General features: G+C 45.8%; 2 protein-coding genes across 9 annotated transcripts in view; both read right to left on the bottom strand.

Moving 5' to 3' along the window:
* Positions 1 to 26,728: 26,728 nt before the first annotated feature.
* On the bottom strand, positions 26,729 to 34,354 carry LOC143019725 (small integral membrane protein 8-like). Its single transcript, XM_076175693.1, has 4 exons — positions 34,335 to 34,354; positions 33,550 to 33,697; positions 33,082 to 33,189; positions 26,729 to 27,374 (listed from the first exon to the last, which is right to left on the bottom strand). Exons 1-4 carry the CDS (start codon positions 34,352 to 34,354, stop codon positions 27,219 to 27,221), a joined length of 432 nt encoding a protein of 143 aa, XP_076031808.1. The 3' UTR covers positions 26,729 to 27,218.
* Positions 34,355 to 64,338: 29,984 nt separating this feature from the next.
* LOC143019943 (thiopurine S-methyltransferase-like) overlaps positions 64,339 to 72,089 on the bottom strand; it is a 39,941-nt gene continuing 32,190 nt past the window's right edge. For all 8 annotated transcript variants that reach the window (XM_076175942.1, XM_076175947.1, XM_076175941.1 and 5 more), the window contains exons 3-6: positions 71,486 to 71,609; positions 71,157 to 71,284; positions 66,332 to 66,465; positions 64,339 to 66,189 (exon numbers count right to left, since the gene is read on the bottom strand). In XM_076175942.1, the coding sequence (XP_076032057.1) occupies positions 66,071 to 66,189; positions 66,332 to 66,465; positions 71,157 to 71,284; positions 71,486 to 71,609 (505 nt within the window). In that variant the 3' untranslated portion in view covers positions 64,339 to 66,070. The remainder of the gene's footprint in view (positions 66,190 to 66,331; positions 66,466 to 71,156; positions 71,285 to 71,485; positions 71,610 to 72,089) is intronic.

Below are 72,089 nucleotides of genomic sequence, written 5' to 3'. Positions count from 1 at the left end.
GGCTAAATCGCTGGGGGTGACCAAAATGACCCACAACCAAAAAAATATCAAAGGGGGTCCCCCGTGGATTTGGGGGGGAAATCACAAGGTCACCGATTTCCTCCAAACTTGCGCCACAAGTACTCAGTGGCACAGGGTCCACATCACCGTACACAGCGGAATCCTCACACCAAGGGTGTCCGCGTCAGACCCACCCAAAGTTCACCCAAATGACGTTTATGCCCCTATAAGGGATACCGTGCCAACGACTAATGTGCCATTGCACCCAAGGGCATCCCAGGCCGCCCCCCACCACTGGGTGTCATAGCGGCTAAATCGCTGGGGGTGACCAAAATGACCCAAAACCGGAAAAATATCAAAGGGGGTCCCCCATGGATTTGGGGGGAAATCACAAGGTCACCGATTTCCTCCAAACTTGCGCCACAAGTACTCAGTGGCACAGGGTCCACATCACCGTACACAGCGGAATCCTCACACCAAGGGTGTCCGCGTCAGAGCCACCCAAAGTTCACCCAAATGACGTTTATGCCTCTATAAGGGATACCGTGCCAACGACTCCTGTGCCATTGCACCCAAGGGCATCCCAGGCCGCCCCCCACCACTGGGTGTCATAGCGGCTAAATCGCTGGGGGTGACCAAAATGACCCAAAACCAAAAAAATATCAAAGGGGGTCCCCCATGGATTTGGGGGGGAAATCACAAGGTCACCGATTTCCTCCAAACTTGCGCCACAAGTACTCAGTGGCACAGGGTCCACATCACCCTACACAGCGGAATCCTCACACCAAGGGTGTCCGCGTCAGAGCCACCCAAAGTTCACCCAAATGACGTTTAGGCCCCTATAAGGGATACCGTGCCAACGACTGCTGTGCCATTGCACCCAAGGGCATCCCAGGCCGCCCCCCACCACTGGGTGTCATAGCGGCTAAATCGCTGGGGGTGACCAAAATGACCCAAAACCAAAAAAATATCAAAGGGGGTCCCCCGTGGATTTGGGGGGGAAATCACAAGGTCACCGATTTCCTCCAAACTTGCGCCACAAGTACTCAGTGGCACAGGGTGCACACCACCCTACACAGCGGAATCCTCACACCAAGGGTGTCCGCGTCAGAGCCACCCAAACTTCACCCAAATGACGTTTATGCCGCTATAAGCGATACCGTGCCAACGACTGCTGTGCCATTGCACCCAAGGGCATCCCAGGCCGCCCCCCACCACTGGGTGTCATAGCGGCTAAATCGCTGGGGGTGACCAAAATGACCCAAAACCAAAAAAATATCAAAGGGGGTCCCCCCATGGATTTGGGGGGGAAATCACAAGGTCACCGATTTCCTCCAAACTTGCGCCACAAGTACACAGTGGCACAGGGTGCACATCACCCTACACAGCGGAATCCTCAGACCAAGGGTGTCCGCGTCAGAGCCACCCAAAGTTCACCCAAATGACGTTTATGCCCCTATAAGGGATACCGTGCCAACGACTCCTGTGCCATTGCACCCAAGGGCATCCCAGGCCGCCCCCCACCACTGGGTGTCATAGCGGCTAAATCGCTGGGGGTGACCAAAATGACCCAAAACCAAAAAAATATCAAAGGGGGTCCCCCGTGGATTTGGGGGGGAAATCACAAGGTCACCGATTTCCTCCAAACTTGCGCCACAAGTACTCAGTGGCACAGGGTCCACATCACCCTACACAGCGGAATCCTCACACCAAGGGTGTCCGCGTCAGAGCCACCCAAACTTCACCCAAATGACGTTTATGCCGCTATAAGCGATACCGTGCCAACGACTGCTGTGCCATTGCACCCAAGGGCATCCCAGGCCGCCCCCCACCACTGGGTGTCATAGCGGCTAAATCGCTGGGGGTGACCAAAATGACCCAAAACCAAAAAAATATCAAAGGGGGTCCCCCATGGATTTGGGGGGGAAATCACAAGGTCACCGATTTCCTCCAAACTTGCGCCACAAGTACTCAGTGGCTCAGGGTCCGCATAAACATAGAGATCGGAATCCTCACACCAAGGGTGTCCGCGTCAGAGCCACCCAAAGTTCTCCCAAATGACGTTTATGCCACTATCTGTGATACCTTGCCAACGACTCCTGTGCCATTGCACCCAAGGGCATCCCAGGCCGCCCCCCACCACTGGGTGTCATAGCGGCTAAATCGCTGGGGGTGACCAAAATGACCCACAACCAAAAAAATATCAAAGGGGGTCCCCCGTGGATTTGGGGGGGAAATCACAAGGTCACCGATTTCCTCCAAACTTGCGCCACAAGTACTCAGTGGCACAGGGTCCACATCACCCTACACAGCGGAATCCTCACACCAAGGGTGTCCGCGTCAGAGCCACCCAAACTTCACCCAAATGACGTTTATGCCTCTATAAGGGATACCGTGCCAACGACTGCTGTGCCATTGCACCCAAGGGCATCCCAGGCCGCCCCCCACCACTGGGTGTCATAGCGGCTAAATCGCTGGGGGTGACCAAAATGACCCACAACCAAAAAAATATCAAAGGGGGTCCCCCGTGGAATTTGGGGGGAAATCCCAAGGTCACCGATTTCCTCCAAACTTGCGCCACACGTACTCTGTTGCTGAGGGTAGACTTCTGCATATCCTGCGTAATCCTCACACCAAGGGTGTCCGCGTCAGAGCCACCCAAACTTCACCCAAATGACGTTTATGCCTCTATAAGGGATACCGTGCCAACGACTCCTGTGCCATTGCACCCAAGGGCATCCCAGGCCGCCCCCCACCACTGGGTGTCATAGCGGCTAAATCGCTGTGGGTGACCAAAATGACCCAAAACCAAAAAAATATCAAAGGGGGTCCCCCATGGATTTGGGGGGGAAATCACAAGGTCACCGATTTCCTCCAAACTTGCGCCACAAGTACTCAGTGGCACAGGGTGCACATCACCGTACACAGCGGAATCCTCACACCAAGGGTGTCCGCGTCAGAGCCACCCAAAGTTCACCCAAATGACGTTTATGCCCCTATAAGGGATACCGTGCCAACGACTCCTGTGCCCTTGCACCCAAGGGCATCCCAGGCCGCCCCCCACCACTGGGTGTCATAGCGGCTAAATCGCTGGGGGTGACCAAAATGACCCAAAACCAAAAAAATATCAAAGGGGGTCCCCCATGGACTTGGGGGGGAAACCCCACGGTCACCGATTTCCTCCAAACTTGCGCCACAATTACTCTCTGGCACAGGGTGCACTTATTTCTTCAGTGAGGAATACCGAACCCAAGGGTGTCCGCGTCAGAGCCACCCAAAGTTCACCCAAATGACGTTTATGCCTCTATAAGGGATACCGTGCCAACGACTCCTGTGCCATTGCACTAAAGGGCATCCCAGGCCGCCCCCACCACTGGGTGTCATAGCGGCTAAATCGCTGGGGGTGACCAAAATGACCCACAACCAAAAAAATATCAAAGGGGGTCCCCCGTGGATTTGGGGGGGAAATCACAAGGTCACCGATTTCCTCCAAACTTGCGCCACAAGTACTCAGTGGCACAGGGTCCACATCACCCTACACAGCGGAATCCGCACACCAAGGGTGTCCGCGTCAGAGCCACCCAAAGTTCACCCAAATGACGTTTATGCCTCTATAAGGGATACCGTGCCAACGACTGCTGTGCCATTGCACCCAAGGGCATCCCAGGCCGCCCCCCACCACTGGGTGTCATAGCGGCTAAATCGCTGGGGGTGACCAAAATGACCCAAAACCAAAAAAATCTCAAAGGGGGTCCCCCATGGATTTGGGGGGGAAATCACAAGGTCACCGATATCCGCCAATCTTGCGCCACAAGTACTCAGTGGCACAGGGTGCACATCACCCTACACAGCGGAATCCTCACACCAAGCGTGTCCGCGTCAGAGCCACCCAAAGTTCACCCAAATGACGTTTATGCCTCTATAAGGGATACCGTGCCAACGACTCCTGTGCCATTGCACCCAAGGGCATCCCAGGCCGCCCCCCACCACTGGGTGTCATAGCGGCTAAATCGCTGGGGGTGACCAAAATGACCCACAACCAAAAAAATATCAAAGGGGGTCCCCCATGGATTTGGGGGGAAATCACAAGGTCACCGATTTCCTCCAAACTTGCGCCACAAGTACTCAGTGGCACAGGGTCCACATCACCCTACACAGCGGAATCCTCACACCAAGTGTGTCCGCGTCAGAGCCACCCAAAGTTCACCCAAATGACGTTTATGCCTCTATAAGGGATACCGTGCCAACGACTCCTGTGCCATTGCACCCAAGGGCATCCCAGGCCGCCCCCCACCACTGGGTGTCATAGCGGCTAAATCGCTGGGGGTGACCAAAATGACCCACAACCAAAAAAATATCAAAGGGGGTCCCCCATGGAATTTGGGGGGAAATCACAAGGTCACCGATTTCCTCCAAACTTGCGCCACAAGTACTCAGTGGCACAGGGTCCACATCACCCTACACAGCGGAATCCTCACACCAAGAGTGTCCGCGTCAGAGCCACCCAAAGTTCACCCAAATGACGTTTATGCCTCTATAAGGGATACCGTGCCAACGACTGCTGTGCCATTGCACCCAAGGGCATCCCAGGCCGCCCCCCACCACTGGGTGTCATAGCGGCTAAATCGCTGGGGGTGACCAAAATGACCCAAAACCGGAAAAATATCAAAGGGGGTCCCCCATGGATTTGGGGGGGAAATCACAAGGTCACCGATTTCCTCCAAACTTGCGCCACAAGTACTCAGTGGCACAGGGTCCACATCACCCTACACAGCGGAATCCTCACACCAAGGGTGTCCGCGTCAGAGCCACCCAAAGTTCACCCAAATGACGTTTATGCCTCTATAAGGGATACCGTGCCAACGACTGCTGTGCCATTGCACCCAAGGGCATCCCAGGCCGCCCCCCACCACTGGGTGTCATAGCGGCTAAATCGCTGGGGGTGACCAAAATGACCCAAAACCGGAAAAATATCAAAGGGGGTCCCCCATGGATTTGGGGGGGAAATCACAAGGTCACCGATTTCCTCCAAACTTGCGCCACAAGTACTCAGTGGCACAGGGTCCACATCACCCTACACAGCGGAATCCTCACACCAAGGGTGTCCGCGTCAGTGCCACCCAAAATTCACCCAAATGACGTTTATGCCTCTATAAGGGATACCGTGCCAACGACTGCTGTGCCATTGCACCCAAGGGCATCCCAGGCCGCCCCCCACCACTGGGTGTCATAGCGGCTAAATCGCTGGGGGTGACCAAAATGACCCAAAACCGGAAAAATATCAAAGGGGGTCCCCCATGGATTTGGGGGGGAAATCACAAGGTCACCGATTTCCTCCAAACTTGCGCCACAAGTACTCAGTGGCACAGGGTCCACATCACCCTACACAGCGGAATCCTCACACCAAGGGTGTCCGCGTCAGAGCCACCCAAAGTTCACCCAAATGACGTTTATGCCTCTATAAGGGATACCGTGCCAACGACTGCTGTGCCATTGCACCCAAGGGCATCCCAGGCCGCCCCCCACCACTGGGTGTCATAGCGGCTAAATCGCTGGGTGTGACCAAAATGACCCACAACCAAAAAAATATCAAAGGGGGTCCCCCATGGATTTGGGGGGGAAATCACAAGGTCACCGATTTCCTCCAAACTTGCGCCACAAGTACTCAGTGGCACAGGGTCCACATCACCCTACACAGCGGAATCCTCACACCAAGGGTGTCCGCGTCAGAGCCACCCAAAGTTCACCCAAATGACGTTTATGCCTCTATAAGGGATACCGTGCCAACGACCCCTGTGCCATTGCACCCAAGGGCATCCCAGGCCGCCCCCCACCACTGGGTGTCATAGCGGCTAAATCGCTGGGGGTGACCAAAATGACCCAAAACCAAAAAAATATCAAAGGGGGTCCCCCGTGGATTTGGGGGGGAAATCACAAGGTCACCGATTTCCTCCAAACTTGCGCCACAAGTACTCAGTGGCACAGGGTCCACATCACCCTACACAGCGGAATCCTCACACCAAGGGTGTCCGCGTCAGAGCCACCCAAACTTCACCCAAATGACGTTTATGCCTCTATAAGGGATACCGTGCCAACGACTGCTGTGCCATTGCACCCAAGGGCATCCCAGGCCGCCCCCCACCACTGGGTGTCATAGCGGCTAAATCGCTGGGGGTGGGGGGGGAAATCACAAGGTCACCGATTTCCTCCAAACTTGCGCCACAAGTACTCAGTGGCACAGGGTCCACATCACCCTACACAGCGGAATCCTCACACCAAGGGTGTCCGCGTCAGAGCCACCCAAACTTCACCCAAATGACGTTTATGCCTCTATAAGGGATACCGTGCCAACGACTGCTGTGCCATTGCACCCAAGGGCATCCCAGGCCGCCCCCCACCACTGGGTGTCATAGCGGCTAAATCGCTGGGGGTGACCAAAATGACCCAAAACCAAAAAAATATCAAAGGGGGTCCCCCGTGGATTTGGGGGGGAAATCACAAGGTCACCGATTTCCTCCAAACTTGCGCCACAAGTACTCAGTGGCACAGGGTCCACATCACCCTACACAGCGGAATCCTCACACCAAGGGTGTCCGCGTCAGAGCCACCCAAACTTCACCCAAATGACGTTTATGCCTCTATAAGGGATACCGTGCCAACGACTGCTGTGCCATTGCACCCAAGGGCATCCCAGGCCGCCCCCCACCACTGGGTGTCATAGCGGCTAAATCGCTGGGGGTGACCAAAATGACCCACAACCAAAAAAATATCAAAGGGGGTCCCCCGTGGATTTGGGGGGGAAATCACAAGGTCACCGATTTCCTCCAAACTTGCGCCACAAGTACTCAGTGGCACTGGGTACACATCACCCTACACAGCGGAATCCTCACACCAAGGGTGTCCGCGTCAGAGCCACCCAAACTTCACCCAAATGACGTTTATGCCTCTATAAGGGATACCGTTACTACGACTGCTGCGCCAGTGCACCCAAGGGCATCCCAGGCCGCCCCCCACCACTGGGTGTCATAGCGGCTAAATCGCTGGGGGTGACCAAAATGACCCAAAACCAAAAAAATATCAAAGGGGGTCCCCCATGGATTTGGGGGGGAAATCACAAGGTCATCGATTTCCTCCAAACTTGCGCCACAAGTACTCAGTGGCACAGGGTCCACATCACCCTACACAGCGGAATCCTCACACCAAGAGTGTCCGCGTCAGAGCCACCCAAAGTTCACCCAAATGACGTTTATGCCTCTATAAGGGATACCGTGCCAACGACTGCTGTGCCATTGCACCCAAGGGCATCCCAGGCCGCCCCCCACCACTGGGTGTCATAGCGGCTAAATCGCTGGGGGTGACCAAAATGACCCAAAACCAAAAAAATATCAAAGGGGGTCCCCCGTGGATTTGGGGGGGAAATCACAAGGTCACCGATTTCCTCCAAACTTGCGCCACAAGTACTCAGTGGCACAGGGTCCACATCACCCTACACAGCGGAATCCTCACACCAAGGGTGTCCGCGTCAGAGCCACCCAAAGTTCACCCAAATGACGTTTATGCCTCTATAAGGGATACCGTGCCAACGACTCCTGTGCCATTGCACCCAAGGGCATCCCAGGCCGCCCCCTCCACTGGGTGTCATAGCGGCTAAATCGCTGGGGGTGACCAAAATGACCCAAAACCAAAAAAATATCAAAGGGGGTCCCCCATGGAATTTGGGGGGAAATCACAAGGTCACCGATTTCCTCCAAACTTGCGCCACAAGTACTCAGTGGCACAGGGTCCACATCACCCTACACAGCGGAATCCTCACACCAAGGGTGTCCGCGTCAGAGCCACCCAAAGTTCACCCAAATGACGTTTATGCCTCTATAAGGGATACCGTGCCAACGACTCCTGTGCCATTGCACCCAAGGGCATCCCAGGCCGCCCCCCACCACTGGGTGTCATAGCGGCTAAATCGCTGGGGGTGACCAAAATGACCCAAAACCAAAAAAATATCAAAGGGGGTCCCCCATGGATTTGGGGGGGAAATCACAAGGTCACCGATTTCCTCCAAACTTGCGCCACAAGTACTCAGTGGCACAGGGTCCACATCACCCTACACAGCGGAATCCTCACACCAAGGGTGTCCGCGTCAGAGCCACCCAAAGTTCACCCAAATGACGTTTATGCCTCTATAAGGGATACCGTGCCAACGACTGCTGTGCCATTGCACCCAAGGGCATCCCAGGCCGCCCCCACCACTGGGTGTCATAGCGGCTAAATCGCTGGGGGTGACCAAAATGACCCAAAACCGGAAAAATATCAAAGGGGGTCCCCCATGGATTTGGGGGGGAAATCACAAGGTCACCGATTTCCTCCAAACTTGCGCCACAAGTACTCAGTGGCACAGGGTCCACATCACCCTACACAGCGGAATCCTCACACCAAGGGTGTCCGCGTCAGAGCCACCCAAAGTTCACCCAAATGACGTTTATGCCTCTATAAGGGATACCGTGCCTACGACTGCTGTGCCATTGCACCCAAGGGCATCCCAGGCCGCCCCCCACCACTGGGTGTCATAGCGGCTAAATCGCTGTGGGTGACCAAAATGACCCAAAACCGGAAAAATATCAAAGGGGGTCCCCCATGGATTTGGGGGGGGAAATCACAAGGTCACCGATTTCCTCCAAACTTGCGCCACAAGTACTCAGTGGCACAGGGTCCACATCACCCTACACAGCGGAATCCTCACACCAAGGGTGTCCGCGTCAGAGCCACCCAAAGTTCACCCAAATGACGTTTATGCCTCTATAAGGGATACCGTGCCTACGACTGCTGTGCCATTGCACCCAAGGGCATCCCAGGCCGCCCCCCACCACTGGGTGTCATAGCGGCTAAATCGCTGTGGGTGACCAAAATGACCCAAAACCGGAAAAATATCAAAGGGGGTCCCCCATGGATTTGGGGGGAAATCACAAGGTCACCGATTTCCTCCAAACTTGCGCCACAAGTACTCAGTGGCACAGGGTCCACATCACCCTACACAGCGGAATCCTCACACCAACCGCGTCAGCGTCAGAGCCACCCAAAGTTCCCCAAATCGGATATTATGCCTCTATAAGGGATACCGTGCCAACGACTGCTGTGCCATTGCACCCAAGGGCATCCCAGGCCGCCCCCCACCACTGGGTGTCATAGCGGCTAAATCGCTGGGGGTGACCAAAATGACCCAAAACCGGAAAAATATCAAAGGGGGTCCCCCATGGATTTGGGGGGGAAATCACAAGGTCACCGATTTCCTCCAAACTTGCGCCACAAGTACTCAGTGGCACAGGGTCCACATCACCCTACACAGCGGAATCCTCACACCAAGGGTGTCCGCGTCAGAGCCACCCAAAGTTCACCCAAATGACGTTTATGCCTCTATAAGGGATACCGTGCCAACGACTGCTGTGCCATTGCACCCAAGGGCATCCCAGGCCGCCCCCCACCACTGGGTGTCATAGCGGCTAAATCGCTGGGGGTGACCAAAATGACCCAAAACCGGAAAAATATCAAAGGGGGTCCCCCATGGATTTGGGGGGGAAATCACAAGGTCACCGATTTCCTCCAAACTTGCGCCACAAGTACTCAGTGGCACAGGGTCCACATCACCCTACACAGCGGAATCCTCACACCAAGGGTGTCCGCGTCAGAGCCACCCAAAGTTCACCCAAATGACGTTTATGCCTCTATAAGGGATACCGTGCCTACGACTGCTGTGCCATTGCACCCAAGGGCATCCCAGGCCGCCCCCCACCACTGGGTGTCATAGCGGCTAAATCGCTGGGGGTGACCAAAATGACCCAAAACCAAAAAAATATCAAAGGGGGTCCCCCATGGATTTGGGGGGGAAATCACAAGGTCACCGATTTCCTCCAAACTTGCGCCACAAGTACTCAGTGGCACAGGGTCCACATCACCCTACACAGCGGAATCCTCACACCAAGGGTGTCCGCGTCAGAGCCACCCAAACTTCACCCAAATGACGTTTATGCCTCTATAAGGGATACCGTGCCAACGACTGCTGTGCCATTGCACCCAAGGGCATCCCAGGCCGCCCCCCACCACTGGGTGTCATAGCGGCTAAATCGCTGGGGGTGACCAAAATGACCCAAAACCAAAAAAATATCAAAAGGGGGTCCCCCATGGATTTGGGGGGGAAATCACAAGGTCACCGATTTCCTCCAAACTTGCGCCACAAGTACTCAGTGGCACAGGGTCCACATCACCCTACACAGCGGAATCCTCACACCAAGGGTGTCCGCGTCAGAGCCACCCAAAGTTCACCCAAATGACGTTTATGCCTCTATAAGGGATACCGTGCCAACGACTCCTGTGCCATTGCACCCAAGGGCATCCCAGGCCGCCCCCCACCACTGGGTGTCATAGCGGCTAAATCGCTGGGGGTGACCAAAATGACCCAAAACCGGAAAAATATCAAAGGGGGTCCCCCATGGATTTGGGGGGGAAATCACAAGGTCACCGATTTCCTCCAAACTTGCGCCACAAGTACTCAGTGGCACAGGGTCCACATCACCCTACACAGCGGAATCCTCACACCAAGGGTGTCCGCGTCAGAGCCACCCAAAGTTCACCCAAATGACGTTTATGCCTCTATAAGGGATACCGTGCCAACGACTCCTGTGCCATTGCACCCAAGGGCATCCCAGGCCGCCCCCCACCACTGGGTGTCATAGCGGCTAAATCGCTGGGGGTGACCAAAATGACCCAAAACCAAAAAAATATCAAAGGGGGTCCCCCATGGATTTGGGGGGGAAATCACAAGGTCACCGATTTCCTCCAAACTTGCGCCACAAGTACTCAGTGGCACAGGGTCCACATCACCCTACACAGCGGAATCCTCACACCAAGGGTGTCCGCGTCAGAGCCACCCAAAGTTCACCCAAATGACGTTTATGCCTCTATAAGGGATACCGTGCCAACGACTCCTGTGCCATTGCACCCAAGGGCATCCCAGGCCGCCCCCCACCACTGGGTGTCATAGCGGCTAAATCGCTGGGGGTGACCAAAATGACCCAAAACCAAAAAAATCTCAAAGGGGGTCCCCCATGGATTTGGGGGGGAAATCACAAGGTCACCGATTTCCTCCAAACTTGCGCCACAAGTACTCAGTGGCACAGGGTCCACATCACCCTACACAGCGGAATCCTCACACCAAGGGTGTCCGCGTCAGAGCCACCCAAAGTTCACCCAAATGACGTTTATGCCTCTATAAGGGATACCGTGCCAACGACTCCTGTGCCATTGCACCCAAGGGCATCCCAGGCCGCCCCCCACCACTGGGTGTCATAGCGGCTAAATCGCTGGGGGTGACCAAAATGACCCAAAACCAAAAAAATATCAAAGGGGGTCCCCCATGGATTTGGGGGGGAAATCACAAGGTCACCGATTTCCTCCAAACTTGCGCCACAAGTACTCAGTGGCACAGGGTCCACATCACCCTACACAGCGGAATCCTCACACCAAGGGTGTCCGCGTCAGAGCCACCCAAAGTTCACCCAAATGACGTTTATGCCTCTATAAGGGATACCGTGCCACAGACTTCTTTGCCATTGCACCCAAGGGCATCCCAGGCCGCCCCCCACCACTGGGTGTCATAGCGGCTAAATCGCTGGGGGTGACCAAAATGACCCAAAACCAAAAAAATATCAAAGGGGGTCCCCCGTGGATTTGGGGGGGAAATCACAAGGTCACCGATTTCCTCCAAACTTGCGCCACAAGTACTCAGTGGCACAGGGTCCACATCACCCTACACAGCGGAATCCTCACACCAAGGGTGTCCGCGTCAGAGCCACCCAAAGTTCACCCAAATGACGTTTATGCCTCTATAAGGGATACCGTGCCAACGACTCCTGTGCCATTGCACCCAAGGGCATCCCAGGCCGCCCCCCACCACTGGGTGTCATAGCGGCTAAATCGCTGGGGGTGACCAAAATGACCCAAAACCAAAAAAATATCAAAGGGGGTCCCCCATGGATTTTGGGGGGAAATCACAAGGTCACCGATTTCCTCCAAACTTGCGCCACAAGTACTCAGTGGCACAGGGTCCACATCACCCTACACAGCGGAATCCTCACACCAAGGGTGTCCGCGTCAGAGCCACCCAAACTTCACCCAAATGACGTTTATGCCTCTATAAGGGATACCGTGCCAACGACTGCTGTGCCATTGCACCCAAGGGCATCCCAGGCCGCCCCCCACCACTGGGTGTCATAGCGGCTAAATCGCTGTGGGTGACCAAAATGACCCAAAACCGGAAAAATATCAAAGGGGGTCCCCCATGGATTTGGGGGGGAAATCACAAGGTCACCGATTTCCTCCAAACTTGCGCCACAAGTACTCAGTGGCACAGGGTCCACATCACCCTACACAGCGGAATCCTCACACCAAGGGTGTCCGCGTCAGAGCCACCCAAAGTTCACCCAAATGACGTTTATGCCTCTATAAGGGATACCGTGCCAACGACTGCTGTGCCATTGCACCCAAGGGCATCCCAGGCCGCCCCCCACCACTGGGTGTCATAGCGGCTAAATCGCTGGGGGTGACCAAAATGACCCAAAACCAAAAAAATATCAAAGGGGGTCCCCCATGGATTTGGGGGGGAAATCACAAGGTCACCGATTTCCTCCAAACTTGCGCCACAAGTACTCAGTGGCACAGGGTCCACATCACCCTACACAGCGGAATCCTCACACCAAGGGTGTCCGCGTCAGAGCCACCCAAAGTTCACCCAAATGACGTTTATGCCTCTATAAGGGATACCGTGCCAACGACTGCTGTGCCATTGCACCCAAGGGCATCCCAGGCCGCCCCCCACCACTGGGTGTCATAGCGGCTAAATCGCTGGGGGTGACCAAAATGACCCAAAACCAAAAAAATATCAAAGGGGGTCCCCCATGGATTTGGGGGGGAAATCACAAGGTCACCGATTTCCTCCAAACTTGCGCCACAAGTACTCAGTGGCACAGGGTCCACATCACCCTACACAGCGGAATCCTCACACCAAGGGTGTCCGCGTCAGAGCCACCCAAAGTTCACCCAAATGACGTTTATGCCTCTATAAGGGATACCGTGCCAACGACTGCTGTGCCATTGCACCCAAGGGCATCCCAGGCCGCCCCCCACCACTGGGTGTCATAGCGGCTAAATCGCTGGGGGTGACCAAAATGACCCAAAACCGGAAAAATATCAAAGGGGGTCCCCCATGGATTTGGGGGGGGAAATCACAAGGTCACCGATTTCCTCCAAACTTGCGCCACAAGTACTCAGTGGCACAGGGTCCACATCACCCTACACAGCGGAATCCTCACACCAAGAGTGTCCGCGTCAGAGCCACCCAAAGTTCACCCAAATGACGTTTATGCCTCTATAAGGGATACCGTGCCAACGACTGCTGTGCCATTGCACCCAAGGGCATCCCAGGCCGCCCCCCACCACTGGGTGTCATAGCGGCTAAATCGCTGGGGGTGACCAAAATGACCCAAAACCAAAAAAATATCAAAGGGGTCCCCCATGGATTTGGGGGGAAATCACAAGGTCACCGATTTCCTCCAAACTTGCGCCACAAGTACTCAGTGGCACAGGGTCCACATCACCCTACACAGCGGAATCCTCACACCAAGGGTGTCCGCGTCAGAGCCACCCAAAGTTCACCCAAATGACGTTTATGCCTCTATAAGGGATACCGTGCCAACGACTCCTGTGCCATTGCACCCAAGGGCATCCCAGGCCGCCCCCCACCACTGGGTGTCATAGCGGCTAAATCGCTGGGGGTGACCAAAATGACCCAAAACCAAAAAAATCTCAAAGGGGGTCCCCCATGGATTTGGGGGGGAAATCACAAGGTCACCGATTTCCTCCAAACTTGCGCCACAAGTACTCAGTGGCACAGGGTCCACATCACCCTACACAGCGGAATCCTCACACCAAGGGTGTCCGCGTCAGAGCCACCCAAAGTTCACCCAAATGACGTTTATGCCTCTATAAGGGATACCGTGCCAACGACTCCTGTGCCATTGCACCCAAGGGCATCCCAGGCCGCCCCCCACCACTGGGTGTCATAGCGGCTAAATCGCTGGGGGTGACCAAAATGACCCAAAACCAAAAAAATATCAAAGGGGGTCCCCCATGGATTTGGGGGGGAAATCACAAGGTCACCGATTTCCTCCAAACTTGCGCCACAAGAACTCTTTGGCACAGTCTCAACATCCCCGTAGAAAGCGGAATCCTCACACCAAGGGTGTCCGCGTCAGAGCCACCCAAAGTTCACCCAAATGACGTTTATGCCTCTATAAGGGATACCGTGCCAACGACTGCTGTGCCATTGCACCCAAGGGCATCCCAGGCCGCCCCCCACCACTGGGTGTCATAGCGGCTAAATCGCTGGGGGTGACCAAAATGACCCAAAACCGGAAAAATATCAAAGGGGGTCCCCCATGGATTTGGGGGGGAAATCACAAGGTCACCGATTTCCTCCAAACTTGCGCCACAAGTACTCAGTGGCACAGGGTCCACATCACCCTACACAGCGGAATCCTCACACCAAGGGTGTCCGCGTCAGAGCCACCCAAAGTTCACCCAAATGACGTTTATGCCTCTATAAGGGATACCGTGCCAACGAGTTCTGTGCCATTGCACCCAAGGGCATCCCAGGCCGCCCCCCACCACTGGGTGTCATAGCGGCTAAATCGCTGGGGGTGACCAAAATGACCCAAAACCAAAAAAATATCAAAGGGGGTCCCCCATGGATTTGGGGGGGAAATCACAAGGTCACCGATTTCCTCCAAACTTGCGCCACAAGTACTCAGTGGCACAGGGTCCACATCACCCTACACAGCGGAATCCTCACACCAAGGGTGTCCGCGTCAGAGCCACCCAAAGTTCACCCAAATGACGTTTATGCCTCTATAAGGGATACCGTGCCAACGACTGCTGTGCCATTGCACCCAAGGGCATCCCAGGCCGCCCCCCACCACTGGGTGTCATAGCGGCTAAATCGCTGGGGGTGACCAAAATGACCCAAAACCGGAAAAATATCAAAGGGGGTCCCCCATGGATTTGGGGGGGAAATCACAAGGTCACCGATTTCCTCCAAACTTGCGCCACAAGTACTCAGTGGCACAGGGTCCACATCACCCTACACAGCGGAATCCTCACACCAAGGGTGTCCGCGTCAGAGCCACCCAAAGTTCACCCAAATGACGTTTATGCCTCTATAAGGGATACCGTGCCAACGACTGCTGTGCCATTGCACCCAAGGGCATCCCAGGCCGCCCCCCACCACTGGGTGTCATAGCGGCTAAATCGCTGGGGGTGACCAAAATGACCCAAAACCAAAAAAATATCAAAGGGGGTCCCCCATGGATTTGGGGGGGAAATCACAAGGTCACCGATTTCCTCCAAACTTGCGCCACAAGTACTCAGTGGCACAGGGTCCACATCACCCTACACAGCGGAATCCTCACACCAAGGGTGTCCGCGTCAGAGCCACCCAAAGTTCACCCAAATGACGTTTATGCCTCTATAAGGGATACCGTGCCAACGACTCCTGTGCCATTGCACCCAAGGGCATCCCAGGCCGCCCCCTCCACTGGGTGTCATAGCGGCTAAATCGCTGGGGGTGACCAAAATGACCCAAAACCAAAAAAATATCAAAGGGGGTCCCCCGTGGATTTGGGGGGGAAATCACAAGGTCACCGATTTCCTCCAAACTTGCGCCACAAGTACTCAGTGGCACAGGGTCCACATCACCCTACACAGCGGAATCCTCACACCAAGGGTGTCCGCGTCAGAGCCACCCAAAGTTCACCCAAATGACGTTTATGCCTCTATAAGGGATACCGTGCCAACGACTGCTGTGCCATTTCTCACAAGGGCATCCCAGTCCTCGCTCTACCTATGTGTGTCATAGCGGCTAAATCGCTGGGGGTGACCAAAATGACCCAAAACCAAAAAAATCTCAAAGGGGGTCCCCCATGGATTTGGGGGGGAAATCACAAGGTCACCGATTTCCTCCAAACTTGCGCCACAAGTACTCAGTGGCACAGGGTCCACATCACCCTACACAGCGGAATCCTCACACCAAGGGTGTCCGCGTCAGAGCCACCCAAAGTTCACCCAAATGACGTTTATGCCTCTATAAGGGATACCGTGCCAACGACTCCTGTGCCATTGCACCCAAGGGCATCCCAGGCCGCCCCCCACCACTGGGTGTCATAGCGGCTAAATCGCTGGGGGTGACCAAAATGACCCAAAACCAAAAAAATATCAAAGGGGGTCCCCCATGGATTTGGGGGGGAAATCACAAGGTCACCGATTTCCTCCAAACTTGCGCCACAAGTACTCAGTGGCACAGGGTCCACATCACCCTACACAGCGGAATCCTCACACCAAGAGTGTCCGCGTCAGAGCCACCCAAAGTTCACCCAAATGACGTTAGTTCCTAAATTAGGTATACAGTGCAACAGACTGCTGTGCCATTGCACCCAAGGGCATCCCAGGCCGCCCCCCACCACTGGGTGTCATAGCGGCTAAATCGCTGGGGGTGACCAAAATGACCCAAAACCAAAAAAATATCAAAGGGGGTCCCCCATGGATTTGGGGGGGAAATCACAAGGTCACCGATTTCCTCCAAACTTGCGCCACAAGTACTCAGTGGCACAGGGTCCACATCACCCTACACAGCGGAATCCTCACACCAAGGGTGTCCGCGTCAGAGCCACCCAAACTTCACCCAAATGACGTTTATGCCTCTATAAGGGATACCGTGCCAACGACTCCTGAGCCCTTGCACCCAAGGGCATCCCAGGCCGCCCCCCACCACTGGGTGTCATAGCGGCTAAATCGCTGGGGGTGACCAAAATGACCCAAAACCAAAAAAATATCAAAGGGGGTCCCCCATGGATTTGGGGGGGAAATCACAAGGTCACCGATTTCCTCCAAACTTGCGCCACAAGTACTCAGTGGCACAGGGTCCACATCACCCTACACAGCGGAATCCTCACACCAAGGGTGTCCGCGTCAGAGCCACCCAAAGTTCACCCAAATGACGTTTATGCCTCTATAAGGGATACCGTGCCAACGACTCCTGTGCCATTGCACCCAAGGGCATCCCAGGCCGCCCCCCACCACTGGGTGTCATAGCGGCTAAATCGCTGGGGGTGACCAAAATGACCCAAAACCGGAAAAATATCAAAGGGGGTCCCCCATGGATTTGGGGGGGAAATCACAAGGTCACCGATTTCCTCCAAACTTGCGCCACAAGTACTCAGTGGCACAGGGTCCACATCACCCTACACAGCGGAATCCTCACACCAAGGGTGTCCGCGTCAGAGCCACCCAAAGTTCACCCAAATGACGTTTATGCCTCTATAAGGGATACGGTGCCAACAACTCCTGTGCCATTGCACCCAAGGGCATCCCAGGCCGCCCCCCACCACTGGGTGTCATAGCGGCTAAATCGCTGGGGGTGACCAAAATGACCCAAAACCAAAAAAATATCAAAGGGGGTCCCCCATGGATTTGGGGGGGAAATCACAAGGTCACCGATTTCCTCCAAACTTGCGCCACAAGTACTCAGTGGCACAGGGTCCACATCACCCTACACAGCGGAATCCTCACACCAAGGGTGTCCGCGTCAGAGCCACCCAAAGTTCACCCAAATGACGTTTATGCCTCTATAAGGGATACCGTGCCAACGACTGCTGTGCCATTGCACCCAAGGGCATCCCAGGCCGCCCCCCACCACTGGGTGTCATAGCGGCTAAATCGCTGGGGGTGACCAAAATGACCCAAAACCAAAAAAATATCAAAGGGGGTCCCCCGTGGATTTGGGGGGGAAATCACAAGGTCACCGATTTCCTCCAAACTTGCGCCACAAGTACTCAGTGGCACAGGGTCCACATCACCCTACACAGCGGAATCCTCACACCAAGGGTGTCCGCGTCAGAGCCACCCAAACTTCACCCAAATGACGTTTATGCCTCTATAAGGGATACCGTGCCAACGACTGCTGTGCCATTGCACCCAAGGGCATCCCAGGCCGCCACCCGCAACTGGGTGTCATAGCGGCTAAATCGCTGGGGGTGACCAAAATGACCCAAAACCAAAAAAATATCAAAGGGGGTCCCCCGTGGATTTGGGGGGGAAATCACAAGGTCACCGATTTCCTCCAAACTTGCGCCACAAGTACTCAGTGGCACAGGGTCCACATCACCCTACACAGCGGAATCCTCACACCAAGGGTGTCCGCGTCAGAGCCACCCAAACTTCACCCAAATGACGTTTATGCCTCTATAAGGGATACCGTGCCAACGACTGCTGTGCCATTGCACCCAAGGGCATCCCAGGCCGCCCCCCACCACTGGGTGTCATAGCGGCTAAATCGCTGGGGGTGACCAAAATGACCCAAAACCAAAAAAATATCAAAGGGGGTCCCCCGTGGATTTGGGGGGGAAATCACAAGGTCACCGATTTCCTCCAAACTTGCGCCACAAGTACTCAGTGGCACAGGGTCCACATCACCCTACACAGCGGAATCCTCACACCAAGGGTGTCCGCGTCAGAGCCACCCAAAGTTCACCCAAATGACGTTTATGCCTCTATAAGGGATACCGTGCCAACGACTGCTGTGCCATTGCACCCAAGGGCATCCCAGGCCGCCCCCCACCACTGGGTGTCATAGCGGCTAAATCGCTGGGGGTGACCAAAATGACCCAAAACCAAAAAAATATCAAAGGGGGTCCCCCATGGATTTGGGGGGGAAATCACAAGGTCACCGATTTCCTCCAAACTTGCGCCACAAGTACTCAGTGGCACAGGGTCCACATCACCCTACACAGCGGAATCCTCACACCAAGGGTGTCCGCGTCAGAGCCACCCAAAGTTCACCCAAATGACGTTTATGCCTCTATAAGGGATACCGTGCCAACGACTGCTGTGCCATTGCACCCAAGGGCATCCCAGGCCGCCCCCCACCACTGGGTGTCATAGCGGCTAAATCGCTGGGGGTGACCAAAATGACCCAAAACCGGAAAAATATCAAAGGGGGTCCCCCATGGATTTGGGGGGGAAATCACAAGGTCACCGATTTCCTCCAAACTTGCGCCACAAGTACTCAGTGGCACAGGGTCCACATCACCCTACACAGCGGAATCCTCACACCAAGGGTGTCCGCGTCAGAGCCACCCAAACTTCACCCAAATGACGTTTATGCCTCTATAAGGGATACCGTGCCAACGACTGCTGTGCCATTGCACCCAAGGGCATCCCAGGCCGCCCCCCACCACTGGGTGTCATAGCGGCTAAATCGCTGTGGGTGACCAAAATGACCCAAAACCGGAAAAATATCAAAGGGGGTCCCCCATGGATTTGGGGGGAAATCACAAGGTCACCGATTTCCTCCAAACTTGCGCCACAAGTACTCAGTGGCACAGGGTCCACATCACCCTACACAGCGGAATCCTCACACCAAGGGTGTCCGCGTCAGAGCCACCCAAAGTTCACCCAAATGACGTTTATGCCTCTATAAGGGATACCGTGCCAACGACTGCTGTGCCATTGCACCCAAGGGCATCCCAGGCCGCCCCCCACCACTGGGTGTCATAGCGGCTAAATCGCTGGGGGTGACCAAAATGACCCAAAACCAAAAAAATATCAAAGGGGGTCCCCCATGGATTTGGGGGGGGAAATCACAAGGTCACCGATTTCCTCCAAACTTGCGCCACAAGTACTCAGTGGCACAGGGTCCACATCACCCTACACAGCGGAATCCTCACACCAAGGGTGTCCGCGTCAGAGCCACCCAAAGTTCACCCAAATGACGTTTATGCCTCTATAAGGGATACCGTGCCAACGACTGCTGTGCCATTGCACCCAAGGGCATCCCAGGCCGCCCCCCACCACTGGGTGTCATAGCGGCTAAATCGCTGGGGGTGACCAAAATGACCCAAAACCAAAAAAATATCAAAGGGGGTCCCCCATGGATTTGGGGGGGAAATCACAAGGTCACCGATTTCCTCCAAACTTGCGCCACAAGTACTCAGTGGCACAGGGTCCACATCACCCTACACAGCGGAATCCTCACACCAAGGGTGTCCGCGTCAGAGCCACCCAAAGTTCACCCAAATGACGTTTATGCCTCTATAAGGGATACCGTGCCAACGACTGCTGTGCCATTGCACCCAAGGGCATCCCAGGCCGCCCCCCACCACTGGGTGTCATAGCGGCTAAATCGCTGGGGGTGACCAAAATGACCCAAAACCAAAAAAATATCAAAGGGGGTCCCCCATGGATTTGGGGGGGAAATCACAAGGTCACCGATTTCCTCCAAACTTGCGCCACAAGTACTCAGTGGCACAGGGTCCACATCACCCTACACAGCGGAATCCTCACACCAAGGGTGTCCGCGTCAGAGCCACCCAAAGTTCACCCAAATGACGTTTATGCCTCTATAAGGGATACCGTGCCAACGACTGCTGTGCCATTGCACCCAAGGGCATCCCAGGCCAAAAGGAGAGTACCAGTGCATTTCATATTTGAACCATCCCTCAACCACCAAAATCTACTTTTAATATATTATTAATCTAAGTTTAACATTTGATGGTTAGATTCAACCAGCAAATCTAGCATTAATATATCCTCTTTAAATTGAACCACCAAATCTAACTTCAATCAAAAGGAAAGTAAAAGCGCCCCTTGCCTCCATACTACCCTCTCCAACTGCACATTTTGAACCCGCTTCCATCTTTAGAAGGGATCAGAGTGCACCTCAATTCTTTATACCCAGCCACTCGACAGTAATCCATCGTCTTATGCATGGCCTGTCGGACTAGTACTGAATTGGGGGAGAAGGATAGCATGTGGTTGGTATTATTAGTCATCCACGGCTGAACATGATTATATACAATTGCTTAATGCGCACTCGGCAATTGGAAACCATGTTCAAACTTGGATAACCCCTCGAGGGAGCACCTCTATGCAGATTCGAACTCGGACCATTGGGCTCAGTAGGTCCAATCTTAGTCCGCTTGGCCATGGGTGCCCAACCTAATATGTATCTGGAACTTAATACCATGGTAGACAATTAACAATAAGTTCTCTGTAATTTCACTCCAGATCCATTTTTGCAACCTTCTCCTTCAATTTATTGATCTCCTCCTTCTTCTACTCCAATTTATTCATCTCCTCCTCCTATTTTTCCCCCTACCACTCATAGATTAATCAAAAACATTTGTACCCAGCATGGGAATCGAACCCAAGTTCTATAGCACTTTGCCACTATCATTTCCTTACATCCGACTTGAAGATGACGTATTATCTCCCTTATTTTCTTTCATTAGTCAATGGGTAACTATATCTTAGACAGGTCACCCAAAAAAGTTCAAATTTAGAAACAAAAAATTATTTCAAGAAAAATATATATATAGAAATGGATACATATATCAACCGAAATACCACGATGAAATCATCAAAACAAGTATGTATAAAATTCCATTGTCAAATTTGTAACAAGACCATTTTTATCCCTACCTTAGATTGGTGTAGGTGTGCCAATTGGATACACAGTTTTCGCGCTTAAATTTTCGCGGGCTGTTTTGTCCATAATAATGCTTATGTGGTAACTTTTTTAAGAGTGTTTTGACCCCCATCTGGATATATAATATAGCCCCTATAAGGTAGCGTGTATCCAATTGGCACAGTTCCCACCGTTTACGTTACGCTTGTTGACATCGGATGGGAAAAGTCAAATCATTATATATCTTCACATGGTAGCTTAGAAACAAAAATTTTGTATTGTATAGGTAAAAAAAAACACTATAATTGTATACACAACTCTATAATAGAGAAGGAATTGTCATTATGTAGTTTTTTCAATTTAATTTTAGGTTGTGGAAACCAAAAATGAAACGTACTATATACTACACTGAAGATGAGTTAGCACAGCATGTAAACTCTCATGAGTTTGAACGTGGTTGTGATAATACGGCGGTGACAATAAATGAAAGTAATATAACCATCATGACTGTAAATGAGGGTTCTAGGAGAGTGCCAAGGTGGCACAGTGCTCGCAACATCACCTATTTATATTTTTTGCGTCGCCAGAGACATTTATTGAATGCTTAGAAGGTCCTCATAGGGATTTGAGTGTTGTCATTACATCCTGTCTTCCCCTCCCACTCTAAATTTCACATCCGGTTACCTCCTCTCCCTCAGTGCATAGGCCTACGCACCAATCCCCCCCTCCCCCTCTCACACTCTACTTCCGTCTCTATGTAAGTGCAATTTCATACAAAGAATATATATTTCACATAGAAACACAATTTCATAAAAGAAAAATAATTATATGCATTATTTTTACACATTACACATAAAAATTAATTTCCAAAATCACCCATTTTCATTTAGTCAGGACGAAGTTTTTTTTGTACAATTGAGGTTTTAAAGGTTTTGTGTGAGATGAATTGACTTATGTAGGTCATTGTTATAATGTTTTTTTTTTACCAAGTTCCTCTTATATTAGGCTCAGGAACACGTAATCTCAATCCTTTGATTTTCTGTCAAAGTTTTTTTCAATTGTTCATAGTTGTCATTTTTTATTTTGGAATTACGTTAATTTTGTATTAGCAGGACTCTACGAACCCTATATTTATATTATAGTAACTTTAAATGGACAAAAAACACACGCATATATTTTATTTTAATTTTTTATTCTGTGTATCCATTTGGATACATGCCCACCGGAATCGCCAGCGCACGCCACCTCCACCAATCTAGGGTAAGACATGAGAAATCAGTCTATCACAAACAACGGTTAGATCCTAATTACAATAAAGAGAGAAAATTTCATTGCGAAATTTGTCATCAAATTATTTTTAACCCTTTGAGACATGAAAAATCAGTGTATCACAAGAAACGGTTGAATCCTAATTATAATAGGTTAAATAAGGAGGGAAAATTTCATTGGGAAATTTGCGATAGGAATGTTTTCAACCTCGCTCGTCATGAAAAATGTAAGAAACATTACTATAAGGTTAACCCCCAAGATATTCCTAAAAAATCAAAACCAAAATGTGGGATATGTAACATTGAAGTCTCAAACCTCAAAAAACACAATGGAACAAAAAAACAATTTCGGAACCTCAATCTAAAATAACATGTAAATACGATAATAGTCGGGAAGGTTGTGGAGGTAAATTACGAGTTTATTGTTATTCCGACATTAGTACAATTGATCCAAAACTCTTTATCATGAGTATGGTGGATGTTATAGAGAAGAGAATCAAAGAGCAGAATTGGAAAGGTTTGAAAATTTCTCTTTGTCTCAAAGTTCGATTCTACAAAAAGTTAGGAAATGGGAGGAGATCAATTCTAGAACCCTGGTTCAATAGTGGTAAGATGAAGCCGATGACTGATCTTTCAGAAATAAAAAGTGTAGTGCTAGATATGATTGGTCAATTAGAAGAAAAAAATTGATAAATCTACAAGAGAGGGCTCAGGTTGGATAATTGAGAAGCTTCTCAATTTTGAAATAAAAATAGCAAAATACGAAGCATTGAAAGGGTCTAGTTATATGAAACTTCCTAATAAATATCAAAAGGCAAAATATAAACTAGTGAATATTAAAAATGAGGATCAAGAGTGTTTGAAGTGGTGCATTGCCCGGTCAGATTGCTTGGATGAAAAGGACAAAGAGAGAATTAGTAAGACAGTTAAGGCTGCTGCTCAAAATGACGATTGGAATGGAACAGAATTCCCAGTCAAATTAGATAAGATGACCATATTTGAAAAGAAGAATGCCATCAGCGTCAGTGTCTTTGCCTTTGATAATGATGAAAATAAAAGCCTGTATCCTTTAAGAATTACAAAAGTGAAAAAAGCTCAAGATGTAAACCTTCTGTATATATCCGAGGAAGAAAATAAGCACTATGTATTGATGGAAGATTTGAGCCCATTTATTAATAAAAGTCCTAATGGACGAGTTTTCCCTTGTTCATACTGTCTGCATCCCTTCTGAAAGAAGGAGCTACTTGATAAACATGAACCTGAATGTTCAGTCCATAAACCTGTACGAATGGAGCTTGTAGAGGGACCTATTGTCTTTAGATCATTGTTTAAAAGGATAAAACATCCTTTTGTAATATATAGCGATTTTGAAAGTACTGTTCATAGAATAAAAAGAAGACAGCCAAATCCTGAAGGATCTTATACCTTCTATATGCAAAAACACGAGCCTAACTCATTCGCATGTAACGCAAAATGCTCGGTTGATAAAGACTCAAAGTATACAGAAGACGTAAGCAGCGGAGCTGCCCCGGGACCGGAGGCCTTAGGTGAGGATACAGCAAAGAAATTTGTAGAGTATTTAGTTGAGGAGATGAAACGTATATACAATATCATGAAAAAGATCAAAGCAATGCGCCTGACCAAGGATGATTGGGACAAATACAATACAGCTACTCATTGTCACCTTTGCGAGCAACCATTGACAGATGATAAGAAGGACCAGTCTAAAAATGGTGTGAGAGATGACGACCATTTATCGGGGGAATTTAGGGTGGCAGTACATAGTGAGGGTCATTTTGGCCACTTCTCCCAATTGGGTTACCACCTCAGCTATAGGTCGAGGGCCACCAGGGCTCTTGCGGATCGCACTTAGATACTGCTCAGACTATAAGTACGGGCGCACACAGGCGGAAATGAGAGGGGAAAATGACACAAAGACAAACAAATTTGGCTGGTCGCCACAACCTCACCCTTGGGTCCAGGTTGCCCACGTCTACCTCGCTGTGCCCTGTGAACCACTCTCTCCCTCTGGAGTAAGTTTGGGCCATATCGGAGACATGACGGTTTTTGGCCAAATCCGTGGGTTAACCCCTTTGGTAATTTCGAGGGTCATTTTGGCCACTTGTCCCAATTGGGTCACCACTTCAGCTACAGGTCGAGGGCCACCAGGTCTCTTGCGGATTGCACTTAGATACTGCTGAGGCTAAAAGTATGGGCGCCAAGAGGCGGAAATAAGAGGGGAAAATGACACAAAGACAAACAAATTTGCCTGGTCGCCACAACCTCGCCCTTGGGTCCAGGTTCCCAATACAGGTGTTAGAGGGATGGCAAGTAGCGCGACGGAAGAAAAACCCCCGTTAAAACGCGGAGGAAGGCATGACCGCACCTCTCCCCAAGTTTAAGCTTCGGAACCCTGAAGCCTTCCCATGCCCCTACCAGGCAATTGTATCGCTGGAAAGGGACAACCCGGGGCTGAAGATCACGCTCGGCGCTAACCTAAAGGGTGAGTACATACTCACCCACAGGGAGTTGGCAATGGAAATGGAAGCCCACATGGGACCCAGGGCAGGCTGCAGGCTAGTTCGTCTTGACCCCACCGAGAAGCACACCCTGTGGCTCAGAGGTATCTTCTTGACTTTCCACTGGAGGCAATCATGGCCCACCCCCGCGTGGTAACCGCTGAACGTCTGCAGGCCAGGTCAGACAAGACAGGAGCAGGTGGTCCTTTAGGGCATAGCACCGGCAAAACTCGACCTAGGGGCCTGGGGTAGGTATCCCTTATGTCCATTCACCAGAGAACCTGTGCGGTGCTTCAAATGTCAGTGCTTCGGACACCTACAGATATGCTGACCACACAACAGCAGGTGTGGCGTCTGCACCTTGCACCACACGACCGAAGACTGCATTCAATGCCACAGAGCCAAAGAAACCACCACTGCAAGACGCCCAAACTGTGGCAAAGGGCACCACGCGTGGAACCTGTCATGTCCCGAACGGATCAAGCGCCTATCCTCCAGGAAAGAAGCACACCAGCAGCACCCACCCCTTAGCCATCGCTTCGTTCCCGCACCACCGCCCACCTGACATGCATGGCAAAAGTCGGACAGCACCCCAACAGCCAACCCTGTCCAGGTAACGAGACCCCTGACACCACAGCAGCTTCCAGGACAATCACAAGGGAATACGAAACAGTCGGCCAAACAATACAAGACAGACGAGAACGCCAAATGCGCCAACCAGCACTCCCACCCCCCAACGCATCACCAGCTGTGGTCCTGCAGCCAGCATTGCCCCAGACAGCCAGGAAAACTCCGTGCCTCAAGCCAGCAACACCACCTGGGAACCAGCTTGACCTCCTGTGCAGGCTCATTAACTACCTTGTCAGGGTCATCAGTAGGCTCCTGCACAATCCAGACACAGCCCCCACAAACAATGCTGGCCTGCATGCCTTATTCCTGATGGAGACAATGGGCACCCAGCTGGAAGACCAGCCCACACCTACCACCAACCCATCCCCCGACAGCTGTCACACAGTGAATATTCACATTCATGATCGAGCCAAGTAGTGATGCAAACACCCTGAATATCCTTCAATGGGACGTGCAGGGGCTAAGGAGCAAGAGGCACAAAATCCAGCAGGCAATTATCCAAGATAATATCAAACACAAAAAATAAACCCAATGAAATCACAGCTGCCAATTTTTCTTGGCATCTAATGAAAATTTTCCAACCACACCATCAACTGCCACAGCAGGTACCTATTGGTCATAATTGTTTTATTTATATATATATATATATATATATATATATATATATATATATATATATATATATATATATATATATATATATATATATACATGCACCAAAAGACCCTTTCTTCCCCACAAGGGAGGTTTATAGAAAGGAAATGTGTATATTGAAGGGAATTATTATGTATATATTTCCCTCTTACTCACTGGTGGGTACAGTTCTTACCTTTCTCACCAGACGCCAGGTAGTTGATTTCAACTACTGTCAGTCGTCAGCCTCATCATCAGACGCCTCCACTCATCTCCATCCTCATAAATTTGTTCATTTACTTATTCCAACGTTAAATTTCTTCCTTCTAAGTTCTTTTTCACACACTCCATCCACCTTTTCCTGGGTCTTCCAACTGACCTCCTTCCTCTAGGCTGCAATTCCAAATACTTCCTTGGATATCTACTTTCCTCCATTCTTTTCATATGACCAAACCATCTCAAGTTGTTTCTTTCTATGATTCCAACATGTAACTCATTTACCAAAAACTTGTATGTTTAATAAAACATGAGAGATACAATATAAATAGTTTTTGTATAAAAACTGTACAACGCATGTTTCAACAATAACTTAACAATACTGAAAAATTAATCCCATTTGGATTTTTTAGTCATTAACTCTTCCGTTCCATCTTCTGCTATTGCTACGTACACCTTCTTTTCCCGATGTTGTGACTTCATGTAAGCTAGGTAAGCTGCACTGCCAAGGATGCCAATCACACCAAATGTCATAATAACAGCATTCTGGAAAAGAAAGAAAAGTAAATGTAATAGGTAATACATCTAGTCTTGTCTTAATTTTATAGAAATTCAACCCAGTATCATAAAGCAGACAACTGAGTACTATAAATGTCAAAATATAATACTTAAAAAATTATGATCAAAAACAGGTTTTTCAAGTCTTTGGATCATAATTACATTTTCATAGCTGTAGAAGTACAAAGGGGTAAATGGCTCATGGACAAATATAACTACAATAAACCCACCCATATCCAAACTAACTGGACTAAAGTGTGTTCAGATTTGTGTATTTTTTAGAAAAGTAAGGTCAACTTATCCCCCTCCACCCTGTCACCATTCTGCTACTCCAGTGCTAAATTTTTCTTTCTGAAATCATGTAATAATAAATGAAGTTCAGATACTGGCAGTTCTAATATGAAAGTGATTATGAATGTAAATGAACGTAAATGAAAATTATACAGGCTAAAACTCTAGAATGCCCAAAGAAATTGTAGGAAACCACAACTTCATACATATATACATATACCAAGGCTTTTTCCCCCTTACAAGGGAGGTAGCCAAAAAGGAAAAGGCATCAAATCATTCCCACCCATTCCATACCTGAATACACTCCACACCCCTCCACCTTCCCTCTTATCTTAGCACCTCCTGGATGACGGGTCATCCCTACACCTTGTCAACTGCCCTGGGTCAGAGGCAGTGTCGCAAGACACAGCACATCCACAGCAAGGCCACTTCATACATACAAGCAGGAATAAAGTGCTACTAAAAATCCAAACCTATTAATATACCAAGACTTCTTCCCCTTTATAAGAGAGAGGGCCTGAAACCCAAACCTCAAAGTATTTCAAGAAAAGAAAAACCAGCCATGATCATTGGTTCATAACTCATCGAAGAGATCTAGTAGACCTGTCCTAAGTGAGACAGTAGAGCAGTGTAGTATAAAATGCTCTGCATATGATGGTTACATTCAGGTCATTTGATATCTGTTATCTGCCCAATTCTAGTCTATCTTAGGAATGATCTCTCTGCTGGGTAATATATTAAGGGGGTCTGGTAAAGTACAGCGGCATCTCAGGATTCAAATGCCATCAGAAGTTGAACAACTTGGAATCTGTACAATCGCTCCTTCATGTGATCTCCTCTTAGCATCCATTCCCAAATGTCCATTTCTCATTACACTTTATAATCCACCAAGGCATTTACTTGGTTCTCTCAATCTACATTCTACCTCCATCTCCACTCCTCCCTTTACTACCACATTCACCAAGTATCTAAAGCTTTCCACTTCCTTATCACTCACTTCCAATTTGCTGCCATCCTCTCTCCTAGTCCATCACATTACTTTTACCTATATTTATTTTCAATTTCCTTCTTTTCCACACCTTCCCAAACTCTGTCACTATCTTCCTTAATCCCTCCTCTGATCCTACTACAGTGCCTGTTTATCATCCATTCACACCTATCTCTTAACCTCTCCTTTCCCTACTAAACAGACATTCCCCTTTCATCCAAGGACACCTTCACCCCATCCTTTTCCCAGTCTTCCCTTCATGTTAACTCTATCTAGCTCTGCTTTCCACACATTTTATATATATAGATATTTTTTTGCTAATCTTTCTTCGCCCATTCTTTCCTACAGCAGTGTACTATGTTCAGGTTACCATCCATCTCTACAACAATACCATCACAGAATAGGCCAAGCCACAAAAGCAAATTACCCCAGACATAACCATTACACAAAAGACACTGAACATGTTAGCTATACCCACACAACACTTCTTCCTTGAGTAACTTATGGGCCATTCTGGTGGATATTGCCGGTTACCCGAGACCTGTGTCTCCTGCAAGAGAGATCTGGAGCAACAGATCAGCTGATACAGAAAAGGACCCATACTAGGTGAGTTCTGATTTTTATTCTCCAATTATTATACTTCGTTTTCAACTCGTGTGTGGTTCCAAATTGTCTTCTATCATCTAGGCCAGGGGTGGGGAACCTTTTTGTGCATGAAGGCCACCTTACAAGTCATCGTCCCATATAGAAGCCGCACTGAACAAATTATTATTATTTTCTAGATTGTTTTATCCCTTTTTATAATAAATAATATACTTTTTAAATAATAAATAATATGATTTTTTAGATAATAGGTATATCAAATTCCGCAGAAGGCCGCACTTGATGGCCCGGAAGGCCGCAGGTTCCCCACCTCTGATCTAAGCTATTCCAGTTTATGCATACATATACATACATATACCAAGGCTTTTTTCCCCCTTACAAGGGAGGTAGCCAAAAAGGACAAGGCACAAAAACATTCCCACCCATTCCATCCCCGAAAACACTCCACACCCCTCCACCCTCCCTCCCATCTTAGCACCTCCTAGATGACGGGTCATCCCTGCACCCTGTCCACTGCCCTGGGTCAGAAGCAGTGTCGCAGGACACAGCACATCCACAGCAAGGCCGCTTCATTAAATCGGCGACCCCCCCCTCTCCGTCCCCCCATATAAAGGAGAGGACGGGGAGAAAACCCTTCAGGCTGCGTCAAAAAATTTTGCTCACACACACACAATACCTCACCCCCCAATCCCCTGTCCAATCCACCTCATGCATCACAACATTTTCCATATACAACCATTCTCCATTCACCCCTGTCTTCTGTCCTCTCCCGTCCTTCCTCAACAGACATTCCCCTCTTCCCCAAAGCCCCCTTCACCCCATCCATCCATCTCATCCTAGGACGTCCCCTCATGTTCACTCCTCCACATCTGCCTTCCATACCTCCTTTACTAGTCTTTCTTCACTCATTCTTTCCATGTGTCCAAACCATCCTAATACTCTTTCATCCACCCTATCTCCCAGCTCCCTTTCCACCCCTGTTCTCCTCCTCACTTCCTCATTTCTCACTCTATCCAGCCTAGTAACCCCCATCATACTTCTCAGACACTTCATCTCAAACACATTCAAGTTCCTTCTCTCTTCCTCTCTTATGTTCTATGTTTCTGCTCCATACAGTGCTGTTGGCACAATCACTCCTTCATACAGTCTCCTCTTAGCATCCATTCCCAGATTCCTATTCCTCATTACACTTTTTAAACCACCAAGGCATTTACTCGCTTCTCTCAATCCACATTCTACCTCCACCTTCACTCCACCCTTTCCTGCTACATTTGCACCCAAATATCTAAAACTCTTCACTTCCTCCAGTTGCTCTCCTTTAATGCTCACTTCCATATTACTGCCACTTTCACCCCTTGTACATCTCATCACCTTACTTTTACCCACATTTATCTTCAGCTTTCCTCTATCACACACTCTCCCAAACTCTGTCACCAGCTTCCTCAATCCCTCCTCCGATCCTGCCACAAGCGCAGTGTCGTCCGCAAACAAAAGCTGGTTCACCTCCCACTTTTCTCCAATTTCCTTAACCATCTCCAATCCCTGACCCACTACCCTTGCATTCACCTCTCGCACCACCCCATCCATGTATAAGTTGAACAGCCAGGGTGACATAACGCATCCCTGACGAAGTCCCACCTTTACCTCAAACCACTCACTCTCTCCATTTCTAATCCTGACACAAGCTCTACTACTCTCATAAAAACTCTTGACAGCTCCCAGAAGCTTTCCTCCTATCCCATATATCCGCATAACCTCCCACAGTGCCTTTCTGTCTACCCTGTCGTAAGCCTTCTCCAGATCCATAAGGCCTAGAAAACATCCTTCCCCTTACCTATAGCTTTCTCACATATCTGTCTTACCACAAAAGTCTGAGTACACAACCTCTACCTGTCCTCAACCCACACTGTTCCTCACCAATTACTCCCTCTGTTCCTCTCCTAATCCTCTCAATCAAGATCCTCCCATAAGCCTTCCCAACTACACTTAACAGGCTAATCCCTTTGAAACTACTACATTCACACTTGTCACTTGTCCCCCTTTCCCTTGTAAAGTGGAACTATACACGCACTCCTCCAGTCCTCTGGCACTCTACCTTCTCTCCAGCAAACATTTAATAACCTCACCAACCAGTCCACCATCACTATACCTCCTTTTTTAAGACATTCTGCATGGCATCCATCCAGACCAGGTGCCTTACCTGCTTTCATCATCTTAACTGCTGCCTTCACTTCATCCTTCCTTATTTCTCCTCCATTTTTCTCTCACTCATCACTCTCATTTTCTTACCATTTCCCACTGTAGCTATCTTTCTCTCCCTATCCTCCTTCACATTAAGCAACTCCCTAAAATATTCTGCACATCTTCCCCTTACTGCCTTCTCCTCCAGTATCATCTCTCCATCTGCACCTTTTACCTTTTCTTCTCTACTTGATTCACCTCCTCTTCCTCTCTTAATTTCTTTCCACAATATCTTTTTATTACTTTCAAAATTTTCTGTCATACTCTTACCCCATTTTACATCTGCTCTCCTCTTTGCCTCCTTTACCTTTTTTTTTTTTACTTCTCTTTTCTTTTCCCTGTACATCTCATATGACTCCCTCGTCCTACTTTGCAACCAATCTGTGAAAGCTCATTTCATCTCTTCTACAACCTTCTTCATTTCCTCATCCCACCATTCACTACCCTTCCTTCTATTTCCTCCTGACCTTCTTGTTCCACACACCATCCTTGCACACTTTGTGACTCCCTCCTTGAACCATCCCCATTCCTCCTCCACACCTACCTCTACTCTATCCTTCACTCCCTCCCACTCTTCCTTCAGCTTCCTCTTGTACTCCTTTTCCTTTTCCTCTTCATTTAGAGAGTTCACTCTAAGCACCTCCCTACCTTTTGTCCCTTTCCTCTTCCTCCATCTGTCCTCCACGCTCAACTTACCTTCCACCAGAAAATGATCTGATATTCCCCCACCCTCTCCCCTTAGCACATGTACATCCCTAACTCTTCCTATCATAATCCTATTTACCACTACATAGTCCATTAAAGCTCTATCTACCACCTTTCCCTCCACCACCCTCTCCCATGTGTACTTATGCTTGACTTTCTTCCGAAACACTGTATTTGCTATCATCAACTCTCTTTCTAGACACATTTCCACCATCAACTCTCCACTACGATTCTTTCCTGGAACTCCACATTTCCCAACCACTCCATCAATTGGCTCCTTTTCCTACCTTAGCATTAAGGTTTCCCAGTACTATTACATTTACACTTCTCCCTAAACCCTCTATGCACTCATTCAAATCTATCCAAAAGGCCTCCCTTTCTTCTACATTCTTCTCACTGCCAGGCCCATATACAGTTTATGCACCTGTACAAAATATTTTATGCACCTGTACAAAAAAAAATGCCTTTTTCCACATCTTTGAGATATGTTGTTGACCACACTTCACCCCATTATTATACAACACATTAAGGAAAACTGCACTGTACACAATTATACACAACAAGAACACAACATACACTCTATACGGGATTTATGGAAAAATCCCATTCCAGCTATGGCATCCCTTGAGATGGGAATGCTCAGCAAGACAGTCTTGTGAATGACAACAACAACAATACCCTAAAGTATGTAGTTCCATCATTTGGCAAAGACTATTGATGTAGGGAGGAGAATTGTCTCAGTTTCATTTTCCCCTATGGTGTATGAATAATATCCTCAATGTTTTTAAGATAAGCTAATTTCCCCACACACATTATATGGGGTTAAAATTTGTAACTTCAAAGAAAAACATGCTTATTATGACTTACCGGCTTAGCATACAACTCAAAATTGACAACTTTGAAAACATTAGTTGTTCTAATGGATCTGATACCATCTCCTCTGTTGCGCCTTTCCCTGGATTTGCTGACTCTGTGCTTTTATCTGATATTGGTCTTCAAAGAAAAATCTGAAACAAAATATCATAAAGTTATACCAAAGAAAAAAATATTTTTTCTAATTAATGTAATCTTGAAAAATACAATGACGTGATAATACTATATTTTTGTATATTGCAGCTACTTCAATACTAAGACACTAAGTGCTTAACAGATCCTTCCTTGTTTTGTACATAGAAGATTTAATCATCTTAAAGGTTTTACATAAGTATAATAAGGTGCTACAATAAGATGCCTTCAAATGGCAGCATAACCATCCAGATGACAGAGAACTGCTGAAGTGAACAACATCCAAATGAGGACACATCACCACCTGGATACAAGGCATCACCACATCACCATCTCTACAAAAGGTAACCAAAGCTGTTCCCAGGGATCCGTGCCACCTGCAGGGGAGGCAGAGCTTCTTGTAACTGTTTGGACCCAAATTCCCTTCATGCTGGGAGTTAGGGGTTGTCCCATGGCATAGATGCCAATACACTTAGACCTAGGGGAAACATTAAGGGCAGTCAAGAGTTTTTAAGGGCAGTATTAGGATTAGGAATGGAGAGCCCTATCAACCCCCTCTCCATCCACCACCCTTTCCCATGTATACTTATGCTTGGCTCTCTTCTTAACCCTATTGCATATATGTGTGGTGGTGCACAGTAGGGTTAATGAACTATGTAGTGGTATCAAAAGGAAGGATTGAAAGAGTTATGTGTTCATATTTTCAGGGGAAAAAATGGGGGCGGGGCAGATAATTTTTAGAAGTTGAGAGCAGAGAAAAGTAGAGCAGGAGGAAAAGGGTAGGAGTTAGAGAAGCTGAGAGTTAATAAACTGAATGAGAAGTAAAAGGAGAAAGAATACCATGAGGAACTTAAAGAAGTGTGAGGTGGTGAAGGATATAGGGGAAGTAGGAGTAGAAGAATGAGCAGTGTGCACAGATGGTATGTGGGACAAGGAGGACAGGTGGGAACAGAAGAGTAGTGAATGGTAGGATGATGAGGTAGCAATGGTGGAGAAGTGATCACATATGGACTGGTTGCAAGATAGAACAATGGAAGCACATAAGAGGAAAATAAAAATGGAGCGGAAACACAAAATATGGACAAACACAGACAAATTTAGACTCATCCCCATACCCGTACAGGGACGTAGGCATGAGCCCGTCATCATCAACAAGGCTGCTTGCAGTCACCAGTAATAACTATTTCAGGTAGGGGTGTTGGTAAATTGTTAATTTTTTCACTAACAATTCCACACAATTCAGCAAAGTCATGATCCTTAGTATCAGTGGGGTGATATATTACTATCAGTGTCACATTCTCGCACTACCACAACTGCACACCCGCGAAACTTTCCCATCATGGCACTGGCACCATCAAAACAGAGGCCACGGCTGTTGCCCATGTTGAGGCCAACACTCTTTACTGTGCTAAGCAGGAGGCGAGCCAGGCCTTCCCCAGTCAGATCCTTGGCGTGAACAAAGCCAAGGAAGTCCTCCCTTAGCTGGCCTCCGCTGAAGTGGCGGACGCAAATGGTGGCCTGTTCTTTCCCTGAAACGTCGGTCATCTCGTCCATCATGATGGCGAAGACTCCAGAAACTGATGATACCACCTTCTCTTGCATCAATCGCCCTGCAAACAAGGATATTTAACCCCAGGATCTGGCAAAACATCAGAAAGTACTAAAATCGATTAAATGACATCCTTACAATGATTCATGGAAGAACAAATTTGGGAGGGGCTTCAGCCCCCTGGATCCGCGCCTGCTGTGATGCATGAGGTGGAATGGGCGGGGGGGATGGGGGGTGAAGTAGTATATGTGAAAAAAAAATGACGCAGCCCGAAGGGATTTCTCCCCGTCTTCTCCTTTTATGCAGGGGGGGGGGCGGAGAGGGGGGATCGCCGATTTAATGAAGCAGCCTTGCTGTGGATGTGTAGTGTCTTGCGACACTGCTTACTGACCCAGGGCAGTGGACAAAGTGCAGGGATGACCCGTCATCCAGGAGGTGCTGAGATAAGAGGGAGGGTGGAGGGGTGTGGAGTGTATTTAGGGATGGAATGGGTGGGAATGATTTTATGCCTTTTCCTTTTTGGCTACCTCCCTTGTAAGGGGGAAAAAGCCTTGGTATATGTATGTATGTTCCGAGAAAGAGACGCTTTGCGTACCTCTTTTTCTCGTTGCGTACAATGTTTACTGTTTACAAATTACTTAGCAGTCGGCAGACTCGGCACTGAATTCAAGGACATGATAATTAGAAGGTGGAGATGGCAGTGACCGTCCGATTAACATCATTAAGTAAAAGACTGATTGCACTGTCCCTCAGGCAGTCCACCACGTTGACAAGTAAGTAATATTTGTTATGTGGTCATTTTATGTCATTACTGAACTACATATACCGTAATAATGTTACAAAAGTAGGTCTCTTTCAAAAGTAATTGTGAAAGGTAACACATGTAACAACTCAAATTACAAATATGATGTACAAATTAGTCTGAAAAGCTTGATTAGTCTAAACACACATTTTATATTTCTGTAATAAGCAGTCGGTGGACTTCAGTCAATAGATGAATAATTATCGGTAAAATTTTACTTTCGACCATTGTAGGAATATAGCAATACAAAATTAAATAGTAATTTTGTAAATTAAAATGTATGAACGAAATATGCAATTTTGTGTGCGGAAATGAAAATAAAAAAGTTGCTAAAACAGATTTCTTAAGTAACGAAGTCGTGTACGACGAATGGTACGCCATGTTTGTTATGGTAGATGCCGACGTCGGAGAAATGAAAGGACGATAAATTTGTCTAAACTAACCTAACCTAACCTAACCTGTGTTTAATAAATCATTACCTGCAAATTAGATATCATCCGGCTGGTCCTCGTCGTCGTCGTCGTGAGAGACGTTGGCGGGCTTTTCAACCACTCTCAGCTTTTGTATGGCTATATTCCTCCAATGGACGAAAGTAAATTTTTACCGGTTAGGTTAGGTTAGTTTAGTTTATTTAGTTGACAAATTTATCGTCCTTTCATTTCTCCGACGTCGGAATCTACCATAACAAACATGGCGTACCATTCGTAGTACACGACTTCGTTACTTAAGAATCTGTTTTAGCAACTTTTTTTTATTTTCATTTCCGCACACAAAATTGCATATTACGTTCATACATTTTAATTTACAAAAACTAAAAAGATGATCATGATACGTATATTCTATAAGAGAAACTTGTAAATTTCGTATGCGAGGTAGTGGGTGCGAGTATTACCACCCCAAACTGTGTTATGAATCTCTGAAGGAGGGACCGTGTAGTAGGGTCTACAGTCATGGTGACTGTGACTCAGGACGAAATGAACATGACTTTTCCTATTCAACTGAAGCTAATCTAGAGGCATGGTGGTCGAGAATTGTACCATGTTAAAATTATTTTCGACGGTCACTGTGACTCACGACGAAATGAACATAACTTTTCCTGTTCAACTTAAGGTAATCTACAGTCATGGTGACTGTGACTCAGGACGAAATGAACATGACTTTTACTATTCAACTGAAGCTAATCTACAGTCATGGTGGTCTAGAATTTTACCATATTAAAATTATTTTCGACGCTCACTGTGACTCAGGACGAAATGAACATGACTTTTCCTATTCAACTTAAGCTAATCTACAGTCATAGTGGTCGAGAATTTTACCATGTTAAAATCATTTTCGACGCTCACTGTGACACAGGACAAAATGAACATGACTTTTCCCTTTTCAACTTAAGCTAATCTACAGTCATGGTAGTCGAGAATTTTACCATGGTAAAATTATTTTCGACGCTCACTGTGACTCAGGACGAAATGAACATGACTTTTCCTATTCAACTTAAACTAATCTACTGTTATGGTGGTCGAGAATTTTACCATGTTAAAATTATTTTCGACTCTCCCTGTGACTCAGGACTAAATGAACATGACTTTTCCTATTCAACTTAAGCTAATCTACAGTCATGGTGGTCGAGAATTTTACCATGGTAAAATTATTTTCGACTCTCACTGTGACTTAGGACGAAATGAACATGACTTTTCCAATTCAACTTAAGCTAATCTACAGTCATGATGGTCGAGAATTTTACCATGTTAAAATTATTTTCGACGCTCTCTGTGACTCAGAACGAAATGAACATGACTTTTCCTATTCAACTTAAGCTAATCTACAGTCATTGTGATCAAGAATTTTACCATGTTAAAATTATTTTCGATGGTTACTGTGATTCAGGACGAAATGAACATGACTTTTCCTATTCAATTTAAGCTAATCTACAGTCATGGTAGTCGAGAATTTTACCATGTTAAAATTATTTTCGACGGTCACTGTGACTCACGACGAAATGAAAATGATTTTTCCTATTAAACTTAAGCTAATCTACAGTCATGGTGGTCGAGAATTTTACCATGTTAAAATTATTTTCGACGCTGACTGTGACTCAGGACAAAATGAACATGACTTTTCCCTTTTCAACTTAAGCTAATATACAGTCATGGTGTTCGAGAATTTTACCATGTTAAAATCATTTTCGACGCTCATTGTGACTCAGGACGAAATGAACATGACTTTTCCTATTCAACTAAAGCTAATCTACTTTCAAAGTTTTCGAGAATTTTTTCATGTTAAAATTATTTCCGACGCTCACTATGACTGACGATGAAATGAACGTGACTTTTCCTATTCAACTTAAGCTAACCTACAGTCATGGTGGTCGAGAATTTTACCATGTTAAAATTTATTTCGACGCTCACTGTGATTCATTACGAAATCAACATGACTTTTCCAATTCAAGTTAAGCTAATCTACAGTCATGGTGACTGTGACTGAGGACGAAATAAACATGACTTTTCCAATGCAACATAAGATTATCTACAGTCATGGTGACTGTGACTCAGGACGAAATGAACATGGTTTTTCCAATTCAACTTAAGCTAATCTACAGTCATGGTGGTCAAGAATTGTACCATGTTAAAATTATTTTCGACGCTCACTGTGACTCACGACGAAATGAACATGACTTTTCCTATTCAACTGAAGCTAATCTATAGTCATGGTGGTCGAGAATTTTACCATGTTAAAATTATTTTCGACGCTCACTGTGACTCAGGACGAAATGAAAATGAGTTTTCCTATTCAACTTAAGCTAATCCACAGTCACGGTGGTCGAGAATTTTACCATGTTAAAATTAATTTCGACGCTCACTGTGAATCACGACGAAATGAACATGATTTTTCCTATTAGACTTAAGCTAATCTACAGTCATGGTGGTCGAGAATTTTACCATGTTAAAATTATTTTTGACGCTCACTGTGACTCAGGACGAAATGAACATGACTTTTCCTATTCAACTTAAGCTAATCTACAGTTATAGCGGTCGAGAATTTTACCACGTTAAAATTGCCTCAACAGCTCACTGTGACTCAGGACGAAATGAACATAATTTTTCCTATTCAACTTAAGCGAATCTACAGTTATGGTGGTCGAAAATTTTACAATTTGACACGACTCAGGCCAACGGTATGTGTGCCAGAGGCCAAAAGGTGATTACTTCGGTGAAAAGGCCCAATTTGGAGGGACGCCACTGCCACGCCCTTCGACTCAGGCTGCTCATGCTTACCCTATGCACTTTGACCGACTCTCTCCCAGTGGGGCAAGTTTGGACCAAATCGGTCACCTTCGAATTTGCGGCTAAATTCATGGGGGTCCTTTGAGATTTTTTTGTATTTTGGGTCATTTTGGTCACCTGCTCCGATTTACCCGCCATCTCACCCACAGGTCGAGGGCGACTAGGGCTGCCGTGGAGTCCAATTTGACACCACTCAGGCCAACGGTATGGGTGCCAGAGGCCAAAAGGTGATTACTGGGTGAAAAGGCCCAAATTTGGAGGGGTGCCACTGCCACGCCCTTGGACTCAGGCTGCTCATGCTTACCTTGCTGTGCACTTTGACCGACTCTCTCCCTGTGGGGCAAGTTTGGACCAAATCGGTCACCTTCGAATTTGCGGCTAAATTCATGGGGTCCTTTGAGATTTTTTGGATTTTGGGTCATTTTGGTCACTTGCTCCGATTTACCCGCCATCTCACCCATAGGTCGAGGGCGGCTAGGGCTGCCGTGGAGTCCAATTTGACACGACTCAGGCCAACGGTATGGGTGCCAGAGGCCAAAAGGTAATTACTGGATGAAAAGGCCCAAATTTGGAGGGGTGCCACTGCCACGCCCTTAGACTCAGGCTGTTTATGGTTTCCTTGCTGTGCACTTTGACCGACTCTCTCCCTGTGGGGCAGGTTTGGACCAAATCGGTCACCTTCGAATTTTTTGTATTTTGGGTCATTTTGGTCACTTGCTCCGATTTAACCGCCATCTCACCCACAGGTTGAGGGAGTCCAATTTGACACCACTCAGGCCAACGGTATGGGTGCCAGAGGCCAAAACTTGATTACTGGGTGAAAAGGCCCAAATTTGGAGGGGTGCCACTGCCACGCCCTTGGACTCAGGCTGCTCATGTTTACCTTGCTGTGCACTTTGACAGACTCACCCCCTGTGGGGCAAGTTTAGACCAAATCAGTCACATTCGAATTTTCGGCTAAAAATTCATGAGATTTTTTTAGATTTTGGGTCATTTTGGTCACTTGCTCCGATTTACCCGCCATCTCACCCACAGGTCGAGGGCGGCTAGGGCTGCCGTGGAGTCCAAGTTGACACCACTCAGGCCAACGGTATGGTTGCCAGAGGCCAAAAGGTGATTACTGGGTGAAAAGGCCCAAATTTGGAGGGGTGCCACTGCCACGCCCTTGGACTCAGGCTACTCATGTTTACCTTGCTGTGTAATTTGACCGACTCTCTCCCTGTCGGGAAAGTTTGGACCAAATCGGTCACCTTCGAATTTTCGGATAAATTAATCCTTTGAGATTTTTTGGATTTTGGGTCATTTTTGTCACCTGGTCCGATTTACCCGCTATCTCACCCACAGGTCGAAGGCGGCTAGGGCTGCCGTGGAGTCCAAGTTGACACCACTCAGGCCAACGGTATGGGTGCCACAGGCCAAAAGGTGATTACTGGGTGAAAAGGCCCAAATTTGGAGGGGTGCCACTGCCACGCCCTTGAACTCAAGCTGCTCATGCTTACCTTGCTGCGCACTTTGACAGACTCTCTCCCTGTGGGGCAAGTTTGGACTAAATCGGTGACATTTGAGATTTTTTGGATTTTGGGTTATTTTGGTCAACTGCTCCGATTTACCCGCCATCTCACCCACAGGTTGAGTGTGGCCAGGGTTGCCATGGAGTTCAATTTGACACCACTTAGGCCGACGGTATGGGTGCCAGAGGCTCAAAAGACAATACTGGGTTAAAAGGCACGCCACGTCCTTGGGCTCAGGCTGCTCATGTCTACCTTGCTGTGCACTGTGTCTGACTCTCTCCCTGTGGGGCAGGTTTGGATCAAAACGGTCACCTTCGGATTTTCGGCATTTTTTTTTGGATTTTGGGTTATTTTGGTGACCTGCACCCGCGATCTCACCCACAGGTTGATTGCGGCCAGGGTTGCCGTGGAGTTCAATTTGACACCATTTAAGCCGACGGTATGGGTGCCAGAGGCCAAAAATTGAATACTGGGTGAAAAGGTCCAAGTTTGGAGGGTTGCTACCGCCACGTCCTTGGGCTCAGGCTTGTCATGTCTACCTTGCTGTGCACTGTGTCCGACTCTCTCCCTGTGGGGTAAGTTTGGATCAAATTGGTTACCTTCGGATTTTCGGCAAAATTCATGGGGTTACTCCTTTGAGATTTTTTGGATTTTGGTTTATTTTGGTCACCTGCTCCCATTTACCCGCCATCTCACCCACAGGTTGAGTGCGGCTAGGGTTGCCGTGGAGTTCAATTTGACACCATTTAGGCAGACTGTATGGGTGCCAGAGGCCCAAAATTCAATATTGGGTTAAAAGGCCCAAATTTGGAGGGGTGCCACTGCCACGCCCTTGGACTCAGGCTGCTCATGTTTACCTTGCTGTACACTATGACCGACTCTCTCCCTGTGGGGCAGGTTTGGATCAAATCGGTCACCTTCGGATTTTCAGTTATATTCATGGTGTTATCTCCTTTGAGATTTTTTGGATTTTGGGTTATTATGGTCACCTGTTCCGATTTACCCGCCATCTAACCCACAGGTTGAGCGCGGCCAGGGTTACCGTGGAGTTCAATTTGACACCACTTAGGTAGACGGTATGGGTGCCAGAGGCCCAAAAGTCAATACTGGGTTAAAAGGCACAAATTTGGAGGGTTGCTACCTCCACGTCCTTGGGCTCAAGGCTGCTCATGTCTACCTTGCTGTGCACTGGGTGTGACTCTCTCCCTGTGGAGCAAGTTTGGATCAAATTGGTAACCTTCGGATTTTCGTCAAAAATCATGGGATCCTTTGAGATTTTTTGGATTTTGGGTTATTATGGTCACCTGCTCCGATTTACCCGCCATCTCACCCACACGTTGAGTGCGACCAGGGTTGCCGTGGAGTTCAATTTGACACAATTTAGGACGACGGTATGGGTTCCAGAGGACCAAAAGTCAATACTGGGTTAAAAGGTACAACTCTGGAGGGTTGCTACCGTCACGTCCTTGGGCTCAGGCTGCTCATGTCTACCTTGCTGTGCACTGTGTCCGACTCTCTCCCTGTGGGGCAGGTTTAGATCAAATCGGTCACCTTCGGATTTTCGGCAAAATTCATGGGTTCCTTTGACATTTTTTGGATTTTGGGTTATTTTGGTCACCTGCTCCCATTTACCCGCCATCTTACCCACAGGTTGAGTGCGGCCAGGGTTGCCGTGGAGTTCAATTTGACACCACTTAGGGCGACGGTAGAGGTTTCAGAGGTCCAAAAGTCAATACTGGGTTAAAAGGCACAAATTTGGAGGGTTGGTACCGCCACGTCCTTGGGCTCAGGCTGCTCATGTCTACCTTGCTGTGCACTGTGTCCGACTCTCTCCCTGTGGGGCAAGTTTGGATCAAATCGGTCACCTTCGGATTTTCGGCAAAATTCATGGGGCTTCTTTGAGATTTTTTGGATTTTGGGTTATATTGGTCACCTGCTCTGATTTACCCGCCATTTCACCCACAGGTTAAGTGCGGCCAGGGTTGCCGTGGAGTTCAATTTGACACCACTTAGGCCGACGGTATGGGTGCCAGAGGACCAAAAGTCAATACTGGGTTAAAAGGCACAACTTTGGAGGGTTGCTACCGCCACGTCCTTGGGCTCAGGCTGCTCATGTCTACCTTGCTGTACACTATGTCCGACTCTCTGCCTGTGGGGCAGGTTTGGATCAAATTGGTCACCTTCCGATTTGCGGCAGAGATTTTTTGGATTTTGGGTTATTTTGGTCACCTGCTCCGATTTAACCGCCATCTCACCCACAGGTTGAGTGCGGCCAGGGTTGCCGGGAGTTCAATTTGACACCACTTAGGCCGACGGTATGGGTGCCAGAGGCCCAAAAGTCAATACTGGGTTAAAAGGCACAACTTTGGAGGGTTGCTACCGCCACGTTCTTGGGCTTAGGCTGCTCATGTCTACCTTGCTGTGCACTGTGTCCGACTCTCTCCCTGTGGGGCAAGTTTGGATCAAATTGGTCACCTTCGGATTTTCGGCAAAATTCATGGGGGAGATTTTGGGTCATTTAGGTCATCTACTCAGATTTACCCGCCATCTCACCCATAGGTAGCAGCTGGTCAGGGCTCTTGCGGGGTCCACTTGGACATCGCTCAAGCCAACAGTACGGGCGTCAGTGATGTCGATCTGCGGCGATCGTGACATCTAGTGCGGGGAAGGGGCCTTGAGCGACGTCAGTGGAAACGGGATCTCCCTGGAGATGGCGCAGACAGCAAATGTTGAAAGCGGTGGCTTCACTGAAGTAGCGGCGTCGATCTGCGTCGCTCGTGACGTCCAATGCTGGGGAGAGGCCGTGAGGGACGTCAGTGGAAGCGCAACCTCCCTGGAGGCGGTGCAGACAGCAAATGTTGGAAGCGGTGGCTTCCCTGAGGTAGCGACGTCGATTTGCATCGATCGTGACGTCGAGCGAGGCGGTCGTTACGTCGATTTCTAGCGATCGTGACGTCGAGCGAAGAGGCGATCATTACGTCGAGCGAAGAGGCGGTCGTGACGTCGAGCGAAGGGGCGGTCATGACGCCGAGCGAAGAGGCGGTCGTGACGTCGAGCGAAGGGGAGGTCGTGACGTCGAGTGAGGAAGCGGTCATGAGGGACGTCAGTGGAAGCGATAACCTCCTCGTCGGGGTGACGTTAGTGGTGTGTAGGGTGCAGCTGCCAGTCGTTGTTGGTCGTAGCGCGTCAAAACTCCCGGGGGGGGGGGGGTTAATAATGTAACAAGGCATGTATGTTACTTGGACTATGGTGATGAGGAAGTGAATGAAGCTCGAGTGGGTTGCTGGATTTTATCCTGGTTAGTGCGAGTGTCGACCTAGGCTGGGTCGGCGCTCAGGCTCCGAGGCGTGCCCGACCGCAAAGTAACCGCGTGGGTCTGAGGACGAGCACCGCTGAGTACAAGTGCTATAGAGAACTGCCCATGGAGACCAAAGCCTGGCTCCTTATATACACATCTTGCGTACGCTACAGTAGCAAAGGACCCAGCCTCACTGAAACATGGCTTGGCAGGGCCTAGGTTGTGCTTTCATGAGGAGACAAATGCCTGTACTACAGGCGTAATATGGACTTAACCTACACAATAGTAAAACAAGGCCGAAGGCCAGCTGTTTCTACACCACATATACATACCTTGTCCATCCCATTTCTGCAGCGACCATACTCTAAGCCAAAATGTCGCATAGACGTACATGGGGGACTGTTCACCACAGGGGTGCCACAGCCACGCCCTTGGGCCCAGGCTCCTCGCGCCTACCTCCCTGTCCACTGTGGCTGACTCTCTCCCTCTGGGGTAAATTAGGGCCAAATCGGGCACCTGCCGATTTTGGCTAAAATCAATGGGCAAAACCCTTGCAGATTTTGAGGGGCCATTTTGGTCACCTACTCCAATCTACCCACCATCTCACCCACAGGTGGCGGCTGGTCAGGGCTCCTGTGGGCACTTGGACACCGCTCAAACCAACAGTAAGGGCGCCAGAGGCCCAAAAGTGATAAATGGGAGAAAAGGCCCAAATTTGGAGGGGTGCCACAGCCACACCCTTGGGCCCAGGCTCCTCGCGTCTACCTCGCCGTCCTATGTGGCACCTGCCGATTTTAGCCAAAATCCATAGGTCCCCTTGCAGATTTTGAGGGGGCATTTTGGTTACCTGCTCCAATCTACCCAACATCTCACCCACAGGTCTCGGCTGGTCAGGACTCCTGTGGGGTCCACTTGGACACTGCTCAAGCCAACAGTACTGGTGTGGTGAACAGTCCCCCACAAGAACATATTGAGGCATGTGGTGAGCAGCCTCTTGGGAGAAAGTGTAAGGACAACAAGCCTTATGCGTCAGAGCATGTATGTTTGGGCTACGGCCATAATACTCTTGTAATATATTTGTAGGCTACCAAAAACACAATTCCGGGCTCCGCCCGGCAACCCTGTCCCAGCCTGAGGGACGCTATTTTTCGGTACTTAAAGGCGTGTGAGGTCAGGTCACGGTCAGTATTCTTTCAGACTCAGGCCTGCCAACATGCGTTTGTGTGTGTATTCCACTGTCCTTTCAATAAAGTACCTAACCTAATCTGACTGTCAATCTCTCCCTGTGTCACTAACCCAGTAACAGCTCACTAGTTACACGGGCGCCAGAGGCCCAAAAAGAAAAGGCCCGAATTTGGAGGGGTGCCACAGCCACGCTCTTGGGCCCAGGCTCCTCGCGTCTACCTCGCCGTCCACTGTGGCCGCCTCTCTCCCTCTGGGCTAAGTTTTGGTCTAATCGGCCACCTGCCGATTTTGGCCAAAATTCCTGGGTATTCCCCTTGCAGATTTTTAGTGGTCATTTTGGTCACCTGCTCCAATGTACACACCATCTCATCGACAGGTCACGGCTGGTCAGGGCTACTATAATGTCCACTTGGACACCGCTCAAGCCAACAGTACGGGCGCCAGAGGCCCAAAAGTGAAAAATGGGAGAAAAGGCCCAAATTTGGAGGGGTGCAACAGCCACGCCGTTGGGTCCAGGCTCCTCGCGTCTACCTCGCCGTCCACTGTGGCCCACCCTCTCCCTCTGGGCTGTTAGGGCCAAATCGGGCAACTGCCGATTTTGAGGGGTCATCTTGGTCACCTGCTCCAATCTACCCATCATCTCACCCACAGGTCGCGGCTGGTCAGGGTTCCTATGGGGTCCACTTGGACATCGCTCAAGCAAACTGTACGGGCGATAGAGGCCCAAAAGTGAAAAATGGGAGAAAAGGCCCAAATTTGGAGGGGTACCTCAGCCACGCCCTTGGTCAGGCTCCTCGTGTCTACCTCGCCGTCCACTATGGCCGGCTCTCTCCCTCAGGGCTAAGTTAGACCCATCCTTGACTATGCGGTACAGTTTTGGTCTCCGTCCTACAGAATGGACGTAAATTCACTAGAATCAGTGCAGAGAAGAATGACCAAAATGATACAAGGACTCGGAAATTTGCCTTACGAAGAGAGGCTTAGGCACCTAAACTTACACTCTCTGGAAAGACGCAGAGTGCGGGGTGATCTAATAGAAGTGTTCAAGTGGATCAAAGGCTATAACAAGGGTGATGCAAACAAGGTCATCATAATAAAACAACAGGGCAGGACTCGCAGTAATGGGTACAAACTGGACAAATTTAGATTTAAGAAGGAAATAGGCAAGAATTGGTTTACTAATAGGGTGGTCGATGAATGGAATAAACTTAGTAACCATGTGGTGAGCGCTGAAACTGTCAGTTGTTTTAAAAAACGATTAGACAACTTTATGGATGGGGATGACAGGTGGTGATGGATACGGAGCTGCCTAGTGTAGGCCTTATGGTCTTTTGCAGTCTCCTTTATTTCTTATGTTCTTGTTAGGGCCAAATCGGGTACCTGTTGATTTTGGCCAAAATCCTTGCAAATTTTGGGGGGTCATGTCAGTCACCTATTCTAATCTACCCATCATCTCACCCCCAGGTCGCGGCCGGTCAGGGCTCCTGTGGTGTCCACTTGGACACTGCTCAAGCCAACACTACGGGCGCCAGAATCCCAAAAGGGAAAATCGGAGAAAAGGCCCAAATTTGGAGGAATGCGACAGCCACGCCATTGGGTCCAGGCTCCTCGCGTCTACCTTGCCATCCACTGTGGCCGACTCTCTTCCTCTGGGCTCATTTAGGGCCAAATCGGACACCTGCCGATTTTGAGGGGTCATTTTTGTCAGCTGCTCCAATCTACCCATCATCTCACCCACAGGTCGAGGGCGGTCAGGGCTCCTGTGGGGTCCACTTGGACACTGCTCAAGCCAACAGTTTGGGCGCCAGAGGCCCAAAAGTGAAAAATGGGAGAAAAGGTCCAACTGTTGGCCTGAGCGGTGTCCAAGTGAACCCCACAGGAGCTCTGACCGCTTTGAGATGGTGGGTAAATCGGGGCAGGTGACCAAAATGACCCAAAATGGAAAAAATTTCAAAGAGACCCATGAATTTTGCCGAAAATTGGCAGGTGACCGATTTGGCCAAAACTTAGCCCAGCATGAGAGTTTGGCACAGTGCACAGCGAGGTTGACATAAGAAGCCTGGGTCCAATATTATCCTTCACCTGCAAGGTTGTACCAATACCATCTGGGCTTTTTCCTACCCCCAACTTAATATACAAAATACGTTACCACGCTACCCTAGGGTAGCGATGGGAGAGCAGATTAGAAATCTGCTTTGTTCGAGGGTTGGAAAGTGAGAGCGAAAGAGAGAACCCCACGCCTTGAAGCTGGGGCGCAGTGACTTCTCCTGAGTCAGTTACCGATTGTCACCATTCTTAGTGACTACATCTATTTCCAACAGTTTACATACGAGTTAACACGAGTAAAATAACATAATATAGACAAGAATAACAATAAATAATTGACAATCCCATAACTAGCTAAGCTAAAAAATTACATAAAATTTATACCAGTACATCATAAGTGGTAACCACTCGCGCATTCATTGAATCAATATACATGAAGTGCAGATAATGAAAAGAACACAGTTCGAAATAACAATTACATTTGCAGAGGATAACACAAAAAAGCATGTATGCTTATTTCCATTGTGGTCCTCATAAGGAGAAAGATTTGGGAGAGTTAATAAAAGACAACCTGTCAGTAAGAATCAAATTCTCATGAGCAGTATCAGCTGCCATGTGAACAATGCATCACACTAATCACATTATAAAATAGTACACAGACTTGACCTATTACCCACATACAAAATCCTCAACAGAAAGCAAACACATGAAAAAAATATTACAAATAAACTCAAGGCAACAATTATTATTTTCAAAACATACATTGTACAAGTTAACTAGTAGTTACAGTACTTCTTTTCTTTCACTATAAGACTAATTTTTTCTTCAGGCATTTTTTTATTTACTAATGTTTTGGACTCATTTGAAAGAATTGTATAAAGGGCCAACTTATTTATTTAAAATTAATTACTCAAAGATATTTAGCAGCGCTCGGCAACATTTCTGAAGTTTTTCACATGTAATGCTCAAACTTCACAAGGGAAGAAGTCCAAACATTCAAAGTACAAGTTAAAGGACATTCATACACTCACTTATAACCATACAATTTTATTACATTAAAACAATAATACTTATAAATCACTATCGAGAATTTGCTCTTTTCAACATTTTTAAGACATTTTAGTCTAACATTCAATCCATCCATTACTCAATTCTCTCTTACAGGAGATTCATGACACCCAAGAAATGGGCTACAGCAATCATTTAGCCCACAGACTACTTAAAAAGATTTTGTCAAGTCATCTGGAGTGATAGAGTGTAAGACTGTGTAATATAACTAGTGACATAATTGGAAATGTGCTGTTCTTGCATTCACTTAGTTGTGGGTTTAAGTCCTGCACTTCTCTCTGATTCCCAGAAGCGACTGTTACTTGCTCCAACTATCCAAGCACACAAGGCAAAGGGGATAGCTTTGGCCGCAACTATATGCCTACTGGTATAGGCTCCTCACCACCTGTCTTCCGTGTGGTGATTGCATCCTGAGCACTTAGTGTCTGTTGGCATAGAGTACCATTATAAGGTTTAGTATTTGTGCAAATTTCCAGATGCTTACTTAAATGCCCAGATAGAATGAAGATTCACATATAGAAGGCACACAATGGAAATAAGCATTGAGGAAAACAATGGAAATAAGCTTACATGCTTTTGTGTTATCCTCGGCAATTGTACATACTTTTGTGCATTATCCTCGGCAATTGTACATACTTCTGTGTGTTATCCTCGGCAATTGTAATTGCTATTTCGAACTATGTGTTCTTTCCATTATCCGCACTTCATGTATATTGATTCAGTGTCAAAATAAAAGATTATATTATTATCACCTGAGTGGGTACTCACATGGCAATTCAAATCTCCAAATCGAAAAAATGAAGATACACAAGTGTATTTGTGAGGCTTTTCACTAGTGTGACTTTTTCATATGAAGATTCAGATCACCATCTTGAGAAAATGAAGTCACATGAGATGCATTTATGAGACTTATAACCAATGTGATCTCTTGTATGCATCTTCATATTCTTAGGGAAAACCAATGAAGATCATTTGTGCAAGTTCTCTTCAAAGTTGGGGGCCAAGTACTATAACTGGAGACTCAAGAACATAATAAAAACTTACCACCCATGTGAATTCTTGTATGACAATTCAGAAATAATATGGTATTTAGGACAATTTCTAATATTAGAACAGTACTAACACAGAATAGGCCTGGCCAGAAAATAAAACTGCCCTATGTGTAACCACCACACAAAAGACACAGAGCACTTCATCCCACATTGCCCCACACTAACAATCCCTAAAGAGCAACACAATATTTCTTCCCTGAGTGAATTATGGCCCAATCCAGATACTTAAGAGCTGTGTGTCTCCTACAAGAGACCTGGGGCAACAGATTGATTGATTGATGAATGTATTGGTTGTGGTCATGTCTACTGTTCTGTTGTTGACGGTACTTATAAATTAGACTCTACATTAATTTTTTAGATTATTAGAAAACCCTAACAATATTTGGCATTTATCAAGTGACACTTCTCTCTTCAAATACACTTGATGCATTGATGCGAGTCAATTTTTTTTTTATTTTGTTGCTATCACAAATACCTAAAATCACATCATCTTTAATTTTATCATCTTTTCATTCATGACCCTTTCACCCCATCCAAGGATGAGATCAATGGATGGGATGAAAGGGTCTTTCAGCAAGATAGGAATGGCTGTTGAGCAAGGAAGGATGGAGGCAGGTATATATAATACTTATAAATCACTATCGAGAATTTGCTCTTTTCAACATTTTTAAGACATTTTAGTCTAACATTCGATCCATCCATTACTCAATTCTCTCTTACAGGAGATTCATGACACCCAAGAAATGGGCTAAAGCAATCATTTAGCCCACAGACTAAAAAAGATTTTGTCAAGTCATCTGGAGTGATAGAGTGTAAGACTGTTGCTATCACAAATACCTAAAATCACATCATCTTTAATTTTATCATCTTTTCATTCATGACCCTTTCACCCCATCCAAGGATGAGATCAATGGATGGGATGAAAGGGTCTTTGAGCAAGATAGGAATGGCTGTTGAGCAAGGAAGGATGGAGGCAGGTATATGGGTGAGTGGAGGATGGTTGTGTATGAATGATTTTTTTTTATGCAATCTAAAGGGATTTCTCCGTTTTCTCTATTTTCTGCATGAGGGGACGGGGTGGGGGGAGGGTCACTATGTAAAAAAGTTGCCCTGCTGGGGATGTGCTGTAATATTCCAGAAACACGTAAATGTAGCTATTTAACCTAACCTATTTTTAGAATAAAATGGCATCATTATTATATATACATACATACATATACCAAGGCTTTTTCCCCCTTCCAAGGGAGGTAGCCAAAAAGGGAAAGGCATAAAAACACTCCCACCCATTTCATCCCCAAATACACTCCACACCCCTCCCACCCTTCCTCTCATCTGAGCACCTCCTGGATGACGGGTCATCCTAATATTCTTTCATCAACCCTCTCTCCCACCGCCCTGGGTCAGAAGCAGTGTCGCAAGACACAGTACATCCACAGCAAGGCCGCTTCATTTAATCGGCGACCCCCCCTCTCCGTCCCCCTTTGCATATAAGGAGAGGACGGGGAGAAATCCCTTCGGGCTGCGTCAAAATTTACTCACACATACTACCCCACCCCCCACCCCCCCGCCCATTCCTCCTCATGCAGTCACAACATCATCCATATACAACCATTCTCCACTCACCTCTGTCTTCCGTCCTCTCCCTTCCTTCCTCAACAGACATTCCCCTCTTCCCCAAAGCCCCCTTCACCCCATCCATCCACCTCATCCTAGGACGTCCCCTCATGTTCACTCCCTCCACATCTGCCTTCCATACCTCTTTTACTAGTCTTTCTTCACTCATTCTTTCCATGTGTCCAAACCATCCTAATATTCTTTCATCAACCCTCTCTCCCAAATCCTTTTTCACCCCTGTTCTCCTCCTCACCTCCTCATTTCTCACTCTATCTAGCCTAGTAACCCCCGCCATACTTCTCAGACACCTCATCTCAAACACATTCAAACTCCTTCTCTCTTCTTCTCTTATGTTCCACGTTTCTGCCCCATACAGTGCTGTTGGCACAATCACTCCTTCATACAGTCTCCTCTTCGCATCCATTCCCAAATGTCTATTTCTCATTACACTCTTTAAACCACCAAGGCATTTACTCGCTTCTCTCAATCTACATTCTACCTCCACCTTCACTCCACCTTTTCCTGCTACACTTGCACCCAAGTATCTAAAACTATCCACTTCCTCCAGTCGCTCTCCCTTAATGTTCACTTCCAGTCTACTGCCACTTTCACCCCTTGTACATCTCATCACCTTACTTTTACCCACATTTATCTTTAGCTTTCTTCTATCACATACTCTCCCAAACTCTGCCACCAGCTTCCTCAATCCCTCCTCTGACCCTGCCACAAGCGCAGTGTCGTCCGCAAACAACAGCTGGCTCACCTCCCACTTTTCTCCATTTTCTTTAACCATCTCCAATCCCTGACTCACTACCCTAGCATTCACCTCTCGCACCACCCCATCCATGTATAAGTTGAACAGCCAGGGCGACATAACGCATCCTTGACGAAGTCCCACCTTTACTTCAAACCACTCACTCTCTCCATTTCCAATCCTAACACATGCTCTACTACTCACATAAAAACTCTTGACAGCTCCCAAAAGCTTTCCTCCTATCCCATAAATCTGCATAACCTCCCACAGTGCCTTTCTGTCTACCCTATCATAAGCCTTTTCCAGATCCATAAAAGCCCAAAAAACATCCTTCCCCTTTCCTATAGCTTTCTCACAATAGCTTTCCTATAGCTTACCACAAAGATCTGATCTACACAACCTCTACCCGTCCTAAAACCACACTGTTCCTCACCAATTACTCCTTCTGTTCCTCTCCTAATCCTCTCAATTAAGATTCTCCCATAAGCCTTCCCTACTACACTCAACAAGCTAATCCCTCTGAAATTACTACATTCACACTTGTCCCCTTTTCCCTTGTAAAGAGGAACTATACAGGCACTACTCCAGTCCTCCGGTACTCTACCCTCTCTCCAGCAAACATTAAATAATCTCGCCAACCAGTCCACCATCACTGAACCTCCCTTTTTCAGACATTCTGCATGACATCCATCCAGACCAGGTGCCTTACCTGCTTTCATCATCTTTACAGCTGCCTTCACCTCATCCTTCCTTATTTCTCCTCCATTCTCCTCACTCATCACTCTCATTTTCTTCGTATTTCCCACTGCAGCTATCTTTCCTTCCCTATCTTCCTTCACATTCAGCAACTCCCTAAAATATTCTGCCCATCTTCCCCTCACTGCCATCTCTTCCATTATCAACTCTCCATCTGTACCTTTTACCTTTTCTTCCCTACTTGATTCGCCTCCTCTTCCTCTCTTAATTTCTTTCCAAAACATCTTTTTATTACTTTCAAAATTTTCTGTCATACTCCTACCCCATTTCACATCTGCTCTCCTCTTTGCCTCCTTTACCTTTTGCTTTACTTCTCTTTTCTTTTCTTTGTACGTCTCATATGACTCCCCTGTCCTCTTTTGTAACCAATCTGTGAATGCTCGCTTCTTCTCTTCTACAACCTTCTTTGTTTCCTCATCCCACCATTCACTACCCTTTCTTCTATTTCCCCCTGTCCTTCTTGTTCCACACACCATCCTTGCACACTTTAAGACTCCCTCCTTGAACCATCCCCATTCCTCCTCCACACCCATCTCTGCTCTATCCTTTACTCCCTCCCACTCCTCCTTCAGCTTCTTTTCGTACTCCTTCTCCTTTTCCTTTTCATTCAAGGAGTTCACTCTAAGAACCTCCCTACCTTTTGTCCCTTTATTATATATAATTGGTAATATTATATTGAAAAGAAATTCCATAGCAAAAATAATCTTTCAAAAAAATAAATAAATAAGATACTAATGTCAAAAACTTATTAGTGTGCTACTAGAATAGCACCAGTATCTTATTACAGTTTAATCAGTTATCAATTTGATCTTATTACTTCACTACACATGTTTAGGCATGCATAAGCATATAAGCATGTCACTACCGGTATACTTCTCATTTGGAAAATCAACCACAAGGTTGCCAATCTGTGAAATCCTTGTATCAATAATGGGAATGTCTTTCAATACCTCTGTATTGTGATTCTCATCAGTACTCGTACTAGAAAGCTCAGTCAATTTAATATGGGGGCAAATTCAACTATTCATTGCCTCCTGCAGATCATCTACCATCTTAGATAGGTTATTTAACTTGCACAGAGTACAGATCCATAACATTTGCTGAATGCTGTATTTTCATAAATCAACCATCCTAATACATATTTCAAGTCCAAACTTGTAACCAAACCATTTATCAAATTCTCCACTAGTTAAATCTTAGAGCAAGTATCTTTCCTTCCTTCTGCCTTCTCCTTAGAACCTACCATTCCAATCTTCCCCATTCATTAGTAATTGTACTTTAAATTATTGCATCAAACACTATATTACTTGAATCACAATGGCAAAAGCCGACAAGACTGTGAGAATAAACACCTTGTGAGATCGAAACCTTTATTAGTACTACGTTTCGCTTGTTACAGCTTTTTCAAGTACAGACATGACACACACTCTGAGCACATATAAGCCAACAGGGAAGGAACTGGGAGAGGTTATCAGGGAGGGGTGGGTGGTAGGTGGAGGGGGAGGAGGGGGACGGGTGGGACTTGGTGGAGACAAAGGAGGACATTTCGGACAGTTTGTTGAAGTGGACTAAGGGGGACATTTCATACATTTATTTAATGCGGGTAACAGATGGATTATAGGAGGGGCGATGTTAAACATGCCTCTGTTCTGCTCAATGGTTTTGAAGCTTTGGATGGCGGCCGCTTCGAGGCCATTCAAAGCTTCAAAACCATTGAGCAGAACAGAGGCATGTTTAACATCGCCCCTCCTATAATCCATCTGTTACCCGCATTAAATAAATGTATGAAATGTCCCCCTTAGTCCACTTCAACAAACTGTCCGAAATGTCCTCCTTTGTCTCCACCAAGTCCCACCCGTCCCCCTCCTCCCTCTCCACCTACCACCCACCCCTCCCTGATAACCTCTCCCAGTTCCTTCCCTGTTGGCTTATATGTGCTCAGAGTGTGTGTCATGTCTGTACTTGAAAAAGCTGTAACAAGCGAAACGTAGTACTAATAAAGGTTTCGATCTCACAAGGTGTTTATTCTCACTATATTACTTAAAACCAATGTAGCTAAAATGCAATCTTGCTTGGTTACCCACCTTAGGGCCATCCTTTTGTTCATCTACTACTTGGACAAAATTTACATAAACTTTGTCTTGTTCTAAAAAGATACTCAAACATAAGAATATTATAAAGATATCTCTATAACTAAACCTCCAACTCCTTTCCTAACTTTGTTGGTTGAGGTGACCTCTTCAGTACGGACCAAAATTTCACGGGCAGCATTACCTGCCAGACGTACGATGTGTCGTAATAATACTCGCATCATAAAATATAGTCACCGCTTATATCGATCGTTCTCTCTTTCACCCGTGAATATTGATAACCATAGAAAATGTGATGAAGACAGTTTAGAGCAGTGGTTCCCAAACTGGGGGAAATTTCCCCCTGGGGGGAAATTTGAAGCTACCAGGGGGAAATAATTACACTACCTACTAACTAAAAAAAATCTCTGATGGATTTTCTCATGTCTGAGAGAGAGAGAGAGAGAATGCCTGTTTATCAGTATATTTGTACATTTGAAAAATAAATTAGTAAATAGTCACAGTGTATTTCAACTACTCTTTCCCTGCTACACATGAAGGGGGAAATCTGGATAGTTGACCTGGGTGCAGGGGGAAATGACAGAAAAAGTTTGAGAACCACTCGTTTAGAGAGTATGTCATTACGCAGGGGCAACTACAATAAATATAATCAAGACGCCGATATGGCAGCCTCGCGTATCCACTTGCTCCCTGTGCCGCCTACGTATGCGGCACCGTATGGAAGGGGTTAATAATTGTTCAGTCAGTGAAATAGCAAATGGACTTCAAAATCTCAATGTGCAGCATGTTAAACATAAGTTTACACAACCCAGAAAGCAGATGCTTGTATAGCTTAGATAACAGCTTTTTAGAGAAAACTGAATGCGAGACTTGGGAGTACATTAGAGCCAGGAATAGAGCATTAAGTTTATTGCTAGGATGGTTGCAAATAAAAGTACTGAAGTAGTTATCCAACCCTATCTGGTGTTAGACCCATCCTTGACTATATGGTACATTTTGGGACTTGCACTAAAGAATGGATATACATTTACTACAATCAATACAAAGGAGAAGGATCATTATTTGGGCTCAGAAATTTACTTTACAATGAAAGGCTTAGGCACCTTAATTTACACTAGAAAAAAGCAGAGTGTGGGGTGATCTAACAGGGATGTTCAAGTGGATCAAGGGCTTTAACATGGATACAGACAAGGTCATCATGTTAAGACAACAGGGCAAGGCTTGTAGTAAAGTATTGAAATTGGACAAATTCAGATTTAGGGAGCTAGGCAAGAACTGGTTTACCAATAGAATGGTCAACGAATGGAATTGATTTAGTAACCATGTAGTGAGTACTGAAACTATCGGTTGTTGTTGTTGTCGTTCCCTAGACTGTCTGTCTGAGCAGTCCCGTCTCACCAAGGAATGCCACAGCCGAAACTGGGTTTTCCCACAAATCCTTTATAGAGTGTATGTTGTGTTGTTTGCGTACATGATTGTGTATAATGCAGTCTTCCATTATGTGCTGTATGGTATGGGGTGAAGTGTTACATCCTGGGCAGCTGTTCACAATGTGGTCATCCAGCCTCTTCTGGTAGCTTAGAAGTGCTGGGTGGTGGCCGCACCGCAGTCTGGCCAGGTGGACTCTGTCCTTTTGTGGGAGAGAGGATTCAGAAGGGTGGATATCAGGGGGTCTGGCATGCAGCAGTGTGTTGTCTTTCAGTGTGTTAATGGAGCGGTGAGTGATGTGATTATGAATATGTTTCCAGAGGCTGGTATTTGGTGGTTGTGGAGGAAGAGAGGAGAGTATCTGTGTGCGATACAGATCTTTGGATGTTGTTTTAATGTTTCTTGGTGTGTGTGGGTGTTCTGCTATGTAGTGTAGCGGGTGTGATGTGTTTGTGGTGGCTGCGGCAAGTGTTTGTGTGCCTCTCATGTCGAGGTGGTCCTTGACTTTGAGGACTTTTGTTTCATGGTCCTGGAGATGCAGCGTCTACATCGTGGGACCACCCCCCAACCCCAAGAGTTGGGGGCCAAAAGACAGCAACCACCCCTGGCCACTGGCTCTACTCAGGTGGCACCGATCCCCAAGAGGAGCTATGACTGCCTTGGGGAGTACCACAATCCTTTGTTTTTTATCATGCAATGAAACTATCGGTTGTTTTAAAGGTTATATAATTTTACAGATGGGGATGATAGGTGGTACTGGACATGGAACTGCCTAGTGTAGGCAGTTTCTCTTTTTCTCGTGGTCTTAAGTCTGTGATGAGGAGTTCGGGGTGGGTGGGGAATCCTTACTCCAATTTGGCTTCAGATCTGGAAGGTTGTATCAAACCTTTTAAGCTTCTACTCAAGAGTGACTGATGTGCTACAAGAGAGAGATGGGTGGGTGGACTGCATATACCTGGACCTAAAGAAGGCATTTGATTAAGTACCTCACAGTTGATTTATGCGGAAGTGGAGCATGCTGGAGGACTGAGAGGCAAACTACTAGAATGAGGTGTCTGAGAAGTATGATGGGGATTACTAGGCTACATAGAGTGAGAAATGAGGTGAGGAGAACAGGGGTGGATAGGGAGTTGGGAGATAGGGTGGATGAAAGAGTATTAGGATGGTTTGGACACATGGAAAGAATGAGTGAAGAAAGACTAGTAAAAGAGGTATGGAAGGCAGATGTGGAGGAAGTGAACATGAGGGGACGTCCTAGGATAAGGATGGATGGGGTGAAGGGGGCTTTGGGGAAGAGGGGAATGTCTGTTGAGGAAGGATGGTAGAGGACAAAAGACAGGGGTGAATGGAGAATGGTTGTATATGGTTGATGATGTGATGCATGAGGTGGAATGGGTTGGGGGATGGGGGGTGAGGTAGTGGGTGTGAGCAAAATTTGATGCAGCCCGAAGGGATTTCTCCCCATCTTCTTTTATGCATGGGGGGACGGAGAGGGGGGGTCGCCGATTTAATGAAGCGGCCTTGCTGTGGATGTGCTGTGACTTGTGACACTGCCTCTGACCCAGGGCAGTGGACAAGGTGCAGGGATGACCCGTAATCCAGGAGGTGCTAAGATGAGAGGGAGGGTGGAGGGGAGTGGAGTGTATCTAGGGATGGAATGGGTGGGAATGATTTTATGTCTTTTTCTTTTTGGCTACCTCCCTTGAAAAGGGGAAAAAAGCCTTGGTATACGTATGTATGTAATACTGTAACTTTGATTTTTAACCCAATATTCACTGTATTCAACTCAAGGGATGATGGTTTAAATCCCACCCTTGCCTAGACCAGTACTATGATGCAGGGGCAAAATTCAAACTTACATTTAACCAGGACTTTTGTTTACACCCTTAATCTTTTCTTTTTCATTGAAATGACTGTCAAGATAATAATAAATTGATAAACAAGAAATTTAAGGACAATTCTTCCTACATAAATTTGGATACCTACGATATACACTAATTCCTCCGAGAATCAGTCACAAGAATTTTACTACATAAAAATACTGAGTAACTATGGGGTGGCAATGGTCCTGGTATCTTCAACAATGGGAATTTTAAGAAGATTCTTGAGTAAGGGGATAAATTAGTAATTCAAGGAAATTATTAAGTGAATCAGGGGAAGTGGGACACTGTGCCTTTCATGATTGCCAGTTGATCCTGAAGCAAGGAAATTCTAATTATACTAATGTGTGTATATATATATATATATATTGTGTGTATACAGCCAATAACTACTATCCATACCCTAAATTCCTATCACATGGTAAGCAACAGAGGCTACACCAGATTTCACTCACTAAATCTCCTTCAAATTAATCTGTGCTGTTGTATATGTATGGATGCTGGCTTGATCTCCTACCTGTACAGCAAGAAACATGGCTTGTAATGATGTTTTCTTCTCAAGTCTTCCCTCTAATCGGTTTCCTATCCTTTCCCATGGAACTGGATTCGTCCCTCTAATTATTTGTATGTTGAAATTACCCTTCACAAATCTCTTGAATTGGGTTTCTTAATTTCCTATATTCCCAGTGTTTTATGATTACCACAATTTCCCCTCTTTTAGCTTAACAATGCAGAATTTTTGGTCAGTATTCCTGTCTAAATTCTGTCCTGATGGATCTGGAAGGAACCAACACTCCCCCCACCTCCATTGCCCTGACATCACAGAGACAAGCATTGGGAAGAAATGACACAAGAAGGGGATGAGGGTATGTCTTTTGGTGTACATCTAATCATATGTATGTTTACACCGATACTTGATATGTTCCTTATACTTATAGATATCTGATATAGTTTAACGTCACAAACTCCTCCCATTGGAAGGCTAGGATGGTGCCCCTCACAGTGGACTTTGTAGCGTGGAATTTAATGAACCATGCCCTTGGTTCAACTTCGCCAGTGGCAGGATTCGAACCACCATCCACATCGACCATCACTGCCAAGTAACTACGCTCTAACCCACTCAGCTAACCTAATAATCTAAACAGAAATCCACACACTACAGAAGGAAAGATACATGAGGACAGTAGTAAAGGATAAGATGTAAAGATGGAGAGCAGTAAGGATTGGAGTTCCACAAAGCTCACCAATAAGGTTTCTTGTCTATGTCAATGACATAATGGAACAACAAGCAATGCCAACATATTTGCTGATGGCACAAAAATTATGAGAAGAATGAAAAATGAGGGCAATAGACTACTGCAAAAAGATCTAGACACTTTTTTTTTTTTTTTTTTTTTTGCATGGAGCCAAGAATGGGAAATCAATTTCAATGCAAAAAATTGCAAAGTACTGGAAATGGGCGATAATGGCAAAAGAACATCCTTAAACGATTCCTTGAAAAGTGAACACAGTACAAAAGCAAAATTAAAGAAAGATTTGGAGTCTTGATTAAAGACAACCTGTTACCTGACAGACATAGCAAGATTGTGAGAGAGACATATGGACTACTGCAGAAGATTAAAGTGGCATTTCACTATATGGATGAAAAGATTAAAAACTCCAATGAAACCCTGATATGTTCAAGACTGGAATATGCATCAATAATTTGGTCCCCACACAGAGTGAAGGGTATAAGTAAGATCAAGAGAATACAAAGGGCAGGAACCAAACTGGTCCCCAGCCTGGCAGATAAACCATACAAGGAAAGACTGAAAGCAGTGGGTCTGCCAACTTTGAAAGATCAAAGAGAAAGAGGCGATATGATTACATTTTTCAGGTCATTAAAGATGATAGATTGCACTGGCAGAAGAGATCTGATTAAAAATGGGAGGGCTTTAAGTGATCATGGGAGTAAATTAAGAAAGATATGAATACAGTTTTCCATACAGATGCATAAACACTTGGAATGGCTAAGGATGTGATATAGCCCAAGCTCAAATGATACAGGAGTTCAAATCTAAATATGGTAATTGGATATGGATATAGATTAACTTGGAACTGTACATGAATTTGTGACAAGTTATAATTAAAATTTAGAGAATAGGAGACGGGACCCAACAAGCATTGCTCCTTTCCTGTATGCTACAATTAGGTAAATACAGCACCTACCCCCATTGGCTAAGGATGTGATATAGTCCAAGCTCAAATGATACAGGAGTTCAAATCTAAATATGGTAATTGGATATGAAGGATATAGATTAACTTGGAACTGTACATGAATTTGTGACAAGTTATAATTAAAATTTAGAGAATAGGAGACAGGACCCAACAAGCATTGCTCCTTTCCTGTATGCTACAATTAGGTAAATACAGCACCTACCCCCATTGCCTAAATGTCAAATCCTACAAAAATTACACCTTGCCTCCAAATGATTTGCACTTCAAGAAAGTGTCACAAACTAGCCTTTGTATTTGAGTTGATGTATCGAATCTCGGCCGTGATTCGAACAGTTCCTTCAATCCAATGGCCAGTGATGATTTGCCTCTTTATAGGTTTTGTCTTCACTTAGATAGTAAAAGTGGTTATGTGCAAAACTTATTTAATTTACATTATATAATAAAATAGTATATCGACTTACAATGAAGTTGGCCATGAACAAAGTGCAAGCATGGGAGTCAGGGAGGGGCCAATGCCCGTGCATCTTAAGGGGGTACGCGACACCTGGGGGTCATTTTCTAAACTATTTAGAGTAAAGAGCTGAAACTTCTCAGGTAAATAGGTATCCATGTTGCCTACATTTTAGGTGAAACAGAATTATGTATGTACACATGTACGTATACCAGTAGCGACATTTAAAAGTGCACAGCACCATAATACGTGGACCAATTTGTTTTATATTTTGGCTATGATTAGTCAGTAGGCACACCTAGAGCCGGTCATTGAGTAATTGAACAATTTCCTTTATACTTTTGCATACAGGCATTTCAATTTTAATGTCCGGCAAAAATTGTGAAAAAAAAAAAAAAAAATTTGGTCTTGTTTCCATTATTACTCCGAACTCTCATCCTATTTAAAATATTCGAACGACCAGCCCTAGCAGTTACTAAAAATAATATTCCCTGTAAGTTTCATCTAAATCTGATGTATTTTAGATTTTTTATGATAAAAAAAATAATAATAATAAAAAAAAAAAAATATTGAACGGAGATATGGGAACTTGAAATATAAAAATATCTGTAACTTGCTTATAGTTTCACCAATTTGACTGATTTTTTCATGGCTTAACCCATTCAACTCCGATGACAAGATTCTTGTCATTTGGTCAAATAAAACAAAAAATCATAAAATACCAAAATGTTTGATCAAACACCAGAAAAATATGACATCAGTCCGCGAGGACTAACGTCATATTTTTCTGGTGTTTGATCAAACATTTTGGTGTTTTATGATTTTTTGTTTTATTTGACCAAATGACAAGAATCTTGTCATTGGAGTTGAATGGGTTAATTTGTATTATATAATGGGTAAGTACAATAAAAATCATCAACATATTTTAATAATAAGTACTTTAAATACTGAAAAACAAAAGTACAAGTATATCACAGTAGTGACGACGCACAGACGACACCATCATATAATTTGCTTTTTTGCACCTTTGGTGGTTTCTTCATATGAAACCTCACTGCTAGGGGTCTTCAGGGTATCTAAATCATTAGAAAGAGGTTTATTTTAACCAGCAGTGGGCACCTTCTCTTTCCTCATCAGATTCCCCTCACCAATCTATGTTGGTAGGGCACCCCCTCCAGCATCATATGATGTCCCCTCTTCTCTCTTCTTCCTGTATAGCCTTGATCTTTTTCCTCTTGCTTTCTTCTTTGGATTCAATCTTCCTCTTTGAATTGTTTAGTCTAATGTTGTCCTTTACCTCTGTCACTTTTGCTGCAATTTCACCAAGGTTCTCCACCTCAGCTGCTGTATGGCCAAGGTTGAACTTTGTCACACCGCGATGCACACCATACAGCATTCATTGTAGACCATAGAATTTAACCTTGGGCAGTTCACTCCAGATGACACTATGCAAGCTTTCGTTGTGATTTTGAGTGTCTCCTCCACAACTTTCTAGTAACTTTGGGGTAACGATACGCTGGTAAAGGGGTATCATCTGTCTCACAACATCAGGACGTAGTGGTGTGTGGATGTTATCTTTGTGTGAAGGTATGGGCATGTCATTAGCTATAGCCCTTTGCACAAAACAAAAAGTCTTTCCCTGGTGGACAACAGCTGTGCTGAGGATTCTCATCCATGCTCGAGCAGTGCCGTAGTGTGGCATATATAGTCTTCTTCATCTCCTCTTTGTTGCCAGCATTATCCTTGATGGCTTTGGTGAAGTAGTTTTGCACTTTCTTCACAGCTGTAGTAGTAAGTGAACTTTTCTTTCTTCCCCCTAGTTTTAATTGGAGCAATCCTTTTCCAATTCTTTTTGAGACATGATTCGTACACTCCTCCTTCTCTATCTTTGTATCTCCATATATGCCTTGCACTGCTTTAAAGCCATTCCCATCACCATCAGACACCACACATGTATATTTCATTTTGCATTTTTCAATTGACCTGCCAAACAATATCTTCCACCCTTCCACTTCCATAGCGGGACTGTTTCCATCAAAATTCTTCTTACACATACATTCATGTTCAGGCCACCACTCCTTGCGATCCAGCCCCTTTTCTTCGTTTACTGCACAAACTTTACAGTACTTGCTTAGTGTTACATGGTCCACTACCATTCCTGTCTGGAATTCTATTGCACTTACAAAGCCATATTTGGAAGTGAATCCTCTCTTACTCCACGAACCATCGATACTAACTTTTACTTCTGGTAGAGTTGGGTCTTCCTTTTCTAATGCAGCATGTACATGTTCTCTTGTTTTTTTCCAAGAGTTCCTCATATTTCTTTATGCTGGTCTCTATAATAGGATGGATAAGTTTACTAAACGTTTTGTGGTGTATCATTTTCATGTTCATTGCCATGCACATTTTCTGTACTGCAACATAACCATCCCCACAGTGTAAGCCGGCCTCCACAGCCCTGTTATGTACTTCATAGCTTTCATTTCCACCGCCTGGTGAAGTACACCATTTGCTCTTTTCAGAGCACAACTTACACTCGGCCTGAAATGTTTTCACCATTCCACATTCTCCTATCACTTCAACATACATCTTCTCACCACACTGGCATCTAACAATCGAATTTATCCACTGCAAAAAACTGCTCTTCTCCACAATCATGAATTCACGTTCATTCTTATCTCCCCTCTGTACAATTTCAGAACTGATATCTAATTTTCTTGCTGTATTAGAGATGAATGAAGTGCTTGAAGGTGTAGACCTGGCCACAGGTGTTGAGAGAGGTGCAGGTGAGGGCGGTGGTGGAGTGAGAGGTGGTGAGGTCTTGGCTAGTCGTCTTTGACTGCTTGCCATCTTTAACTGCTGTTTTTTTGTCATTGTGGATGTTCTTTTGTTCTTTCTGCTACCCATGATGACTGTGCTATAGAGTAATATGTACTAGCTAAGGTAATAGATTGCAAGGAGAGCTCATGAGACATGCACACTTTCCCTTTCAGAGCTAGCAGGTAACTGACGCCTGTGCTCAAAGTTGGCAAGACCTCTCCCTCCACCTTCCTCCCTTCCCCTCCACCCTCGTACTGGCCGTTGAAGCATTGGGCGAGCGTAAATTCAATAAAATTTCAATGTTATTCCATGCGCCTGAAGGTCCTAAGTGGCACCCCTCCCTCTAGTGTGGGTTGCGCCTTTAACTCTGTCCCTTTAAACCTCACCCAAGACCTTTAAATTGCGCGCGTCTGGAAATTTGTCGGGATTTATTTCTAAATGGTATATGAACATTTTGAACACAGTTTTGAAAAATGCTATATCTTGACCAAATTCACCCCCCTCAGGTGTCGCGTACCCCCTTAATTTATACTATGACTGCACGACATCAGTGCCAAGGACAGGTGCCAATGTGTGCCTACATAAGCCTATTCTAACACTATTTGCTGAGCTCCACACAATCCTTCTACTTCTTTGCCGTGTGTGAAGAAGGCTTACAAAATTTCAATCATTACCTAATCTGAACAAAATGGAAAAATGGAAGTACATATTCAAGGATACTACTTCATTGTGTCATCTTGTTTACATGCCCTCTGACCTCTGAGGGGAGGCTTCAATTTTGTACTCCTTTGCCATTGGCTTGCAACTCTCTTGCAGCTAGTCATTTATAAGAAAAAGTCTAATTTGTTTGATCTTATCTAATTTAAGGTAACCTACCACTTTGATGGATTGAATATTATAATCAATTTACTAAGAATGGTGAGCACTATGGCTCTTGCCAGGATGCTGTTTATGGTGCCATATCTGTGTCCCTTTGTGTCAGAGATGCACCATGGAACATGCCAAAAGCCACGACTTGAAATCATTCTCAGTTGATCACGAGCACTGAAATTGGCATTTTCCCTGCATAATTCATGAGAAATAGGACACCTGACATTTGCAAACAATGAATCAAGCTGCCATTTGCATTTCAATGAGCTTCAGAGATTTGCTGCTATGCAGTTCTTGTGCTGATTCCACACAAATTATATAGACTTTAAGTGGAAATGTGGACATGCCACACCAGTGCACATGCCAGGCAGCACAACTTTATGCAGAGTTCTGGAAAGTTACTTTGTCAAGTACAGAATAAGGCTATTTGAGAAATAACACAAATCATAGATTTAAAGACTTCTTGTTTGATATCCAGAAATTCATAGACTTTAGTGACCATTACTAATCCTGGTGGTTAATTTGAATTTTTGGGCATACAACACAATTTACATTATTTCTAATTGGGAGTGATCCAACATTTGAACTCAGTATATGAATGACTTTGTGGAACCAATTATACTTGAATATAGAGGTTCCACTGTACAAATCCTTATTACAAGTGCAACTTTATGGCTATCTTCATGTGTAAAACATATCTTAAATCTGAACATGTGACCATTTCCTTCAAGATAATCTACAAAAAATTGACACCATACTAGAATGTAAACAGTGCTTTGGGGACAGGCAATCCAAGATAGCATTCAATGTTTTTTTTAAATATATGCAGATACTAAATCACAGAAAAAATTCCAACAATATTTTATACCATTTTACATTCATTCTTGAGCAAAACTGGAAAGTACACTTCTAAATCTATTTACAATTGTGTAGTATTACCAGTTGTTGTTGTCTAGACTGTCTGGCAGAGCAGTCCTGTTTCCCTGAGGAATGGTGTGCATGATTGTGTACAATGCAGTCTTCCATAACGTGTTGTAATGGGGTGTTGCATCCTGGACAGTTATCTGGAATGCAGTCATCCAGCCTCTCCTGGTAGCTTAGAAGGGCTGGATGTTGGCTGCACTGCAGTCTGGCCAGATGGAATGTCCTTTTTTGGAGTGAGAGGATTCAGAGGGATTGATATCATTGGGTCTGGCATGCAGCAATGTACTGCCTTTCAGTTTATTGATGGAGCATTGAGTGATATGATTATGGATAGGCTTCTGGAGGCTGGTGTTAAGTGGTTGTGGAGACAAAGGAGTATTTGCATGTGATATAGGTATTTGGGTGTTGTTTTGATGTTCTGCTATGTACTGTAGTGGGTGGGCTGTGCTTGTGGAGGCAGCAGCAAGTGTTTGTGTGCCTCTCATGTTAAGGTGATCCTTGACTTTGAGGAATTCCATTTCATGGTGTAAATGATCTGTAGCTGTTATATTTGTGCAGCCTGTAATTGTCTTTAGTGCTTTCTTTTGTATTAAGGTGTTGAGTGTCTTAATGAGATTAGGGGGCCATGTAGGGCTTGTATAATTCATCAATGAGTGTATATATTGTTTGTATACTGTAGTGATAGTTTCCACATTTTAACTGAATGTTATTTTATCTGAATATTATTCCTGCAATTGATTTAAATGTGATGAGCTAGGTGTGCATTTCATCTTTATGATGCGTTGTTTGAATATGGATGTACTGTATGTTTTACCAAGTCATGGGTGTATATATGTGTATTATGAGTGTGTTGTTAATAAAGAGGCCTGGTATGTATTTGTGTTCCACTGTCCAATTGGTTAGAGGTGTGGCTGTAGATTTGGTTGGGGCTATTTTGCATCTATTTGGAGTGAACCAGGTGTTGATGTATGGTTGTAGTACTTCTGTGGCTTTGTCTACATATAATTGTTATGTTGTCTGCCAAAGAAGATATTTGTATTTCTGAGGTGTCATACTGTGCATGTATAGATTACACGAGATATTTAAGAATAGTAGATATGATGGATAACAAGAGTTAACAAGTGGGTCAGCATTCCTCTATAAGTGGGAGAGGTGACTGACTAGGTTTTATTTGATTATGATGTAGATGTGTGCTTTGACTCAGCCAATATGGATTATAATGTCTTTGATATGTGTATGTACAACAAAGAAACATCTATTTTGACTTCAGAAGGAGGACAACTTCTGAGCACTGAGTAAGGCCCCATCGAGTTAAGACTTTCTCTTCCGCTGACATATCATACTCCTCTAATACTTCTTGATTACTCACATCACCTGTAATGAAACAGGTCTTGTAAACATGAAATCAAGCAACTGAAACAATCACATTAAATCTCTACAATAAAAAAAGAATCTTAAAACGGATACAACACAATAAGTGCATAATCAAATTAATGGGTTTTGCATAGCTATTTACCAAACAGTTCAGCCACCAGACTTGGAGGTACATTGCGGGGAGGTCCACTGAAAGTCGCTGTAGGTTCGTACTGCATGACAGACAACAGATAGTGGAATTTTGGCTTCACCAGACTCTTCAAAAGGGCTGCATAACTGTAAGGTAACAAGCAAGTACATAAATACTGTAAATAGTATACAAAATAAGAAAGTCTCTACCAAAAAAATGGTAAATTCTGTTTGTAGGGGAGTGAGGTTGGAGAAAAATAGCCATGAATGTTAAACAGCATAATATAATCAGATGATATTGTTCTGCTATCAGAGACAAAAGACGATTTGAAGGATAGATGATTTGAAGAGTTTGGGGAGTAAATTTGGTAGCATTTGCTGGAAGTGGGAAACAAAGTTAATGTCCTAAAAAGGTTGTAGTGCTATTCAAGAGTAGATAGCATCAGGTCAATACACAGTCGTAAGGGAAGAAATCCGAGCGGGAGTAAAGTTAGATATTTAGGAAATTATATACACAAAAGTAGAAGAATGGAGGAAGAGATAGGTCATAACAAGAGGGAGGGAGAGAAAGTGAGAGGGGCCTCCCCCACATTCATTAACTCTCTCAAACACTCTATTCATCTTCCCCTTACCACCTTCATTTCCATTAACATTTGGCCATCTGCACCTTTTACCTTCTCTCTGAGTTACACCCCTTCACACACTTAACTTCCCTCCAAAACATGTTTTTACTCTTTAATTTTTTTTTATCATATTCCTAGCCCATTTTACATCTTCTCTTTGCTTCCTTTATCCAATGTTTTCCTTCTCTCTTTTCCTTATACCTTTTATATGCTTCCTGAGTCCTATAGCATCTTCACTTCATCATCCCACCGCTCACTACCCTTTCTTCTATTCCCTCCCATCCTCCTTGAAACAATCCCATTCACCTTCTAATCTCATCTCTATCTTTCACCACCTCCCACAATTCTCTCAGCTCCACTTATCCTCCATTCTCAATTTCCCTTCTACCAAAAAATTACCTGACACTCTGACTCTTTCCTCTAAGAACATGGACATCCAGAACTTTTCCTATCCTTCCTTTGAATACCACTACATAGTCCATTATTGACTTATCAACCTTTTCATACACCAGTTTCCAATGTATAGTAATTATGCTTGATTTGTTTCTTAAACACTGTTTGTTATCATGAACTCCTTTTCTAAACATATCTCCAACATTTTTACCTGGCACTCCAAACTATGCTACTTCACCATCTATTGCCTCATCTACTCTAGCAGCAAGATCTCCCAGCACTACTACACTGACATACATTAACCTTGAAGATACCAAGTGCTTTCCTATCTCATCACTTACCATCAGAGCTACTCCTTCCCTCCCTTGCCCCCCTCCTCACTTCCGACACTCTCCCCACCACACTCCCAAACTCAAAATGACCCGAGCAGTCCCGAGACGGGACTGCTCGGACAGACAGTCTAGGGAACAACAACAACAACAACTCAAAATGACCCCTCCCTTTCAAGTTAGTTTCACCTCATGCTAACACATCTTCCTTCTCACAAACATACTGCCCATCTCTTCTTTTTGAATCTCATCTTTACCATAACCATGCACATTTAATGACCCAAATTTTAGGGTTCTCATTAGAAATCTCCCAGAACCCCTTATGCCTTGACTTATTGTAGGGTAAGTATACAGAGAGCAGGATACCTTGTTCCATCACTCCGTTCCATTCTGTTATCTTTTACAACTCGCATGGGAATGGAGGCAGAATTCTTTCCTCTCCCTACCACAGGGGGAAAAGAACAGGTATATTCAAAGTGGGAAAAGGCAGTTTCAGGGGAACAGTATAAAGGAAGGACAGTTGTAGTACAAAAGTAGCATCCTGGAAGGATTCAATAAAAAAAAATCCAGCAAAAAGAATGGTCATAAGAACATAAGAATGAGGGAGACTGCAAGAGACCATATGGCATACACTAGGCAGTTCCATGTCCATTACCTGTCATCCCCATCCCTAGAGTTGTCTAACATTTTCTTAAACCAATAGTTTCAGCACTCACACTGTGGTTACTAAGTCTATTCTTTTTGTTGACTTAGATAAAATTGCCCAATTTAAATCCATTACTGTGAGTCCTGCCCTGTTGTCTTAATATGATCACCTTGTCTGCATCCCCTTTGTTAAAGCCCTTGATCCACTTTAACACCTCTATTACATCACCCCACACTACATTTTCCCAGAGTGTAAATCAAGGTGCCCAAGCCTATCCTCGTAAGGTGAATTTCTGAGCCCATGAATCATTTTGATCATTCTCCTCTGTACCAATTCCAGTGAATTTATATCCAATTTATAGGATGGAGACCAAAACTGTACCACATAGTCAAGGATGGGTCTAACTAATGCCAGATAGTGTTTGATAACTACATAGTAATGAAACCTAATACACTATCAGCTCTATTTCTGGTGCTAATCCACTGTTTCCTGGATTAAGGTCAGGACTCACTAGAACTCCCAAGTCTCACACCCAGTTTTCTCTAAAAAGGTGTTATCTAAGGTATACTTGCTTTCTGGGTTACATAAACCTACGTTTAACACACTGCACTTTGAAATATTGAAGTTCATTTGCCATTTCACTGGTCATGGTAGCCATACCTTGGTCATAAACAAGGTTTATGACAAAATCCCCCGACATATATTATCTAAAAAAATGATTGGGGCAGACATACATAATGACAAACTTTAAAGCCATAGTAGTCATGGTAGCCGCTGTTTTTGTCATAAACAAGGTTTATGACAAAGTCCCCAGACTTATGCTATCTAAAAAAATTATTGGGAAAGACATACATAATGACAAGAAGTGATTAACAAACTTTAAAGCAGGAAGACAATGTAGAGTAACCCAAAACAACCAAGTCTCAAGAACAAAAGAACTATAAAAAGGAGTCCCTCAGGGTATAATACTTTCACTGTTACTGTTCAAGCTCCTCATGAGGTATCTCACAACTCCAGAACCAGAACTAAACACCAGTGTTTTCTCATATGCAGATGATCTAACAATAATATCAAAGTACAGTAAATATGAAACTGTAGCAAAGAACACCCAAGCCTGTTTGAACAAACTAGAACAATGGCTCATAGACAACAAAATGGAAGCTTCACATTAGAAATCAACAGTGACATTACTCACACCAGACTATCATGTATCAAAACACAACCCTACAGTAAAATATTTCCACTGGAAAAACCCAAAAATTCTAGGCTTAACATTTGATACTCATATGACTTTCTGCCCACATATCAAAGACCTGACAGTAAAACTCAAGAAAAGAAACCTATGTAACTTTATTGCACATAGAACAACAGAAAGAAGTTCAAATAACCATCTACAAGCAAATGAACATCTGCATTTTTCTATATACCAAAGGCTTTTCACTTATAAGGGTGGTAGCCAAGTCAAGGCATGCACCCACTCCCACCCATTCCACTTTTATCCACAACCCATGTTTCCCTCTCATCTTAGCACCTTGTGGTTAAAGGATCATCCCTGTCTCTTGCAAGACACAGTACATCCACGGCAAGGCCACTTTGTTTAATAGGCACGAACGCTCTCTGTTCCCTCGTGCAGAAAATAAAAAAGATGGGGAGAAATCCCTTAACCTCTTCAATACGAGTCAAGTTCTCATGGGCAGCATTAGCTGCCTGATATATGATGATGCTTCACAATACTCACATTATAAAATATAAAGTTACAGCTGTATTACTCATTCTCTTTCACTCTGAATGTTAATAACCACAGGAAATACGATCAGGTCAGTTCACAGAATATGGGGGTCACTCTGCTACGACTACAAATAAATATAATTAAGACGCCAAAGCTGGCATCCTTATATACCCACTCACTCCTTATGATGCCTATGTGAGCATCATCCTATTAAAGGGGTTACACAGTGCCAAGATATTCACATACAACCACTCCCCCATTCCCCTGCCCCCTCCCTTCCTCGCTTGATAGACAAAGAAAAGAGAGATGATGAGAAAATCCCTTCGGGCTGCATCAAAATACCATCCATACACAGCCATTCTCCAATCACCCCTATGCCCTACCTTTTCCCTTCCATCCATCTCATCTTCAGTTGTCCCCTCATGTTCACTCCAACCACCTATGCCTTCCACACCTCTTTTGCTAACCTTTCTTCACTCATTCTTTCCACATATCCAAACCATCCCAATACTCTTTCCTCAGCCCTATCTGTCATCTCTTTTTTTCACCCCTGTTCTCCTCACTCTATCCAACCTTGTAACCCCTACCATACTTCTCAAGACATTTCATCTCAAATACATTTAATCTTCTTTCTGTCTCACCTAAATTCCAAGTCTGCCCCATACAGTGTTGTGGGCACAATCACTCCCTTCATATAATTTTCTCTATATCCACTCCCAGATACCTATTTCTTATGACACTTTTCAATACCCCAAGACATTTACTTGTTTCTCTCAATTTCTCCCTTTAAAGGGAGAGCAATTCCCCATAAGCTTTGCTTCACGCTCTCCCTTTTCAACAAGCAATTTTGTAAATTTTTTGTATATATGTATAAATTGTATTTTATTTTGTTGAATAAACCTTAACTAACTAACAATCTACAACTTACCTCCACCTCTTCATTTCCTGCCACATGCAACTCCAAATACTTAAAACTGTCCATTTCATCCAGCCTCTCTCTTTTAAGACTTACAACTCACTGCCATACTCTCCCCTTGTATATCTCATTACCTTAATTCTACCCACATTTATCCTCTAATTTTTCCTCATACAGAAACATTCAGCAACAATATATTTACCTTTCCCGGTCATTTTCAAAAATGGCTACAAGGGACCCACGATCCCAAACTGCATCAAACTTGCCAAGATGACTGGGTTCAACATCAAAAAGGTCACTGTGGTAGATCTTCAGATTTCCATCATCAGACTGAAACAGCATATATACAAGTACTACTTTCATATCTGTATGAGTGCATTCTTTATATAGAAAGATAGAAAATGAGAGCATTCACTTGAATGTCTCACACTTACATAAATATAAGTTTTCCATTTTACTCAAATTGTTACATGACTAGCTAATCTAATATGAAGTTCCCCAATACTTTTGAGGGGAGAGGGTGTGTGTTACCTTGTACAAAGTCCCCCATGGTAAAACTTCTTTTTGGTAAAGAATACCATGTTCTGTGAAGAATTCAATAATAGGTTTTTCTACACCTTCAATGCCTGTTACCTTGTGACCTTTGTCATACAACCTGGAATGGAAACAAATCACAAGTTACAAATAGTATATACATACATACATATACCAAGGCTTCTTCCCCCTTACAAGGGAGGTAGCCAAAAAGGGAAAGGCATAAAATCATTTCCACCCATTCCATCCCTGAATACACTCCACACCCCTCCACCCTCCCTCTTATCTTAGCACCTCCTGGATGACGGGTCATCCCTGCACCTTGTCCACTGCCCTGGGTCAGAAGCAGTGTCGCAAGACACAGCACATCCACAGCAAGGCCGCTTCATTAAATTGGCGACCCCCCCTCTCCGTCCCCCCATTGCATATAAGGAGAGGACGGGGAGAAATCCATTTGGGCTGCGTCAAATTTTGCTCACACATACTACCTCATGCAATCACATCATCATCCATATACAACCATTCTCCATTCACCCCTGTCTTCTGTCCTCTCCCGTCCTTCCTCAACAGACATTCCCCTCTTCCCCAAAGCCCTCTTCAC

The sequence above is a fragment of the Oratosquilla oratoria genome, chromosome 38, assembly GCF_046742065.1.
Source record: "Oratosquilla oratoria isolate Oo_2021 chromosome 38, ASM4674206v1, whole genome shotgun sequence".
Taxonomy (NCBI): Eukaryota; Metazoa; Arthropoda; class Malacostraca; order Stomatopoda; family Squillidae; genus Oratosquilla; species Oratosquilla oratoria.
The sequence above is the reverse complement of the archived record's forward strand: the minus strand, read 5'-3'. Positions and strand labels throughout refer to the sequence as shown.

Coding starts and splice junctions, on each gene's coding strand:
- LOC143019725 (XM_076175693.1), bottom strand. CDS start 34,354: ATGCCTACGTCCCTGTACGG. Junction 33,190..33,549: donor GGTTACCTTTTGTAGAGATG/GTGATGTGGTGA, acceptor ATCAGATAAAAG/CACAGAGTCAGCAAATCCAG. Junction 27,375..33,081: donor TTGAGTTGTATGCTAAGCCG/GTAAGTCATAAT, acceptor TTTCTTTTCCAG/AATGCTGTTATTATGACATT.